Source organism: Ovis aries, chromosome 19, assembly GCF_016772045.2.
Source record: "Ovis aries strain OAR_USU_Benz2616 breed Rambouillet chromosome 19, ARS-UI_Ramb_v3.0, whole genome shotgun sequence".
NCBI lineage: Eukaryota > Metazoa > Chordata > Mammalia > Artiodactyla > Bovidae > Ovis > Ovis aries.
In genome coordinates this window covers 59,849,659-59,919,432 of record NC_056072.1, presented here as the reverse complement: position 1 = coordinate 59,919,432, position 69,774 = coordinate 59,849,659, and the positions used below count along the sequence as shown (strand labels likewise).

At 59.8% G+C, this 69,774-nt stretch overlaps 1 long non-coding RNA gene across 2 annotated transcripts; it reads left to right on the top strand.

Annotated features, from left to right (window-relative positions):
* The first annotated feature begins 27,367 nt into the window (after positions 1-27,367).
* LOC121817308 (uncharacterized) lies at positions 27,368-63,867 on the top strand. 2 transcript variants are annotated; one of them, XR_009597527.1, is made up of 3 exons: positions 27,368-27,597; positions 60,370-60,509; positions 62,911-63,867. It is a non-coding gene; the product is annotated as an uncharacterized LOC121817308 (long non-coding RNA). The 2 variants fall into 2 exon arrangements; XR_006057169.2 differs by lacking the exon at positions 27,368-27,597 and adding an exon at positions 56,918-59,942.
* The last annotated feature ends 5,907 nt before the right edge of the window (positions 63,868-69,774 follow it).

Genomic DNA, 69,774 nt, shown 5'->3' with positions numbered 1-69,774 from the left:
GGGGCAGGGGTGGCTCCCAGCCTGGACACTGGCTGGACCGTGAGCTGCCTCAGCCCCTGCGGCTGTCAGAGCCGGCCCCTTGCCCTGCGCCCTGTAAGTGTCCCAGTGGCGCAAGTGAGTCCTTCTTTATAAAACACTGCATGGCGTAGTATTCAGCCCAGAGAAAGAAGGGAAGCCTGCCGCTTCTGACAACCTGGGTGGACCTTCAGGGCATCGTATGAGCCGAGTGAAACAAGCCAGGGAAAGACAAGCCCCGTGTGCCGTCGCTTCTGTGTGGGGTCTGGCGCAGCCGAGGGCGGGCGACGCGGCCGGGCAGCGGTGTGCACGCAGGGAAAGGAAGGCAGCACAGCGGGGAGCACGGCGGCTCCCCCGGGGCCGGGGTGGGGGCCGGGGTGTTGGTCTAAGGACGTCAGCCTCTGGCGGAAGCCACGCGGTGCCAGGAGCTGCTGTCCAGGTGGCCGGTGCAGCTGACGGCTCCGCAGTGCACCCTCAGGAGGATCAGTGGCTGGGAGGGTGGACCTCGTTCTCACCGCAGGAAGAGAGCGCCGTGGTGCGGCGGGCAGGGGTGTGAGGCCTGCAGGGGTGGCCCCTCCACGACGCGTGAACACCCGAGGTCAGCGCTGCGACCTGAACCTGCGAGGTGTCGCGTGCCAACCGCGTCTCAGTGAAGCTGGAGAAACACGGGATGCCAGGAGAGGTAGAAAGCCAAAGGCGTGTCAGTCAGCTCAGACTGGCCCTACACACACACAGACAGAGGCTGACACAACCGACGTCTACTTCCCTCGGACCGGAGGCTGGATGTTGAGACCCCGGGGTCGGCCAGGCGGTTCCTCCGGAGGCCCCTCCCCTCCGGTGTATTCAGTCTTCTCCCCGTGTGCCCACAAGGCCCACCGCATGTCCTGACCTCCTCTTGGACTGGTCCTGCTGAACCAGGCCCGCCTGCAGACCTTACGTTAACTCGACCACCTCTCCAGAGGCCCCATCTGCAGGCCGTCCCCTCTGAAGCGCTGGGCTTCATCATGAACTTGGTGGGGGGTAGGGGGGAGCACAGTTCAGCCAGTGACACCTACCAAGTAAATAAAAGCTCCTCAGACTCCAGGACGGGAGGCTAAACTAGAACCCAGACCCATAAATTCACCACCGAAGCACCGCTGCTATCCAGGGCGTGGTGCACGCTCAGATCCCCGCCCTGTCCCCCAGAGAGGCTCTCGGGTGCTTGAGCTGAGGCCCTCTGCCCCAGGGCTCATCGGGGGTGCCCGTGACTGCCCCTCAGTCTGCTGTCTGATGCCGTTCCTCCTTACCTCCCTCCCCTCCCTCGTGAACGCTGCGTGTTTCCTCTGGAGTGGGACGGAGACTCTCGGGGGGGGGCTGACTTCCCACCTTGTAGAGACGACCTGTGACTCTTACGTCACGTCTAATGTTTATTTATCTAAACAACTAAAGGTGAATTTGGGGAAATTCCTCAGTGGTCAACCAAACCCTGGCTCTCCGCATGGAAGCAGCAAGATTATCCCAGACAAGCAGTCAGCCTTTCTGAAAACTCGGTGGGAAAAACATCCAACCCAAACCAGAGTCAGGGTGCGACGGTTAAGTTAGGAAGGAGAGAAATTCTAAGGGCGAATCAGTATTCCTGAAATAGAAGCTGCGTCGCGGTAAAATAAATAAACAAAATAAAAATGAAAATTGAGTTCAAAACCCTAGATTATGCCTATAAAACCCACGAGGAGGAAAAAGGTAGAACAGGCTAATTTCTTTCTACACGGAAGGGATCAGTGGTTATACACTTTTTCTTGATGTCCACTTCAGAACACATGTCCATTTTAAAATAAAGGGAAACCAGCAAAATTAAATATAAGGCGTATACTTTCCCAGTCACCAGAGGGCAAGTCAAAGAAAGTAACTTAAAATGTCAAAAAGACAAAGCGGACAAACGCAGTGAGGCCGCGGGAAACGACACCAGAAGTGACATCAGAGGCCACGGCTGTGCGGCGTGGAAAGGGCACAGCTCCCGTGAAAAGGTGGGGTCGAAAATGAGATCCAAGGATAACGCTACTTTTCAGCAAAAGCATCTGAAACAAAGTGACAGAAAGTTGAGAAATAGACGGGTGATCATGCGGTCTCGTTAGACCCAAGGAAGAGGCTGGAATAAAGGCAGATGTCTCCTGCGGCTGATTCAACCCAACACGCTCTTGACAGAAACCAGCACAGTGTTGCAAGGCAATCACCCTCCAGTTAAGCAGCAGGACTCAAAACGCAGAAACAGTGAGTTCCGAGCGGACAGGTTAGAAAGTAAGTAAGAGTCAAGTGGCTGTGGGGAGTGGCGGTGCAGACGCCGGGGTCAGGGGTCAGCGGTCAGCGGCTCGCAGAGCGGACGAGGCTCGTGTTGGAGGGGCGCCCGCGAGCCTCCCCAGTGCTGGGCCTCCTGCCCACCCCCAGGGGCTCACATCTGTCCAGCTGTGCGTGTAGGGCTGCAGCGGCCCCCGATCACCTTGTGTGAGGGGCCCCACGAGGCCAGTGAAGGACCCTTTGCCTGGCGTTCTGCTGTAAAGGAGCTGGCCGTGTGCCCTGCAGCCCGGCCGCCTGGGCTGCTCTGCCAGTGACGGTCCACAGGCGGCATACGTCCAGCCTCTGCAGACGCTCCCCGGGCAGACATGGGCGGCCCTGCAGAGGTGCGGAGCGCAGGCCCACCAGGGAGCCCCGCCCCGCCGGCCCCAACTCTCACAGCCCGCGCCCACCACTGCACGGGCCTCCCCGCCTGCCCCTGCCCGGCTCACGGCCCCTGGCGTCCCTGAAGCCGGCTGTGTGCCCCTCCAGACCCTCCAGGTCCCTGCTTGTCCACAGAGCCCCACGCGGCCCCTCGCCCTCCTGTGGAAGACCACCCGACCCCGATGTTAGGCTGCGGCCCCCACACCATCAGTCCCCCCACACCATCACTCCCCCACACCATCACCTCCCGACACCATCACCCCCCCACACCATCACCTCCCAACACCATCACCCCCCCACACACCATCACTCCCCTCACACCATCACCCCCCCACACCATCACCTCCCAACACCATCACCCCCCGACACCATCACCTCCCAACACCATCACCTCCCCACACCATCACCCCCCCACACCATCACTCCCCCCACACCATCACCCCCCCACACCATCAGTCCCCCACACCATCACCCCCCGACACCATCACTCCCCTCACACCATCACCCCCCGACACCATCACCCCCGACACCATCACCCCCCCACACCATCACCCCCCGACACCATCACCCCCCGACACCATCACCCCCCACACCATCACCCCCCGACACCATCACCCCCCGACACCATCACCCCCCGACACCATCACCCCCCACACCATCACCCCCCACACCATCACCCCCCGACACCATCACCCCCCGACACCATCACCCCCCACACCATCACCCCCCGACACCATCACCCCCCACACCATCACCCCCCGACACCATCACCCCCCGACACCATCACCCCCCGACACCATCACCCCCCCACACCATCACCCCCCGACACCATCACCCCCGACACCATCACCCCCCACACCATCAGTCCCCCACACCATCACCCCCCGACACCATCACCTCCCAACACCATCACTCCCCCTCACACAATTACCCCCGTGTCCGCAGGCCAGGCTGGCTTACTGCCTTGCCTGAGGGTTAAATCCCTGCCCGCGTCACCTGGCCCCAGCCCACCTCTGGAGCCCCCAGCCTGTCCTCAGCATGTGAGGTCAAAGGGCATCTGTCTTTGTGAGGTCACAGGAAGTCTGTGTGAGGTCACACTTCGTCTGTGTGAGGTCATAGCATATCTGTGTGAGGTCACACGGCGTCTGTCTTCTGATATCTTGTGAAGCGTGATGCCCCCCAGCCCCACGCATGTCTCCACAAGTGGTGAGAGCCCCTTCTCTTTCTTACGGCGGAAGAATATCCCATTGTGCCCCTGTGCCGAGTCTTCTTTTTTGCGTTTATCTATTTATTTATTTGGCCGTCCCAAGTCTAGCTGTGGCATGTGAGATACAGTTCCCCGACCAGGGATGGAATCAGCCCCGCGTTGGGAGTGCGGAGTCCTCAGCCCTGGCGCCCGGGGAAGCCCCCCGAGGGTGACTCCTCCTCTCCGCTGGAGTCTTGGGGCGCCACAGTGAACACGAGGTGCGGGGGGCTTTCTCTCCCTCAGAGGAGTGCCGGGCGTGGCAGGGCCGGGTCGCACGGCACTTCCTCTGTGATACTTCGAGGACGCGCCACTCACAGCCCCGCGAGTGGCCTCTCCGGTCGTCTCCCAGACTTCCTGAACCCGCACCCCGGCTGTTTCCTCCTCTGCCTCCACATCAGGGCCCCGCCCGCGGGTGCTGAGCGACAGGACACGGAGCACCGTGTCCAGGGAGCCCGCCACGTCCCCCCAGGACGCCCGCCCAGGGACACGCCGCCAGGACACGCCCCCAGGAGACACCCAGGACACGCCCAGGACACGCCCCCAGGAGACACGCCCAGGACACGCCCCAGGAGACATGCCCCAGGACATGCCCCAGGAGACATGCCCCAGGACACGCCCCAGGAGACATGCCCCAGGACACGCCCCAGGAGACACGCCCAGGACACTCCCAGGAGACATGCCCCAGGACATGCCCCAGGAGACATGCCCCAGGAGACACGCCCAGGACACTCCCAGGAGACATGCCCCAGGACATGCCCCAGGAGACACGCCTAGGACATGCCCCCAGGAGACACCCCAGGACACGCCCAGGACACGCCCCCCCAGGAGACACTCCTGCAGGACACACACCCCCCAGGACACACTCCCCCAGCAGACACTCCCCCCAGGACACACACCCCCAGGACATACCCCCCAGGCCACGTCCCAGCAGGACGCCCACCCCAGGAAACCCCAAGATGCAAGGAGTGATGGCCTCTGGAGGAAGCCGCAGAGCAAGTGTGCCGGCCTCAGCGAAGCTCACAGCCTTGTGGATAAACTGAAGTCTAAGGTGGATTCACTGTCACCCCAAATAGTCCGGCTGAAGCTGAGGGATTTTCTCGTTGAAACCATGAGAAGGATCAAGAAGACCCATGAGTCCTAAGAGCCGAGCGTCAGCAGGATGAAGAGATCGGGGACCGGGCAGACCTGCCTGGGCTCCTGGCCAGCACAGACTGGCAGTCACAGCTGCCACGCGACAGGGGCCCTTCCCGCCGGTGGCTCGGAGCTGCGTGGCTTTCTGTCTCCCTTTCGCAGCCTCGGGCCGTGAAGAGCACCCCTGCGGGTGCGTCAGAGCCCCACGCGGACATGTGGGAGGGAGAGCGCTGCTGGGGCCCCTTCCTCCTGGGGGAGGCGAGCGTGGAGCTGGGGGTCCCGGAGGGCACCAGCAAGCTGCAGCTCACGCGCACGCTCCAGCTCGGTGGCTGAGGGCGAGGGCGGTGCTGGGGTCACGGGGTGCTTCTAGGAGCCCTCCCCGCCCGCGCCCAGATGCAGTGTGGACCTCTAGAGGGAGGGCTGTGTGGCTGGGCTGTACACGAGATTGCAGCTGTGCCCCCGAACTTCCTGCCACGATGGAAGCGCCCCACATCCGCCTGTCCGTCCAGCGCAGGGGCCGCGAGCCACGGGCCCCGGGGCGACCGTGGAGCTGGCTTTCAGCTCTGCTCCACTGCAGTCAGCTGTAACTCACTGAGACTTGGATTTAGACGGTGACCTTGAGTTTCCGTGTCAGACCCAGAGCTGTGATCTCAGGCAGTGAACCTGAACCACGGCTGAAAGGAGAGAGCAAACAAGGGCTGGGATAGCCCCCAGGAAGTCTGTTCCCCCGCTGCACTGAGGAGGCGCCTGGCCGGCCCCCCATCACCCCCACCCCACCGGGGCAGCCACCAGGGTCCTGGAGCAAACAGCCACTTACTCCCTGTTCTGAAGAGTCCCTGCAGGTGAGTGATGGACAAGGTGAGACGGTACAGACTATCGGAAACGGTGGTGTGTCTACCGAAGATGCAGAAACAGGCGGAGGGAGTGAGCTCACCAAGGGGGTCAGTTATAAAATTAACATATCAAAATCAATGCCTTTTTAATGTAAAACGTAAACAGCTAAAACTGTAATAAAGGAAAAGAATGCACCCTCAGTGGCAACTGAAAATGTGGACTGCCTAAAAAAACTGAAGGAAAGCGAAGGGCTTCCATGAAGAGAGTGGTGAAGCTCGACTAACAGACATAAGATAGGATAATTGGAGAGTCCTACCTTTTTATTAACTAGGAAGACAAAGTTGTAAAGATGTCAGTCCTCTCTGCATCAAAATTCTAATTGAATTTTTTGACAAAAAAGCTCAATTGAACTTGACAAAAGTATTCAAAATATGAACAGATACATCAACGGAAGAGAAAAGAGAATCCAGAAATAGAGCCAGGAATGCATGAGGGTTTAGCAGCTAATAAAAATGGCATGAAAAATCGAGGAGATGACGGATTGTTTAATAAATGGTACTGGTATAAATGTGTAACCATTTGGAACAAATAAAGCTGAATCTCTGCTTCATTTCTTATACTAAAAAAAAAAATCCGAAAGCATCAAAATTCAAATGTCAGAAATGAATCTAAAAACGTAATGGAAGAAGGCGTGGGTGATGTTTGCTGGCGAGGAAAGCCTTTCTGAGAGCCAGGGTGGAGGGGCTGAGAGATTCGAAGTACCTTCTGAGGAGATCAGAGGCGACCGGGAACCACTCCTTGCCATCCAGAAGCAGAGGTCACTTGTCTCCAGTATGTGAAACACTCATACAGATCACTGAGGAAAAGTTACAGCACCGTGGGAGAGCAGGCAAAGTGGATGAGCAGGCAGACGACCAGAGAGAAAAATAAGCGTTTCTCCTCCCCCTAAAGAGGAAGACGCAGAGCAGGCCGATTTCCCCGTGGAGGAGCGAGATCAAGGTAAATCAAGGCTGCGACACAACGCTCGCCTCCCCTCGGGAGAGTGGGAAAGGCTGACAGCCCGCCGCGGGTGAGGGGTCAGTGGTGGCGTGCGGCCCGAGACTGTCCGGAAGGATCCTCTGGTCTCCTCCCCCGGGAGGAGATTCCAGGGACGCGTCTACACACACCTTACGCAGAGACGCCTGTGCAGGTGCGTCCACCGCTGCCTTGTCCAGAACAGTGGGCTGTGCACGCACACAACTCCAGCGTCCAGCGTGCGGAGGGGGCGGGATAATCCGCCCCGGTCAGGTGACCAGTCTCTGACATGGGACCGAGGAGATGGGCTGGAGATGAGCCCGCTGCCGGTGGAAATGCAGGCTGACCTCGCTCCTGTGTCTGGGCCTCGGGCACCACTGTGCTCCCCACCCTGTCTGCTCCGCAGGCCCCTGGCCCCCAGATACCCCGTCCCCGTCACCACCCCCCAGAGTCTTACTCCCACGTGCAGCTGTGAGCACCCCGCGCCTGGCCCTGCTCCCCTCTGTGTGGGTTGCCCTCCTCTGGCCCTTCTCAAGTGGACTTTCCTCTGAAGCCTCCCCCTCCAGGAGCCCTTCCCTGACCCCAGCAGGCTTCCTGCCCCTCATCCTCTCCCCGGACGCCTGTCACTCTCTTGACAGCATCGTTGGAACTGGAAGGCTTGTCCAGTTGATGACTGAGGGCCAGGCAGAGCTCAGCCTCTGTGTGGGTCGAGCTCCCTGCCTACCCTTCCCTGCCTCCTTACCCAACGAGGGCATCCCACCCACAGCAGGTGACGGGGCGTGAAGGGCATCTTCAAGAGTCTGGCAAGCTCTTCCCTGGTTTTAGAGATGAGACCAGTGGGCCCTGCGACACGCTGCCCAGACCCCTGGCTGGGAGCGGTGCTGAAACAGAAAGTCCTCACCACTGGCCTTCTCAGGGTAGGCTCCCCCGCCGCAGATGCCGCTGCCCCAGCAGGAGCGCCCACATTGGGGAGTCAAGGCCTGCTCACCTCCCCAGGTCAGGATGCCTCTGGAGGCCCCTCCAGCTTGGGCCTCCTCGCCTCACCAAGGCTGCCAGAGCACCTGTGCTCGCCCTGGCGTCACCACCGGCCTGCCCCCCAGGGCCCTCCTCGGTGCACACCTTGCTCCCTGAGCTCTGACGTTGGTGGACCTGATGTTGGGGCAGGTGGGTCAGTGCCCAGCCCAGGTCGCACGGAGGATGCAGGAATCCAGGTCTCTCAGCTCCAAGCTGGTGGAGGGTGGGCACCGTCCAACCACCAGACGTTCACCCCAGTGCAGATGGGCCAGCTCACCTGATTTGGTGCCAGAAACCCCTGGCCGCGGCAGACAGGGCCCTCGGCGCTGGTAGGCGCGCAGGGCAGCTCCCCGCCAAGCGCCACCCAGAAGGTGTGAGCAGACGTCTCACCGTCTGCCGCTGCTCATTGTCAGAGGAAGCACCACATCCCAGCATTTGTTTGGAGGGAATTAGCTCATCACCTCCCTGCTAATGAAGCCAGGCTGTGCAAACAGAGGGGGAGATGGCAGGTTGTCTGTCTCTCAGGCGCCGCCCAGGAGCCCGCGCCCCAGGTGTCTTGGGTGCATTTTGAGAGCCACCTTCTCCAACCAGGCCGGAAGCCTGTGTGGGGGAGTCCGTCCTGGTGGTCAGGGACCCCGCCCACCCCGACTCTGGAGGTGCTGCCGGTGCAGGCCCCTTACTGTCTCAATGGCAACAGAATCACACAGCTACGGTTCGCCGCTTGGAAACAGACCCTCAGTGGGGCTCAGGGTCACTCCAAGTATTCACATTGGGCAGCCTGTGGGCGCAGTCATGTCAACTCTCTGCGACCCCACAGACTGTAGCCGCCAGGCTCCTCTGTCCCCAGGATTCCCCAGGCAGGGATACTGGAGTGGGGTGCCATTTCCTCCTCCAGGGGGCCTTCCCGACCCAGGGGTCGAACCTCAGCCTCTTGCGTCTCCTGCACTGGCAGGACGGCTCTTTACCACTAGCGCCAGCATCTAACCCCAGAATGTCTCATCACCCCAGAAGACACCCCATGTCTGCGAGCTGTCAGCCCCGACCTCCTATCCCTCCGTCGCCTCATCGCTTCTACCGTCCGTCCATCTCTGTGGCTTTGCCTGCTGCAGGCATCCGTATAAATGGGAGCGCACGGTATGCGGTCCTTGGGCCCAGCTCCTGTCACTCGGCACAGCGTTGTCAGGACTCACCCGTATCCTGCCTGAACCTGTTCTCCACTCCTTCCCGTGGTCAAGTAACGCCCCATATGGGCAGCACACACCTCGCGTATGCATCGCCAGCTGACGGACACCTGTGTTTTTTCCGCTTTGGGTCTCCTGTGGATGATGCTACTATAATCGGGTGTGTGTGAATATGTTTTCCATTTGCTTGGGTTTATACTCAGGAATGGAACTGGTGGGCCACATGCTAATTCTGTGTTTAACTTTTTGAGGGACTACCAAGCTGTTTTCCACAGTGGCTGGAACATCTCACAATCCAGGAGTGGATTGTAACAAACAACATTTGCTATTTCCTTTTTTTTTTTTTTCTTATTATAGTTATCCTGATGGGTGTGAAGTCATGTCTCTTTGTGGTTGGAATTTGCATTTCCTTAATAGCTAAAGATAGTGAGAATCTTTCCAGGTGCCTCTTGCCCAGTTTATATCTTCTTTGGAGAAGTCTGTTCAAATCCTTTGGCCATTTTTAAGTGAGTTATTCATCTGTCTACTGGGGGGCTGAAAGTGTTCTTTATATATCCTGCATCCTACACCCATCTTCAAATACATGATTTGAAAGCATTTTCTCCATTTTGTGGGTTTTTTTTCCCTTTTTTGATAGTGTCCTTTCTTGACAGAAGTCCACTTCATATGAAGTCAAACTTACCTATTTTCCCTTGATTGCCTGTGGTTTTGATGTCATAGCTAAGAAACCATTGCCTAAGCCAAGTTTCTCAGCCCTTCCCCTATGTTTTTTTCTAGGACTTTTCTAGTTTCAGCCCTTAGGTTTGGGTCCGTGGTCCAGTCGGGATTCGGTTTTGTGTTTGGTGTGAGGGAAGGGTCCAAGCCCATCCTTTCGTGCCTGGAGGCTCAGTCGCCCTGGCTGCAGTAGCAGGAGAGACATCTCTTCTGCACTGAGCAGTCTTGGCACCTGTTGCAAACCGCTGGGCCAGAGCCATTCGCGGGCTCTCGGTCTCGTCCTTCGGCCTAGGGACCCGCCCCAGGGCCGCACAGTCCTCACCGCCGCAGCTTTGCGGTGAGCCTTGAAACGGAGATGCGGAGTCCTCCAACTCTGTCTTTTCTCAAGACTGTTCTGGCTCTTCCGTGCTAACTCCAGACACCCTAGACGTTCAGGCAGCTGCACCCGCTCCAATGCCTTTGAAGCACGACAGGACTGGTAGGTTAGCAAAGCCGCCTGGTTTCAAGATGGCATCTCAGCTCAGTCTTTAGATGCTCAGGGCTTGCTTGCGTCCTAAACACAGGATGCTCTTCACGTCCACGTGGAAGAGCCCTTCTTTCCCTCGCAGCTTCCTCCGCCATCAGGAATGGCCGCGAGAGGGGCCTGGCATCCCTCTGTGGGTCGTAAGCCAGCATCCCTGCCAGGGGAGCTTCTGGGACAGAGAACACAGCATCTGAGGGGGCAGCAGAGGTTCCAGCTCAGGTCTTCAGGGGGCACAGCTCTCAGCGCATGCAGAGGCACCTGAGCATCTGAGAGCCAGCGCCTCCTGGCACGTGGGCACGCCCCCTGCTCTGCCTTCTTGCCAGCCCGACTCTGCCTGCCCCTCGATCGTCTCCCTGCTCCGAACTGTGGGCATGATGTCCAGAGCCAGGCAGCTTGCTGGTGATGTGAGACAGGACAACTGGGGACAAAGAGTCACCAGGCTTTAGAAGCAGGAGCGCCTGGGATCTTGGAGGGCTGCTTTCTCAAGGTTTCTGATTCTGTGGGTTAACCACATGTTTATTAGGATAATTCCTGAAGTCCAAGAAAATTAAGGTTGCTGTTACTTTCTGCCAAAAGCGTTTCTAATACATCAAGTGACGGCAAGTAACATGGACGTTCCATTCAAAGCTGTAAAATGACATTTTTAAGTTTTAAAAATGCATTGAGGACTTCATCAAAATTAAATAGTCTTGCTTCTCAAGAGACACTCTTAGGAGAATTAAAAAGCAGCTAAGGACTGGGGGGAAAAGTGTTTACCAAACACAGATCTGATGGAAGACTGATATCCAGAATGTAAAATGGACTCTTCCACTCAATAATAATAAGACAGAAAACCCACCTAACATGGGCAAAAGATGAAAACAGACACTTCATCAAAGAAAGGATACAGATGGCAGACAAGCGTGTGGGGCGGCACTCACTGCCATCAGTCACTGAAAGTGAAAATGCTAGTCGGTCAGTCGTGTCCGGCTGTTTTTCAACTGCAGCCCGCCAGGCTCCTCTGTCCGTGGGATTCTCCAGGCACGAATACCAGACTAAGTTGCCATTTCCTTCTCCAGGGGATCTTCCCAACCCAGGGATCGAACGCAGGTCACCCACGTTGCAGGCAGTTTCTTCACTATCCGAGCCACCAGGGAAGCATTGTCATTAGTCATCAGGGAAATACAGGCTAAAGGCACAAGCACTTCAGATCCTGTGGGCTACAATCCAAAGGCTCACAGTAACGGGTGTGGACGAGGACAGGACAGCGGGGATGCCCACATGTTGCCCGTGGGGACAGAGAACGGCACGTCCTCCCTGGGAAAGAGTCTGGCGGGTTCTGATAAATTTCCTAGTCAACAGCTTCACGCCTGGGTGATAAAAGTGAGCCCGTGTGGCCAAAGGTGTGTGCCCATATTTGCAGCAGGTCACTTATGCCCAGGTCACCCCGGAAGCATGCCAGTGCCCCTCGACAGGGGAGAACCAGAGGAGCTCAGTGCGTGTTAACAGAGTCCACATCGAGGGTGGGCCTGACACCCAGTGAACGACGCCAGACTCAGCTGCCTCGCCCGGGTGCATCTCCATGAGATCCTGGGAAAGGCAGGGGCGTGCTGGGGGAAGCGAGCGGCTAGGCTGGGGCACTGAGGAGTTTGGGGCGACGGCACCATTCCGTGTCTCGTGATTCTGGTTAGGCAAATATCGGCGCTTGTCCAGACTCCTGGGACCACACACTCAAAGGGGCCAATCTGACTGCATGACGACTTCAGTAAACCCGCTTTCCAACAAACACTCTAAAATAGACTGCGGCCGATGATTTTTTGATGATTCGCATTGGAACACAATATGTAAAGCCCAGACAATGGGCAGTGCAGGGAGCACGCTGCAGGTCTGGGTGGAACTTGTTTAGGACGATGGTGGCATCGGGCTGGGAGGAAGGGGCCAGATACAGCGCCCAGTGAGCACAGCCCCGTTCAGGCAAGCTTCTGGGAAAGGAGCGCCATGCAGCAGGCTGGACCTGGAACACCAGGTCAGCAGCCACGGGGCCGGGGGACCCAGATGAGGTGGGAGACGGAGGGGCCTGGGGTGCTCTGGGGTGAGGGCCCCGTCGAGTACCTCAGCCGTGGAGGTTGCCGGAACTCAGAGCACGTGTCACTGTGTGGAAATGACGCCTCAGTTATGTGAAGTGTACACAGCTGACTTTTTCAGTGAGCTGCGTGAAAGAAAATTATTAGATAAACAATTGCGCAGGTGGTTCACCGGCACAGCAAGAGTCACGGAAGTGGGAGTAGAGTGAGGATGTTTGGAGAAACACAGTCCCAATTATACGCGTCTCTAAAGAGGAAATACTGGCTGGGGAAGGTGCGTCGGGGGATGTTTTCTCCCAGCTGATCCAGAGCTGTTAGCCTATCTGTGGTTTGTCCTCCCAGGAGGAGAGAAAGAGGCTGACCGGCCACCCAGCCCTGGGCCTGACTGCAGCACAGAGATGCTCCGAGGGGGGTTCACAGGGACCGCTGACAGGGCGTGGGCAGGTCACCCCGAGGGGCGGTGGGGACGCCCTCAGGCCAGTTCCAGAGGCAGGAGAAAGCTGATTCCAGAATCCAGAGGAAGGGGCGTGTTGGGGGTGCCGGCGGGGCTGGGGCTCCCACAGAGGAAACCTGGGCACCACCCACCTGGGTCCCACCCTGTGTTCTCCCGCTGGTGCCCGGCCTGAAGGCTGAGACAAAGGGCGAGGGGTCCACAGGGCATGTGGGGAGGCCAGGCAGGCCTTCTGGGCTGGGCTCTGAAGGCAGGCTCCAACTTACCCAGGAATGGGGCGGCCAGCAGGTGAGGCGTCAGGATCCTGTTCCTCAGTTCAGCTCAGTTCCGTCGCTCAGTCGTGTCCGACTCTTTGAGACCCATGAATCGCAGCACGCCAGGTCTCCCTGTCCATCATCACTCAGACTCACGTCCATTGAGTCCGTGATGGCATCCAGCCATCTCATCCCCTGTCGTCCCCTTCTCCTCCTGCCCCCAATCCCTCCCAGCATCAGAGTCTTTTCCAATGAGTCAACTCTTCACATGAGGTGGCCAAAGTACTGGAGCTTCAGCTTTAGCATCATTCCTTCCGAAGAAATCCCAGGGCTGATCTCCTTTAGAATGGACTGGTTGGATCTCCTTGCAGTCCAAGGGATTCTCAAGAGTCTTCTCCAACACCACAGTTCAAAAGCATCAATTCTTCGGCACTCAGCCTTCTTCACAGTCCAGCTCTCACATCCATACATGACCACAGGAAAAACCATAGCCTTGACTAGATGGACCTTAGTCGGCAAAGTGATGTCTCTGCTTTTGAATATGCTGTCTAGGTTGGTCATAATTTTTCTTCCAAGGAGTAAGCGTGTTTTAATTTCATGGCTGCAGTCACCATCTGCAGTGATTTTGGAGCCCCAAAAAATAAAGTCTGACACTGTTTCTACTGATTCCCCATCTATTTCCCATGAAGTGATGGGACCGGATGCCATGATCTTCATTTTCTGAATGTTGAGCTTTAAGCCAACTTTTTCACTCTCCTCTTTCACTTTCATCAAGAGGCTTTTTAGTTCCTCTTCCCTTTCTGCCATAAGGGTGGTGTCATCTGCACATCTGAGGTTATTGATATTTCTCCCGGCAGTCTTGATTCCAGCTTGCACTTCTTCCAGCCCAGCGTTTCTCGTGAGGTACTCTGCATATAAGTTAAATAAGCAGGGTGACAATATACAGCCTTGACGTACACCTTTTCCTATTTGGAACCAGTCTGTTGTTCCATGTCCAGTTCTGACTGTTGCTTCCTGACCTGCATATAGGTTTCTCAAGAGGCAGGTCAGTTGGTCTGGTATTCCCATCTCTTTCAGAATTGTCCACAGTTTATTGTGATCCACACAGTCAAAGGCTTTGGCATAGTCAAGAAAGCAGAAATAGATATTCTTCTGGAAGTCTCTTGCTTTTCCCATGATCCAGTGGATGTTGGCAATTTCTCTGGTTCCTCTGCCTTTTCTAAAACCAGCTTGAACATCTGGAAGTTCACGGTTCATGTACTACTGAAGCCTGGCTTGGAGAATTTTGAGCATTACTTTATTAGTGTGTGAGATGAGTGCAGTTGTGAGGTAGTTTGAGCATTCTTTGGCATTGCCTTTCTTTGGGACTGGAATGAAAACTGACTTTTTCCAGTCCTGTGGCCACTGCTGAGTTTTCCAAATTTGCTGGCATATTAAGTGCAGCACTTTCACAGCATCATCTTTCAGGATTTGAAGCAGCTCAACTGGAATTCCATCACCTCCACTAGCTTTGTTCATAGTGATGCTTCCTAAGGCCCACTTGACTTCACATTCCAGATGTCCGGCTCTAGGTGAGTGATCACACCATTGTGATTATCTTGGTCATGAAGATCTTTTTGTACAGTTCTTCTGTGTATTCTTGCCACCTCTTCTTAATATCTTCTGCTTCTGTTACGCCCATACCATTTCTGTCCTTTATTGAGCCCATCTTTGCATGAAATGTTCCCTTGGTATCTTTAATTTTCTTGAAGAGATCTCTAGTCTTTCCCGTTCTGTTGTTTTCCTCTATTTCTTTGCATTGATCACTGAGGAAGGCTTTCTTATCTCTTCTTGCTGTTCTTTGAACTCTGCATTCAGATGCTTGTACCTTTCCTTTTCAGAGACCCCTGGAAATCGCGGGGCAGGGAGCACGGTGCAGGCCCTGGGGAGGCAGCTGGGAGCCCGGGAGGTGTGGAACACAGGCGGGAGCCCGTGCTGCCGTTTCCTCAGAAGGAAGCCGCGTGTCGGGTGAGAGGGTGAGCCGGAGCAGGACTGGCTGCCTGGGGTGTCATCTGGTGCTGGCCCCGGGCGTCAGCGAAGGGGGCGGCATGGGTGAGGAGGGCGAGAGCGGCCCAGCATCTCGGTGTTGCAGAGTTGAGTGCATGGTGGGCAGGGGGGCCCTCTTATGTCTCCAAGATCCGCTCGACCCCCGAGGGCGGTCCCCGTGGGTCAACAAGGCCAGGAGGGCAAACCAGAAGTACAGAAGAAGGGAACCGTGGTTCTGACCCGGGAGTTGGGGGAGACCGGCTCGTGTGGGTGGGGGCGTAGTCATGTGAATGTGGGCGGGGCATGCTCGTGTGGGAGGGGCGTGATCCTATGGACGGGGCCGCGGTTGTGGGGCGTGGTCTGTGAATGGGGGCGTGGCCTGTGGGCGGGGCATGGTCTGTGACTAGGGCGCGACCTGTAGGCTGGATCCTAGTTTTGTGGGTGGGGGCGTGGTCGTGTTGGGGGGCGTGGCCTGTGGGCGGGGCATGGTCTGTGACTAGGGCGTGATCTGTAGGCAGGGTCCTGGTCTTGTGGATGGGGGCGTGGTCTGTGGATGGGGGCGTGGTTTGTGGGTGGGGCGTGGTGGTGTGGGGGCATTGTCCGAATGGGGCGTATCCTGTGGGCAGGGCCGTGGGGCGTGGTCTGTGGATGGGGGCGTGTTCCTGTGGGCGGGACTTAACTGTGGTTGTCACTGGACTCCACGGGCCCCACAGCTCAGGCTCCCACCCAGGACCCCAGGACCCAGGCCCAGGTGCCAGAGGGTATCAGGAAGTGGTCAGCTTCTCCGGTCCCCTTCTAAGGCTCCGCCTCCAGGCCACACTCGGCCCGCACCACCCCCTCCCTGTCCCAGCAGCAGCTCCGCAGAGGGCTGCGGCCCTGGCCCATGTCCCTCTGTTGTTTCCAGGCCTGACTCCCGCCCACCCCACACAGGGGCTCCAGGAGCCCAGGGATGGTGACCCCGCTCCCGCTGGTTCAACCTGTGCCCAGTGGGAACCAGATCTGAGATCCCCGGCTGCAACCTGAGCTGCTTAGGCCAGGGCTTGAAGGTAGGGGAGATGCTCCCCCCTGGGGGAGGAGCGACCACGTGGAGCCAGAGGAAGACACCAGGCCCGCTCCGCACTCCCACTTGCACCCTGGTGGCCACAGGCCCAGCTTGGGCAAGACGACAGGAAAAGACGTATGACAGGAAAAGACGAGAAGACGTGCCAAGGACAGGCCTCGGGTGGCAGAGAGGAGGAGGGAGGCTGGGGCGTTGACAGGAGAAGCCATTCGTAGACACCTACTTGGGCTCCGCGTTGCTGGCCTCCTGCTGCCTTTGTGCAAGCAGATGGCTGGGCCACAGCCAGAAAGCTCCCGGTGGGGAGCCCGCCAACGGTGGGGGTGGCGGTGGGAGGGGTCCACGCTCCAGGGCCGCCTTGCTTGAACCGCTCCCAGCTCCCGGGTCTTGCGGCCTCCATGCCAGACGCCAGCCTGCAGCCTGGCAGCCTCACCTCCCTGCCGCTCACTCACCATCCACCGCGGCTCAGAGGTCAGCCGGGGAGCCTCTGCATCCCTGCCCCAACCTCAGCGCCGTGGAGGGGGCTCAGTCCCTGGGCCGGCTTCCTGAGGTTCCCCCTTCACTGCACTGTCTCTCTGTTGTAGCTGCTGAATTCCTCAGTGTCTCCATCTGTAAAATGGGACTGATAACGGTCCCCTCCCAGAGCCTGGAGAGAGCTGGGATGAGCGCCTGACTAGGGGAGGGGGTTGTGGTGTGGGGGCCCTGCTGGCAGGTGGGTGGCACTGCTCTGGAAGCTGACACGCGGCCTGCTGCTCACCGGTGTCCTCACCAGCCCGAGTCTGGCTTGTGGGCAGAGTGAGTGCCGCACCGTGATCACAGCCCCAGAAGCAGATGGTCCGGCCCAGCCTGGACTCACCGGGCTCTGGGCCTGGCTGCTGGGCGGCAGGGCTGCTGTGCTCTGGGTGCCCTGTGGCTCTGGCTCTGTTAATCCCCATGGCAACCAGGTCTGGGCTGGGCAGGGGATGCGGGGGTGGGGGGCGCTTCTGCGGTGCCTCCTGAGGCTGTCTGTCAGGTCCTGAATGGCCAGAGCCTGGCCCCTTTGTCCACCCCTCACCCCGGCCCCCACATGTGGCTCCCCCTGAGCTGGCTATGATGCTGGAGGCTGAGCTGCCGCGGGCGATGCCAGCCCAGTGCTGGCGGAAGGCTCCAGGCCCTAATCACCCACCCAGCACCTGGCCATCAGCTCCCTCCAGGCACAGGGTGGCTGCACCCCTCCCCCCGCCTGCCTGTTAGCCCAACACAATTAGGACCCATTTTTTCTGTTGTGTGGATTGCTGAAAAATCGTTTTAAACTGTCGCCCTCTTTTTTTCATGCTTTGGAAAGGGAAGGCGCCAGAGAAGATGGAAACAGAGAGGCCTACCAGCACCCCGCCTGGCTCCCTCCCCCATCCCCCCTCTTCTCCTGACCTGTTCCCTTGGCAACCATCAACTCGCTGCTGCAGTATTCAAAGGGAATCTCAGAGCTGCACATCAAGTGGGACACGGGGGTGTTTGCAGTTGCCTGAGACCCATGGAAGGATGGACAGACATACGCACACACGGGGAGATGGAGCTAGACAGACAGAAACAGAGAGACAAAGACACGGGGAGACCTGGGGACCAGAGATGCCAGGGCTTCAGGCGGCACGACGGAGGCAGACGGACACTCAGGGAGAGACAGAGGCAGACAGACACTCGGGGAGATGTCGAGAGAGACGTGTGGGGAGAGAGGGGGAAAGGAGCAGACAGGAGGGATGGAGGCGCGGGGCAGGCAGGGGGTGGGGGGCTGGAAGGAGGATAAAACGGGGCTCAGACTCGGGAGGTGAGGCGACAGGCGGGCGGAGGAGCAGGAGGCGCGGCAGCCTGGGCCTGCATCAGGGGCCCCCCAGGGCCCTGCCAGCTCCAGCCGGGGTGTCTTCTCGCCTCCTTCCCCGCCCCCTCCTCCACCCCCCCTCTTCCCCCGCTCCCTCCCCCTCCTCCCATTCCCCTCCCTCCCCTCCCCCTCCTTCCCCCTTCCTTTCTTTCCCCCTCCTCCCTCCCCCTCTTCCTCCCACCTCCTCCCCCTCTTCCTCCCACCTCCTCCCCTCCCCCTCCTCCCCCTTCCTTTCTTTCCCCCTCCTCCCTTCCCCCCTTCCTTCCCCTCCTCCCCTCCCCCTCCTCCCCCTGTTCCTGCTTCTCCCCACCAGCCCCCTTGCCTCCAGGAGGCAGCTCCCTGCTTCCCTCAACGGCTGCCCCTCTGGCCTTTGTTAGAGCTTCTTTGCAACCTGGCCTGGGGCCTGTCCCTCACCACAGTCACCTGTGCCTCTCTGGCCCTGGTGCCGTCCTAAAACCGCGAGTGGTTTTGCTCAGATGCCGAGGGTGGAGTTCTAGACCCCGTGGCAGACACAGGGAAGGGTCGACCAGGAGCACCCTTGAGGGGCACAGCCGGCCCGTCTCCACAGGGTCTCTGGGGAGGGTCCTGGAACCCTTGGGGCTGGGAAGGGGTCAGATCAGGGCTGAGTCACAGCCACATGGGAGGGGCTGGGGACCTCGGGCAGCTGTCTGCCCATGCCCTTCCATCACGTAAGACCCCTCGCCTCACTCAAGCCTAAGAACTCCAGTCTCTCAATAACTGCATGAGCCCGACCACAGGACACTGTCAGTCGGAAGGGAATAAAGAAGTAAAGATACTGGGGCCAGAGGGCAGAGGACAGAGGGCAAGGGTACCACCAGAGTCACGCTCAAATGGAGCAGGACAGACAACCTCGATCCAAACACCAGCTCTGCCGCCGTGGCTCAGCTGGTGAAGAGTCTGCCTGCAGTGCAGCAGACACAGGAGACCTGGGTTCAGTCCCTGGGTTGGAAGGTCCCCTGGAGAAGGAAATGGCAACCCACTCCCGTATTCTTGCCTGGGCAATCCCATGAGCAGAGGAGCCCACTGGGCTACAGTCCATGGGGTCACAAAGAGCCGGACACAGCTGAAGAGACTAACCACAGCACATACGCTGCTGAGGTCATCAGGCAGCTGGGCCTCAGCTGTAAAATGGGTGAACAGCTGCACGAGAGGCATCCGATTGAAGGCAGTGACATCTGACAAAGTCACGGTCACAGCTTCTCGGCAGAGTCGCAGCTGGACGCCACACAAGCTCAGAGGCCAGCAGGACCAGCAGCAGGGAATGCGAAGGGCAGGAGGGGCTGAGGACCAGCCACCCTGTGGACCCAGCACAGGGGCTCCACAGAGATTCCAGAGCAAGACAGAAATATAGGTGTCTTTATACCAATCTTTGGGTTTGACGTCTTGGGAACCACCTCCATCTGCTACCGGACGAATCCAGCCTGCTGCTCCTGCTGGAATGAGAAATCTGAAAGGTGCGCTTGGGCCAGAGCTTGGGGGCGGGGGCGGGGGGCGGCGGCTCTGGTTTAAAAGTCAGTTACAGTATAGCTTTGCTGAATCGACAGAAAAGGTGGTCCCTGAAGGCGGTTCCTGCCGGGAGCTGCCCACCTGGAGCGGAGCTTGCCTGGCGATCTGCATGCTGGGCCCCAGTGAGCTGCCGTCCACCGTCAGGGGCGCCCGTGGGGGCGGCCGGCAGCCCTGGAGGCCGAGAGGGGCGGCTGATCCTGCAGGTCCTGCCTTAGGAACCCTGCAGCAGCCCCATCCCATTCCCCAGGCCCCCAGCCCAGGTGCAGGGCCTGGACCCAGCCTCCATGACCCCCGTCAGAGCCCTGGGCCCCCCCCACTGCCAGAGGACCCCTCCCCACCCCTGAGCTGCTGGGTGACTGACCCCCACACGTCTCCACACGCCCCTCCCTCTGCACGGCTCGTGCCCATGGCCGGGCCCCCAGAAGCATCGTGTCTCCCCTGAGGGCAGCGGCCCAGGCCTTGAGATCAGGGCAGGTGTGTCCCGGGTGCTTCTGTGTGGAAGGTGCCAGCTACCAGCAGAGCCCATGCCCCCGGCCCCCATTCCACAGGGGCTGGGACACACCCCAGGGACAGCAATTGGGGAGGGGGGAGCCTCAAGGCAGTGCCCCCCCAGCTCAGGGTCCCCCACGTCCACCTTCTCAATGCTGCTGCACAAGGAACCCCGGGACCTCACGATCAGCCCCCCTTCTGCCTGAGCTAGTGGGCTCCCTGTCACTTGCAACCAAATATATCACCCAGAACCTCCTGACTCAGAAGTCCTGTATTTTTAACAAGTTCCCAGGTGACTCACGGGCTGAACTGCACCCGAGAACCACTGACAGGCTTGCTGCCAATTAGGCTGCTGCGTCTGGGGCTCGGGCCTCTGCGCACGAACCTGTCAGCTCCAATCCCAGGGCCTGCCCTTGCCAGCGGCGCACGTCAGGCCCCTCACAGTCCTGCGCGCCGGCGGGGGGTGGGGGGTGGGGTGGCTGGCCTCTGCCTTCACTCCCAGAGCAGCCCAAGCAGGCAGCCCCCAGCCCAGGGAGCCCCCAGAGCCTTCTCTGGTGGTCAGAAGAGATGAGGCACGGGGGGGGGGGGAGCTGGAAGAGCAGAAGCAAGTGGGGCATCCAGGACGAGCGTCCCCCCTCCTCGCTCTCATCATCCTGACCCACCGACTGTCTGCTGACCTCTGCTGGACTTGGGGTCCACGATGCACACAGGGACCCCCACTCTCTGCTTGGGGAGGGCTGCGTCCATCAGGTCGCCACCCAGTGAGCAATGACCACAGGCCTCAGGAGAGGCGCCAGGCCTCGGCACCGCTGTCCTTGACCCCTCCTTCTCAGCGGGGCACACGGCCACGTGGATGCTACAGGGGCTGCATGACGAAGGCCCTTCCAAGCCGGGTGTGGGCAGAAGTCCGAGACTTCCGTAGAAGTGTCTTGTGGTTGGAGAGGTGACATTTCCTTGCCCTTCTTCCCTCCTTCTCAATGAAATGAAGGTGCGATTGCTGGAGGGAGAGCAGCCTCTTTGGTCCATGATGGGCTTGTTGCATGGAGCAGGACAAGAGAAACCTAACATGGTGGCCAACCATTGATCTCTCCCCAGCACTGAACCCAGAGCCTGCACACACGCTGGAGATCCCCCCAGGAAAGCCCCACTGCTCCTCTTCACTGTCATCTGAACGGAGAGAATGTGAGGTTTAAGACGGGTCCTGAGTTCCATGCTGGACTCACTTGTCCCCAAAATGGCTACAAAACCCGTTTTGTTCATCTTCGTACCTCCAGATTCAAGCCAGAGTCTGGCACACACAAAAAAGCAGGTTCCCTGAGACTCAGTGCCCTCGCCTGCAAAAGGTCACCAAGGAAAAGCACATTTAAAGGGGAAATATGTGTGTGTTTATTTGTGCTAAAGTGTAGACGACTGATAGGTTTGCATTTTAAAGAGGGGTATACCTGGACTCAGGGGTGTCCCACGTGGCGCTGCTGGTAAAGAACCCACCCGCCAATGCAGGAGGCTTAAGAGAGGGATTTCACTCCCTGGGTCAGGAAGATCCCCTGGAGGAGGAAATGGCAACCCACTCCAGTATTCTTACCTGGAGAATCCCCTGGACAGAGGAGCCCGGCGGGCCACAGTGCATGGGGTCGCACAGAATCAGATATGACTGAAGTGGCTCAGCACACACGAGCCTGGACTCAAAGGACCCCAGTGATAAGCCTCTGTCCCAGGTCAGCAATGAGAGTGTAGCTCATGTGTGGTGAGCACTCACTGTGTGCCAGACACTGTTCTAGGCCCTGAGAATAAAGCCTGAACATCAGAAGTCCCTGCTGGTGTTACCATTTAGTGTGGAAGACAGAGAACTAGCGTACAAGCCAGTAAATAATAGGTCAATAAATCAACACACACATCGAGTGAAGGACCCACATCCAGGACAGAAGGAGCTGCTTCAAAGCAATAAGGGACACACGACTCAACAGAAAACTGGGCCAGACTGGGGCAGAGCTTCAGGCACAGGACGTGTCGTTGGCCAGTGAACCCCCGAGAAGGTGCTCAGCTCCATTGTCAGAGAAATGCCCATTACAGTCCCAGTGAGCTACCGCTGCCAGCCTTTCAGGACGGTTATGACGGAAGGGACTGCGCAGTGCCAGGCATCTCGAGTCCTGGCACCCACTGTGCTGGGCGTGGGTCGACGGGTGCTGCCACCTTGGAAAATGGATTTGGGGTTCTGTTTAAGCTGAGCCCGCATGCTGCCGCTGACCAAGCAGCTCCATTCCTCGATCTATACCCAGCTGGGGGGCATCCTTATGCCCCCCAGAGCAGTAAACCGTAAGACAGTTCAGGGCCGCGTTGTTTGTGAGGGCCAGTGGGGACCGCCAGTGCTCAGGGGCATTAGGGCACAGCCCCCTGCCGCCTCCCAGCCCCTGCCTTTGCTGTAAAGTGAACAGGTAGGAGTTGGAGAAGCTGACCAACCCACTGTTCAGTCCAAGCCGAGTGACTATGGGCCCTTCTGCTTCCCAGGTTATGAGGCACAACCCAAAAGCAGGGAGCAGATAAATGGTTTTTTTCTTGTGCCCTTTTTTTCATGGAAAAAAGAATGTGTTTAAGAATGAGGATCCAGAGACAGTGGCCCCCATTTAGCAGAGCACATGCTGGATCTCTGAATCTGCAAAGGTGGATCGGGTCTGAAAAGAGGGGAGCTGAGCCTGCCTGTCTGATGAGCTTGGGGGGTGGGGCTGAGGGTCGAGGAGAAGAGGGCTGCAGGCGAGCAGGGTGTGGGCAGAGGGCAGAGGGTCTGCATGGCGGGGATATCTCTTGCTGGGTTATTTACAGGGGATACTGTGACTTCCTCTTCCATCTTTTTAAACCTTCATGCAGTTTTATAACACACCCATCTGCCTGGTGTCGGGAGGAGAAATGTGTCACACATCAGAAGCAGAACAGAGGCAGCCATATGGGGGAGAGAGAGACAGTCCGAAAACAGATCCTCTCAGAACAGAGAGGGAAGCAGCAACATGCGCCAGGACCCCCAGGGAGTCCGGGCAGGAACCATTTCAGAGTACGGAGATCCAGGGGCCAGAGCAACCCCTTTCCATAACACAAGACACGCCCCGCAAACTAATGTTTACTTAGAAAAAGAAGACAACAACCCTGAAGAAAATATTCACAGAACAGATCTGTTAGGCCAGGAAGAGAAGAAAATGCTGACGCTAGATGAGAGCAGAGGAATGCAAGGCTGGTTCAATAGCACGGCCCTTGGAGCTACTCACGACATCGGTGGTCCAACAGAGAGAAGCTTTGCTTATATCCTCAGGACTGAAAAGGAGTTTCATGGTATTCAACATCTGTCCTTGGTTTTTCCAAAATAGCTTTCAGAAAACAACAAATAAAAGGAACTCTCTCTCCTTTGACAGAATGTCTATCAGAAGCCAAAGAGCAAAGATCAGATCTCGTGATGAGAGACGCGGTGTTTCCTCCAGGGAGCACTCTCCCATTCTCTGGGGTAGACCTGTGTCCAGTCTCTCTGATACCTGCTTTCACTTCCTGCTCCTGTCTCCTCACAACTTTCTGATGGACTCTGTGCACTGGTCACATCTGTGGTTCCTGGGCCCAGAAGGATTTCCATCCCAGAGCAAATGTTGAGTAAATACTGAATGAATGGACAGCAGAAACCAATCAAAGATGCCCACTATCAAAATTATTACTCAGCGTTATCCTGGGGACTGTAGACACAGGAACAAGACAGAAAAAAAGACACAACCTATAAATACTGGAGAGGAAAAGCTCGAATACAAATCTTTGTGTCATAGAAACACTGACCTAAACTTTTCAAGAAGAAAATCCAGAAAACCATTCAAGATATGACAGGACGCAAAACTGAAGCACGATTTTCAAAGATCCCACATAAATTAGGGTGGTGCCAGCCACAGGGCCGCCCGATCAGAGTGGTTTTCCTCACACACCAGACCCTTTGCAAAGGTTCCATCTTCAACACAGTGGCTCCAGGGACTCCCCTGAGACCCAGATGTCTTTTCATCTCCCTGCCCGCTCGTGTCTCTGCCTGGCCCTGTGTGGCTGTGTTCTCTGGACAGGAAGTTCATGAGCATCAGGAGAATAGCCACGGGCCACCCCAGATGCCCCAGCTCCCTGTGGGCACATGCTCTCCCCTGAGGGAAGTGCTGGGGCTACTTGGCACCCCAGCGACAGGGTCAGTCATGCACCAAGTCACGATTGTCATTTGTTTTCCAGCCAAGGGCTTGGACTGTCCCATTGACTGTGTGTGTGTTCACACACACGTGAGTGCTGGTGGAGAGGGGTGTTGACGCTGACTGGCAGGCTCACCAGGACCACGTGGAGTGGGCAAGGAAGAGTTCCCATTGCCAGCGGTGCTGTTTCCACTGAGGAAAGGGGTGCAGACACCCAGAGGGGAAGGCACAGCTGTAGCCACTCCGGGCACTTCCCCTGGCTGCTCGGAACGTGTGCTCTTGCTGTGCGTCGTCACAGATAACCTGGTAAATCCAAGTCCACTGCTGTCCCCAGAGAGAGACGTCCATCCAGGTCCTTCCTGCAGCCCCATCTCCCAGCTCCCAGGGTGCCCTCCAGCAGCCCCATCTCCCTGCCCCCAGGCCCCCTCCAACCCCGCCCGCTGGCCACCCTGCCTGTCTACAGAATTCTCCCCCCACAGCTGTGTTCCGGCCTCCAGTCAGGCCCTCTGTGCGCAGGCGTCCCGCCCCCTCCCCTGCTCAGTGCGGTCCTCTAAGCTCCATGGTGTCTGGACTCTGGGGTGATTACCAAGCCCCCGGGCAGGTGAGGCTTCCCTGCCGGCTTCACTGGTCTTACTGGAAGCTCGTATCTGGAGCCGACCTACCGGCTTGTAGATGCGGCTTCTGTCCATCGCGTCTTTCGGGGTCTGCCTTGTGGCCTGCCCTTCGACCACCTGACCAGCTGTCATCTGAGGGCCCTCCCCTGGCCATCGGCCACCTCCCTTCCTGACGTGTGTGTGTATGTGCGTTGCGAGGTGGGGTGGGAACAGGCTCCAGCCAGGCACTCAGACCTGGCTCTGCAGTGGGGCACACCCCTGGTGTCCTCAGACCCCACTCCTGGGTCCACATCTTGAGCTGAGGGGGCCCCGGGACCCCTTCACCGTGGCCAGCACACACTGGGTCCTTCCTCTATCCAGGCCCCCTGCATTCCGACTCTCAGGCACTCCTGAGGTCTCTGCCCAGCTCACGACACTGTCACGGTTTCCTAGAGCTGTTCTAGGTTCAAGAGACAGAGGACTGGGAGCAAGAGGGAGGAGAGACGGAGGGGGCTCCCGCAGTCACTTCCGAGGACGTGGAGCAGGAGGCAGTGGGCGTGTAACTCAATCTGCCATCTGTAGCTTTTTCTTTTTTATCCCTGTATTAATAAAGGGTGTGTGGAAGGAGACTCAAAGGGAAATACAAAATCAGGATTGACAAAAGAAGAAGACGCTTCCCTCCTGCAGGGACCGAGGTGCACTCCCGGCAGCCGGCTTCCCTCCTGAAGGGACCGAGGTGCACTCCAGGGCGGGGGCTGGAACTCCAGGGTCAGAACCCCGCCCCAGCCCATGCGGCTCCCCAGGGAACGTCTGGTGGATGAAACGCTTGTTCCCTGGGTCCTTGTCCAGCAGCACAGCCGGGCTGACGGGAGCAGAGGCGTGGAGTCTCGTTCCTGCCCACATCCCCCTCCTCACACGCCGCCCAGGATGGACAGCGCCTCTGACGCTGTGTCACTGGACACGCAGTGATGTTTGCACCTGACTGCTGATCAGGTGACCTTTGGCGAAGCCCGAGAGTCTCAGGTTCAGACGAACCCTGGGGTGGGCGGTTCTCACCCTGCTGCCCTGGGCCCAGCCTGGCCGGGGAGGCGGGGAGGGGCTGGGGCTGGGGGCAGACTGTGCCCGCCGCGCTCCAGGGAGGAGCGGCTTCTGCTCTGACTTTCCAGGCCCGCCTGCCCGACTCCTCGGAAACAGCCCAGACTTTGGGGCCAAGCCTATGTCCACTGCTCCCTGGGTCCCCTGCTAGACCCTTGGTCTGGGCGAGTCTGAGCTGACCCGGCTGAAGGGAGGCCCTTCTGTCTCCTCTGAGCAGCGGCCTGTGCGTCTGGGGCCTGGGGCCTGGCCCTTACCCTCGATGACCCATCACGACTCACCTTGGTGTTGATGTTACCGGCACGCATCTGCTCCCCCCCAGGGGGCAACTGGCTCCCAGGCCCCTCTGTCCACATGTGGGCAGTGACCAGCCCCTGCTCCCCTCCCCCCACACGCCCCTCGGCCTCCCTGAGCAGCAGGAGGGTGGACGCGGGAAGTGGGTTCCCAGCGAGGGGACCCTGCGAGCTCTGCTTTGTGAGCTGAAGGCTGTTTATCAGCCTGCAGTTAACTTGCCTCTTTGACCGAGAGTTAAGCAGGAGTTCCTCCCCTTGGGGTGAGGGAGAGGCAGGCGTGTTAGTTAGCCATCCTGCTTCAAGGGCAGGGCCCACTGTAGCCTGCGCACTGAGCCCGCCGCGGGCTCTGCGGAGGCTGCCCTGCCTCCTGCCGGCCTGGGCCTGCCTGTCTCCGCGTCCCCATCTGTAAAGTGGCCTCCCTGCACCTGTGTCTCAGGGATGTGGGGGGTGCAAAGAGTGGCCTCCCTGGAAGCCCCAGCCTGAGGGCTGCCGTGGCCCCTCCCGGGGTGCTCCAGGCCTCTCCCTCCTTGCCTGGGGGGGTCCCTGCTGAACTCTCAGGTCGGGAGCTGGAGCAGGTGGAGGAGGCTGGTCGGGGGCTGTCCACCCCCATCCTGTAGTCATAAACCTCACTAAGCTGTGCGTCTACCTGAGGGCCTTGTGGGACAAGGCAAAGAAAAGCCAGACTGTATGGAGAGGTCATAGACAGAGGGTGTCTGAGTCTGTTATATGGAGGGTCATACGTGGGTGTGGCTGTACCTATAGTCAGAGGGTGTGTACACATTGGGGGTGTTTATAGATAGAGGATAAGTACACGTGTGGCTGTATCTGCAGACAGAGGGTATGACACATTGTAGGTGTGGCTGTATCTGTAGACAAAGGGGATGACACATTGTGGGTGTCTCTGCAGACAGAGGGTATGTACACGTTGTGGGTGTGGGTGTATCTGTAGACAGAAGGTATGTACACATTCTGACTTAGGGTGTAACTGTAGACAGAGTAGGTACACGTCATGGGTGTATCTGTAGACAGACAGTATGTACACGTTGTGGCTGTGGGCGTATCTGTAGACAGAGGGTATGAACACCTGTACAGGCATCAGGTGTGAAGCGTTAGGGAGACTTCCCAGGCAGAGGTGCGTTACAGAGCTCCTGAGCGGAACAGTGGAAGTGACCCGGGGGCCCATCTCTGATGAGCAGGTGGCCGCAGCACGGCAGGTCCACACCTTGGACCGTTGTTCAGCCGTGGGAGATGACATCGACAGGCCCCGTGGGGCAGGGACCCTGAGAGCAGCGTGTCGTCGCCCGGTGGGCTCTCCTCTCGCAGGACGCGTCCACAGGAGAACCCCGAGGTGGGGAGCAGGCTGGTGGTTTGGGGCTGGGGGAGGGGACGGGGAGTGATCGCTGACAGCAGGCTTCTCTCCTGCGCGGCAAAATGTTCTGGGATTAGTTACTGGCGATGGTTGCAGAAAGCAGGGAATTGTATGCTTTAAGGGGGGTTTGAGGCCTTCCCTGGTGGCTCAGACAGTAAAGAATCTGCCTTCAGTGCAGGAAACCGGGCTTCGATCCCTGGGTCGGGAAGATCCCCTGGAGGAGGAAAGGGCAACGCACTCCAGTGTTCTGGCCTGGAGAGCTGCATGGACAGAGGAGCCCGGCGGGCCCCAGTCCATAAAGTGGGGTTTGCCATCTGTGACCCGTGCGAGCGTGGAGGCGGGGCGACAGGGCTCCTCAGCCGCCCCCACACCCAGCTATGTGTCTCTAAGCATGTCACTGCATTTCCCAGTGGAAGACAAGACTCCTGGACCAGCCCCCACAGGCCATCCGGAGCCCCCACCCGTGACGCCTATCCATGCAGCCACACAGCCCGCTCCTGCCCTGTCTCTCCATCTGAGACGCCGTTCCGAGGCGCCGGGGCCTGGGAAGTGTCGATGCTGGGGTGCCAGCCACAGGGGCACCGGCCGGGCTGTCTCTGACCTCAGTCCGGGGGGCCCCACATCACCCCACTCTGTCCCCGGACCTTCTTCTGTGCCACCCCGGGATCCCAGCACCTTCCCCGGAGCGCTGTGAGATGGTCACGTCTTCCCCAGCCCAGCTGAGCCCCAGAGATGTGGCCAGCCGAGGGCACCTCTCCCCTGGGGTCACCCTGCAACCTGAGTTCCTAGCCCTCCTCGGCCTGGCCCCTGGACATGGGCAGGCCTGTGACCCGCGTTGGGCCATGGGCCACCAACAGGCACAGCTTCAGAAGAGGCTAGAGAGCACTTGCCCCTCCGGCTGCCCCGGGCCAGCTGTGGAGGGAAGTGGCCGTCTCTTTGAGGGAGGGGGCATGCCCCCCACCCCAGCCTCGCAGCAGATGGCCAGGCGTGGGGTGAGGCTCCTGCGGGCTGTCCGATTCCACCGTCCCGCCAACCCTCAGAACGGCGAGAAAGAGAGCACTGCTGAGTTACCCCACTGTATGTCCCTGGGGGTGAGGCACGCACGTGAGCTCATTCTCAGCTGAGTCTGACTCCCTGGGACCCCCTGGACTGTAGCCCACCAGGCACCTCTGTCCGTGGGATTCTCCAGACAGGAATACTGCAGTGGGCTGCCCTTTCCTCCTCCAGGGGATCCTCCTGACCCTAGGATTGAACCCGTGTCTCTTGCGTTTCCTGCGTTGGCAGGAGGGTTCTTTCCCACTGCCCCGCCCGGGAATCCTGCGCGTTGGGGATGGCTTGTTAAGTGGCAAAAGCTCGCTGATGCGCCTCCGCCCAGGAGGCTGTCCCCTGGAGCAGAGCAGCCGTCAGCGGATCCATCACCAGGCTCCCAGACCCTCGGGGCTTTGAGTAATTGGCGTCGCAGCCAATTAAAGCCTTGGCTCCCAGAGTGAGAAGCCCAGAATCGCGCTCCGTGCACCGCTGTGGCTTCCCTCCACATGGGGGCAGCTGCCTCCGGTCCCATGGCCACAGGGGAAGAGCTCCCAGACAAAGGGGTCAGGATGAACCGGAGCCGGATTTGAGCACATCGGAAAGGCTCCAGGCACGGCAGGGGCTGCCTGGGCTGCATCTGCCTCCAGGGGACACAGGCACTCGAAGGCCGCGGGGGACAGGAGACCTGGTCCGAGGCGGGGCCCGAAAGAGGCCCAGTGGATGGGCAAAGACATGGGGTGCAGGGTGGGCGAGGGGGGTCACAGCCAGCGTGAAGGCCCGGGGGCAGCCAGGAGGACCGGGAGGAGGTCACCGTGGTGGGGAACAGAGGTGGTGGCCCTGGGGGCCCCGAGCTGAGTGACTTCTTCAGGCCCGAGGAGGCTCCGAAGGGCTCAGGACAGGCGTGGTCCGGGGATCAGCGCCCCCCAGCTGGCTCCTCCTGGCCCAGGTATCGAAGGCTCTCTATCAGCAGCCTTCCCTGGCCCTCGGCTCCTGCTCCGCAGTCCCCTCGCCTCTGCACATAGCCCAGAGGGTCATCCTAAGAGGTGTCTCGACTCCACCCTCCACAGCGGCTGTGCCCCCGGGACAGGGTGGCAGGGACCCCCACTCGGCTGGCTGGCTGGCAGCCGGCAGCAGTCACAACACGGCCCACAGCGATTGGTGCTGGCATGCAGCCCCCGTGTGCGTCCGTATCAGGCGTCTCTGCGATGCTCGTCTTCGTGCAGCCGGGGGCCCGCAGGGAGAGACCTGGGGGTCTCTGGGGGTCTAGACACTCTCTGAGAAGGTGGATATGGAAAGCAGGCAGTGGCCCCGCACGGGCCCGGAGAGGCGGTGCCCCGAGGTTCCCCGGGCTGAGTGCTGGCCGGGGCAGAAGAAGGGATCCCAACTCCGCCCGGGTTCATGGGTGCCAAGGGTCCCAGATCCTGCACCAGGATCCCCGCCCAGCACTGCAGTGGGTGGGGGCGAGGCAGGGCGGGGACAGCAGGCCTGGGCCTCCAGGCGGTGAGGACGTGCCCCCAGCGCGGGGTCGGTCATTTCCTGTGGGGGCGGGGGGCTCTTGGGGACCCAGGGCGGCGGAGGGGGATCAGGACACACAGGGCCTGGGTCGTCCCCTCTTTCATCCGCCGGGTGGTCGCTGAGCTCCCTGCGGGCAGCAGCACTGGGTCCCGCTTAGGGGTCAAGGCAGTCGCCTTCCGGGGAGCCCAGCGATGGGACCCCAGACCCCACCCCTGCTGCCCTGGGGCCTCGGTGTCGGCCTGCCTTCCGGCTCAGTTTCCCATCACTGACCACGCAGTTCGTCAAGACCAGGCCACCGCCCTGCTAGGGACAGCGCCAGGCCGCTCCGGCTCCAGGCACCGAGCAGCCCAGCCCCCTCTGCCCGACCCCCAGGCCTGGCCGGGTGTCCGTGGGGCCTGACCAGCCACACCTCCATGACTGATGATTAGCAGGTGGGGCCACTGGGACAGCAAGCGACTGACCGCTCCTGGGGGCTGGGGGCAGGGGCAGGGCAAGATGTGAGGACCCCCAGCCCCCCACGGAGGTGCTCAGGAGGAAACAGTGAGCTCCACACCAAGAGGCTGTGGGGCGGTGCCTGCTGTCGCAGTCAGGAGCAGGCGAGGACCGGGGACGGGGCCGGGGACGGGGCCGGGGACGGGGCCGGGGACGGGGACGGGGACAGGGCCGGAGACGGGGAAGGGGACGGGGACAGGGCCGGGGCCGGGGCCGGGGCCGGGGACAGGCCAGGGAGGGCCAGGCCCCAGGTGGACGAAGCTGACGGGCGGGGGAGGCAGGCCTCTGTCCTCCGGAACAGGCCACCAGGGTGCAGGGGCAGCGCCTGGAGGGTGTCCTGGGGGAGGGGGCACCTGGGGGGGACCTGGGGGGCACCTGGGGGGCACCTGAGGGGGCACCTGGAGGGTGTCCTGGGGGAGGGGGCACCTGGGGGAGCCCTCTGGCTGCCCACCCGCCTTCCTCCCCTCCCCCACGATGGTCTGGGGGAGCACCCCTCCCCCCCCACGGTCTGGGGAGGCACCCCTCCCTCGTGATGATCTGCGGGGGGCACCCCGCCCCCACCGTGATCTGGGGGTCCCCCTCTGGCTGCGCGGATGGCGCTGGGGGCACAGAAGCTGATCCCCAGGGCCGCCGCGGATGCAGCCGCTCCAAAACCACCGGCTCAGCGGTTCCTGCGCAGACACCTCGCCTTGGGGATTTCCGTTTAATCCGCGGGCACGGGGGGCGCCGGGTCCATTCACATTCCCGGTCGGGGGAGCAGCCGGCTCTGGAGATCCCGCGCCGGGCCACGCCCCCAGCCGCACTTTCCTGCAGCCCAGCACTTTCTCTTCCGTTGTGTGCGTCGATCGTGGCCCTTTGCCCAGAGGAGGGGATTATTGCGTCCGTTTCAGGAGGTTAAGTCCCGGGTCAGGGTCTGAGTCCTCTGAGCCCTCACCGCCTCCCCACCAGCGGCTCCAGCCGGAACAGCGGTGCCCGGCCTGCCGGGCGCAACAGGGCTGCAGAGAGCCAGCCCTCAAGGGGGCCCAGAGGTGCTGAGACCTCCCACGGTGGGAATTCCCCCTCCGGCAGGTCGCAGAGATCAGACCCCTGCGCGCCCCTGGGCCTGACTCCTCATGCCGCCTCGCACACCTGCCCCGACGAGGTCTCCTGCCTCCCAGGGGTCATCCTGAGCGGGACACTGGGGCTTTAGCAGCTGGCTTAGCAACAAAGATGCTGTAGCCTCGGCCCAGCCCTGACCCACAGGCGGCTCTCCGTCCCCTAAGGCCTCTGCGGAGAGGACTCCCACCAACCCAGCCTCGAGGCCACACCAGAGAGACACCCCCACCCCGCCCCCGTGCCTGTTTCTGCACCCTGAGAACGCAGCCTCAGCTGCCGGCCAGGCGGGCCCCACGAGGGAGGATAAAACGATGGCTGTTATTCTGGGACACGAGCTGGGGGCGAGGGGCGGCGTGTGGTCACACAGCACACCACGCTGGGCAGACAGGCCTGAGGGTGATGTGGTGCGGAGTCGGCGGGCACTCCCGATGCCGCGGGCGTGGTGTGGGCAGGACCTGGGTCCCCCCAGCCTGACAGTGTCGGGAGGCAGGCTGCTGGCACCATCCATCAGGGGCCAGAGTGTCGCCCTGGCCAGCAGGCAGTGCCCGAAGAGGGGAGACCCTGGCTCATGCCCCCACCCCTGTGAGGACGGGCGCTCCCACCTCCAGGCCCGTCAGAGGCGCACACCTGCCCTGCAAGCCGCCCAGTCTGCGGCATCTCTGTGACATGGGGGGTGGCTCAGGGCTCACGAGCAGAGGAGAGACAGCTGGGGGCGCCTGGATGCAGCCGTGCCTGACGTCTGCTCTGTGCTTCTCAGCTTTATGGACCAGTCAGCTCCTTTTCCTCGCTAAAGCCGGTCTGTGTAAGCTTCTATTAAGTGCAACCGAAGAAAGAGGAAACAGCAATTACACCTGTGATGAGGTGGAAAAGCTTTTCATCCCAGAACTCCTCTTGGGGACAGCGCTGTGTCTGTTTTGAAGAAATACGTTTAACAGCCTTGACGCCTGAAGCGAAGAGTCCAAGGGACCTACCTGAGTGTGGGGAGACGGGGAGAAAACCTGGTGTGGACCCTCTGGGAGGGGGGTCTAACCCCACGTCCCCCACTGGGGCGCGGCCCTGTGCGAGGCTCACCAGAGGTGACGCTTGGTGGGGAGCGCCCTCTGCTAGACGCCCCCAGCCAGGTTCTGGGTGTGACTGGGTGACGGGGCCTCCCCTGGGCCTCTCACATCTGGTTTGGTGCTTGTGGCCCGGCTCAGCAGGTGAGGACAGGCCGGCTGCGGGGGGATGGGGGGGAGGGTGGAGGTCCGGGGAGCCACCCTCCAGCACTGGAGGACCCCTCCATCCCTGTGATGGCGGGAAGCCCAGCCTGTGTGCACAGGTCTGCCCTGAGCACGCGGTCATTCCCAGAGGGCCCTGCACTGCCAGCTCTGCTTTCCCTGTGGGAAATCCCTGCTGCTTAGATGGTGAAAGGTGTCAGAACCCCGACAGGTGAGGGTGTGGGTTAGGGTTAGAGGTTAGGGGCCAGGGTTAGAGGTTAGGGGCCAGGGTTAGGGTTCGAATTAGGATTAGGGGTTAGGGTTCAGGTTAGGGTTGGGGTTAGGATTAGGCTTAGGCCATCTCTAGTGACTTTCCAGGCAGAGCCAGGAGGCATTGGCCTGAGTCTGGAGCCCCTGAAAGGTCTGGGGCTTGCTTCACCATGAACACCTGCCCCCTGGACACACCCACCTGGCCCACCCTTGCTGCCTGGGGGGCGGAAGAGGGCTGGGACGTCCGCTGGGCACCCGTCCCCCGGGGCGCAAGGCTGCAGGAGCTCTGATGGGACCCCTTCCCCTGCCTGGGACCAGTGGGAGCTGACTCTTGGGCCATCCCTCTGCCTGCCAGCCAGGTCTCAGGGCCGTCCGGGGTCAGGAGGAAGAAGGCGGCAGGGCACTGGCCAGCCCCGCATCTGCACATCAGGAGCTGAGTCACCGTGGAAGGGGGGAGCCGTCTCTGGAATGAGGGGCTCAGAGGGTCCAGGGGAGAGGGGTCCCAAGCCCGAGAAAAGCCCCAGAGTGCCCTCGATGTCGGTGGTGGTTTGCCACAAGTGAGGGCCCCTCATGCCAGGCTCGGGCTGGCCTCGTGCGTGCTCGTCATTGATTGAATGCCATCGACGCCCGTGAGGTGAGACATTATCCCCGTTCACAGACGAGGAAACCGAGTCTCGAGGAAGAGAAATCACTTCCCAGGTCACACGGGTCCAGGGTCATGATCCTTTCCCAGTTTCCTGACCTACATCACTGCGTGACAGGCGTACACGCAATGGTCTGATTTAGACGCGGGGATGTGACCCCCAGGCAGATTCAGGCAACATCCACCGCCTCACGTACAATAAACAGAAGGCAGGCAGGCCTCTCCGCGCGGTGAGAGCTCAGCGTCGGCTCTCAACACCCTTCCTGGAGGTCCCAGCGAGGGCCCTGTCTGCGGCCAGCACGCGGCCCACCACATCCCAGGGCTCCTGTATCCTGTAACTGGGAGTCTGCCCTCTGACCACCTCCCTCCAGTGCCCCCGCCCAGTGCTGTCCATGGTGGTCTCCCCTCTCGTCCATGGCTGACAGATGTCCCTGTGTGTGTGTGCGTGTGTGTGACCCTCAGTGGACACTCAGGCTGTTTCCACGTCTGGGGGCCGGGACTGCCGCCCGTGTGGGAGGGATCGTGGAGCAAGAGGCCCAGCCCTGGAGGAGGGGTGCAGGCAGGTGCAGACAGACGCAGAGGGATCCGGGCTGGGCTGTGAGGGGAGCGGGGACTGAGGTGTGAGCCAAGTTTATGGCCAGATGGCTGGGGGTGGGGGTCCAGAGGAGTGGGGGTTAGGGAGCAGGCCGCTGACCTCTGATCACGGCTCCCCCATGGGGCGAGGCCAACAGCCTGGGACCAACAGGATGAGTGAAAACTGCTGACTTGGACCCCAAAATTCAATGGGGGTCAAAGGATGGGGAAGACCCAGCCTGAAAAAAGTTCTGTGAGAAAGCTCAGGGGTTTTAACCAGCCACAAGCAGAAACCAGCCTTGAGGCAGAGGTGCCTCGTGTCTTAAACCGCACCACGGGAATCAGGGTGAACAGAAAGGGAGCGGTAGGCACGGGCCTTGGGTCGCATCGTAAGGAGCACAGGACCAGAGAGGCAGGCGACTGATGGGCAGGCCGCATCCCAAATTCAGGAGACAACTTTCGGCCCCAGGACCTTGGGTCAGCGCCCCCCCTCCCCTGCTCTGGCTGTGTGTCCACGGGGTCTGGCAGGGCCTTGCCCCTCCCCCTTGGGTGCAGGGACGCCAGAGGGGCAGGAAGGGGCTGAGAGGAGAGCTGGCCCACAGCCAGGACACTGGTTCCCGCAGCATCAGCCGTGTAATTGGGCTAATTCTGCCGTGTTTGCGTTCTGGGCCTCTGTTTCCCTTTGTCTGTATAACTCCTGATTGGAACGCTTGCTGTTGCCTTTGTGTGGTCCTAAACCAATCCTCCGTGATGACGAACATGAATGTGTTTCTGATGGATGTTTTCCAGGGCCCTTTGTTGCCTCAATTAAGGGATAATGAACAAGAATTGTTTCTATTTGTAAAACAGCCCAGCCATTTCCCGCTCCCCAATTGGTGGGACAATGTGTCTTAATTAAGCTCAAAGACTTGGCACTTCATCTACCGTCAAGATCCCCAGGGAAGCACGGAGGAGGCTGAGGGCAGGGAAGCCCAGTGAACAGCTCGCGAGAGGCCGGGGCCGCGGGACCAGAGGTGGCGTCAGCAGGGCGGGCGGCTGCCTGGGGGCCGGAAGCCGGCCTTGCGCGGCTGAGCAGGACACTCCCCCTCGCTGTCCCTGTGGACGGCTGTCTGGGTCCCGGCCCCATGCTTGCTTGCCCTGCTGGGTCTCCGAGCGGAGGAGGAGCAGGGCTCCCCAGACCCGCAGGTCCCCAAGCCGCCAGGCTCCAGGAAGACAGTCACGTGCGTCCGTCCAGGGCTCCCAGCTCCTCAGAGACCCTGATGTCGGTGGCGCGGGAGGCCATAGGCAGTCTTTTGGCTTTTGGTGGGTCCCCTCCACCGAGGGCTTGGCCAGGCTGCAGGTGGGGGGCTGGCACCACTCAGGTGTGTGTAGTGATGGCTGGCCATGTGTCTGTATGGCTAACACAAATCCCAAGAGGCTCCTTTCCGAGACAGTTCACACTTTGCTCCCAAGGTTGAGCCGGCCTTTGGTGGGGGGTGCTTCCCTGGTGGCTCAGCTGGTAAGGAATCTGCCTGCAATGCGGGAGACCTGGGTTCGAGCCCTGGGTTGGGAAGATCCCCTGGAGAAGGCGAAGGCTACCCACTCCAGTGTTCTGGCCTGGAGAATTCTATAGACTATACAGTCCATGGGGTCGCAAAGAGTCAGACACGACTGAGTGACTTTCACTTTTTCCCTTTCTCCTCAAATCCTCCCAGAGCCCTGGGAGGTGGTCGTTATGATAACACTCTCATTCCCACTTTTAAAAATATTTCCTTTCGTTTATCATGTGGCTGCGCCGGGTCTCTGTCACGGAGGGCGGCGTCCTTAGCTGCTCCATGAAAACGCTTGGTTGTGGCCTGTGGGCTCTAGTTCCCTGACCAGGGATGGAACTCAGGCCCCTGGTTGGGAGCATGGCGTCCTACCCATTGGACCTCAGGGAAGCCCCTTGTTCCCACTCTAAAGATGGATCACTACAGCTCAGAGGAGCCTGCCAGGGCCATCCGGAGGTGGTGAAGGCGGGGTCCTAAGCCGGGGGTCTCCAACGCCACCCCAGCGGGTGTCCAATATGAGGGTCCCGAGTTCAGTGTTACTGGGGGCAAAATGAGGACCGCAGCTTGGGGGACGGCGCCACAGAGGCTCTGAGAAGCCGCTCCGGAGAGGCAGAGGGGCAGGGCCAGCGTGTAAGGCTTCTGCGGAGGGGGCAGTCGTGCAGTGAAGCGGGCACTCTACAGGAGGCTCTCTGCAGGCCACAAGGAGCTGATGTCGGCATGAAGGGGCTCAGTGCTGTTCGAGATATTTTGTTGTTCAATTGCTCAGCCGTGTCTGACTCCGTGGCCCCGTGGACTGCAGCACGCCAGGCTCCCCTGTCCTTCCCTATCTCCCAGAGCTTGCTCAAACTCATGTCCATCAAGTCGGTGATGCCATCCAACCATCTCATCCTCTGTCGTCCCCTTCTCCTCCCGCCTTCAATCTTTCCCATCATCAGGGTCTTTTCAAATGAGTCAGCTCTTCACATCAGGTGGCCAAAGGATTGGAGCTTCAGCTTCAGCATCAGTCCTTCCAATGATACTCAGGACTGATTTTCTTTAGGATGGACTGGGTGGATCTTGCAGTCCAAGGGACTCTCCAAAGCGTTCTCCGGCACCGCAGTTCAGAAGCATCAGTTCCACGGCGCTCAGCTTTTTACGGTCCGGCTCTCACGTCCGTACCTGACGCTCTTCGTGTTTATTCTGACTGGGTAGTGTTACGCTGTGCGTGCGTCTGCTTTACCCGTTCACCTGGACACTCGGCTGCTGCCGTGTCTCGGCTGCTGTGGCCCCCGCTGCGGTGAGCAGCGGTACGCGTGTCTTTTTGAGTTAGAGTTCTCCAGCTGCATGCCCAGGAGTGGAATTGCTGGGTCACATGGTAGCTCTGGTTTTTGTTTTTTTGAGGGACCTCCACGTTCTTCTCCATGCGGCTGCCCCAGTTCACGTTCCTACCTGCAGGGTAGCAGGGTTCCCCGTCTCCACACCCTCTCCAGCACTTGTTTCTTGTGGACCTTTTGAGGATGACCGTTCTGACCAGCGCGAGGCGGCTCCTCCTGCAGTTTTGATTCCCGTTTCTCTACTTGTTTACTTGGCTGCGCTGCGTCTTTGTTGTGGCACACAGATTCTTTAGTTGCCGCATGCGGGCTCTCGTTCCCTGACCAGGGATCGAACCCCGCCCCGCCCCGTGCTGAGAGCGTGACGCCTTAGCCACTGGACCACCAGTGCCTGTCTGCAGCAGCTAACATGTGCCGTGCCTCCTCACACGCCTGCAGCAGCTAACATGTGCCGTGCCTCCTCACACGCCTGCAGCAGTTAACATGTGCCGCGATTCCTCACATCCCTGCTGATGGATGGCAGTCCCCGGCTCGTCTCCCAGCGTCCTCTGTCTGAGCCCCGCTGCCCCTGGAGGTGAGGGATCCTTGCCTTGGTCTCCCATGTCCGTCTTCCCAAAGATGCAGGTGGTTCACAGGGCCCCTACCCCAGCCCCACACGCACGACATCTGGCACCAAACCCGTGTCACCCACGGCCCTTGCAGAGCAAAGCCCGGCCAGTGAGGGCCCAGCAGGTGGCAGGCTCCACTCAGCACCCTGGAGAGGGCAGGGCCTGCCTGCCTGCCGCGGACAGAGGCACACCCTCCCGCTCCTCCCCCCGCCCCCAACAAAGGGAAACCAGAAACTGTTACAGAAAGGAAAAAAGCACAAGCACTGCCTGAAGCCAAGAGGAGGTCATCGGGGAAGCCTCTGGTCCCCTGTGAGCACAGCTTCTCAGGGGAGCAGGGCTACCTGGGCCCCTCACTCGGGGCCCCCCCCACGCCTGCCTGCCCGCCCGCCAGAACCGCTCTGGTGCCTTCACACGGCCGCACCGTGTGCGCTCCTTCAGAAAGACCCCAGCAACCTGTCTGGTTTGAAGGCAGCTCTATGACAGGTGGGGGTGTTCTGACCCCGCAGCCACCTCCCAGGCCCAGACGTGTTGGGAAGACGGGCAGGGAGGGTGACCGAGGCGTCAGGCCACCACCTCAGCCACGACTGTCTGCAGTGGGGACGGCAGCCTCCCCCGGGAGCTCTGCAGGCCTCTGTCTGCTTGCAGTCTATACGGCTTATCTTCGGGAAGAGAGCTCACAACTAAAGAACCCACCTCCCAGGTGCTGCTCAAGAACGGGAAAACGTCACTTCTACAGCAGAGGCTGGCTTCGGACCTGGGAAGGGGTGTGAGCGGGCTCCCCTCTCCCGGGATGTCACCTTCCCCCACTTTTCCACGTCCGCCCACAGAGACTGGGGCCTGTCCTTCCTGAGTCCTGAGGTCTCTCCTCCAAGCTCAGAGCTGCCATCCTCGGGGCACCTGTCTGCAGTGTTCTCTGCACTCTCCCTGGGACTTTCCCTCCACACTGAAGCAACGCAGCTCTCACATCAAGAAAGCCCAGGCCCAGACTGACGTGTGCAGCAAAGGTTTAACCAGCATCTGCTGTATTCCAGACACCGTTCCAGGCACGGGCCTGTAGCACTGAAAAGAAAAACTGCCTGCAAGTGGTGGCTCTTGGCTGCAAGGAACAGAACCCCAGCTCACGAAGGCTTCAACAGTAAGGCTATTTCCTTTCCTAGCTTCCTCCATAACAGGAGTTCTGGCGGTAGGGGAGGGCCCAGGGCTTGTGGAGTCAGTGAACCAATGACAGAAGGGACCCTGGCTCTTTCCATCTCTGCACTCTTCCATCATCAGTAGGGTAGGTGCCTCTGCTCCTCAGACAAGCTCTCCTCGTGGTCACAAAACGCCAGAGTTCCGGACATCACAGCCAGTTACTGAGACGTTCAGAAGAAAGCAGGAGTGTCCTCCGGCTGAGTCCTTTTAAGAACTGTAACACACCCCTGCATGACTAAACTCTTCCTCAACCTGAAAAGGGAGTCTGCGAAAAACCTCCAGCCAACATCACAGAGGACAGTAGAAGACTGGATGCTCTCACCCTGGGTCAACGGCGAGGCGAGGACGCCCACTTTCCCTGCTTTTATTCGACGTTTGCTTGGAGCTCCCAGCCAGTGCAGTGACGCAAGAGACACAAGCAAACGGCATCCAGACTGAAAACAACGCGGCTGATAGAAGTGTCCCCGGAGGAAACCTAAAGCATCATCTAACAGGTGCTCTGCAACTGATGACAGAGCTTCACAACTTTCAGACACGAGACCAGTGTGCACACATCGCGCTTTAAATGCCAGAAACGAACGGTTCAGAGTTGACAGCAGGAGGACGTTTACAGTAGCTTCAGAAGTTATAAAACGCGTAATTACGCACCAATCTTACCATCCGATGCGAAGAGCTGCCTCACTGGAAGAGACCCTGACGCTGGGGAAGATTGAGGGCCAAAGGAGAAGGGGGCGCCAGAGGGCAAGACGGTTGGACGGCATCACCGACCCGATGGACGCGAGTGTGAACAGGCTCCAGGAGGTGGGGAAGGCCCGATGGACGCAAGTGTGAACAGGCTCCAGGAGGTGGGGAAGGACAGGGAGGCCTGGCGTGCCGCAGTCCGTGGGGTCGCAAAGAGTCGGACGCGACTGAGCGACTGAACAACGGCAACAATAAATCTTACAAAATATGTTCAACATCCGCAGAAAGCTGACACTGATGGAGGGAGCGAAGCCTGACGCAGTGGAAAGACCCTCGCTCCTGGGTGGAGAGACTCAGGGCTGTTAGAGTGCCAGGCCTCCCTTAACTGAGCTGTACACAAAAGGGAGCTCCAGCCTCAGCCCCAGTGGGGTTTCCGCACAGCCCCTCACCTGGCTCTGGAATTGACACGGCAAGGCAAAGAAACTAGAATAGTTGAACCAAGTTTCAACAAGAACAGAGTTGGAAGACTCATACTACTTGACTTTAAGACTTGTTATTAAAAAAAAGGGGGGGTGGTTGCTTTAGGGGAAAAAAAGACTTATTATCAGGTTACCATCATCATGAAGTGCGGTGCTGGAGAAAGGACAGACACACAGATCAATGGATGAGAAGAGAGAGTCTGGAAATAGGCCCACACGTTTATAGTCAATTGATCTTTAACAAAGGCGCGAAGGCAATTCTACGGAGAAAGGACAGTGCTTTCTGCCAATGGGGCTGGCACAGTCACACATCACACGCAGAAACAAAGGGAGCAAGCGCTCACCACAGCTTCAATCCACGCCTTGAGCCACATGAGAAAACGCACTCGGCACGGAATGCAGGGCTGAACGTAACCTAAACAACGAAACTTCTGAAAGAAAGCATCGGCGCCTCCACGACCTGCGGTGAGGCAGAGCCTCTAGGCTCAAGGCCCAGAACCAGTTTGCGTCATTAAAGAATGGATGCGGTCGGCATTAAGAACGTCCACTCTTCACACCCACAGACTTAGAAACGAACTTCTGGTTGTGGGGGAAGGGACGGTCAGGGAGGTGGGGATGGGCGTGTGCACTCTGCCAGATTTCCAATGGATCGGCGACAAGGACCTTCCGTCCAGCACAGGGAACTCTGCTCAGCGTCAAGCAGCAGCCTGGGTGGGAGGGGAGCTTGGGGGAGATGGGTGCATGTGTCCGTGCGGCTGAGGCCCTTCACTGTTCAAACTATCACAACGTTCTTGATCGGCGAGACCCTGACACAAAATCAAAGCTTAAAATCTGAGAGGGTGCAAACACGGACGTAAATCCTGTCTCTGATAAGAGCTTGTGTCCAGAATATGTGAAGAACTCTTGAAACTCAGTAACAAGGAAAACAACAATCCACTTTTTAAAATGGCCACAAGACTCAAACAGACCCTCTGTCGAGAAAGATGGCAAGCAACGCCTGAAGACAGGCTCAGGATCCTTTGTCTTTAAGGAGACGCAAGTTAAAGCCTCGGTGAGACAACGGTCTGGCCTGAGAGAGGCGGGAGTTTAGCGGACGGCACAGCACCCAGGATCGTGAGGGCTGGGGCCCTCAGGAAAGGAGCTGCCAGCTTCTCGGGAGGTAGATGGACGTCTGCGTAGGTGACCCCATTCCCCCCTGCTAGGTGGCGCACGGAGACCCACAGGGATGTCACGGGAGTTTCATTCCTGTCCACCGACCCCCGAGGCAGCCCAGATGCTCCGCAACTGCAAAGTGATGGGCAGCGTCCAGGCCACTGCCCAGCAGCGCCCTGCCCGGCGGCCCAAGGAAGATGCTGCTGGCGCCAGGGCCAGGCTGGATCTCAGGCTCCAGGGTGCGGGCTGCACAGCGCGGCCAGGAGGAGTGGCGGGGGGCAGTGGGGGGCGGCGGGCCCCTGGCGAGGGCACAGGAGGCCACCGTTGTGCAGGCTGATGGTAGTGCTGGATCCGCGGCTGACACCCTCATCAAAACTCCCCAGCTGTCCCCCGGAAAGGGAGAGTTTTCCCTGTGGAAGTTACACGTCAATAAAGACAGGGAGGAGCCACGAGAAGCGGCCAGAAGGAGCCGCGCGTCTCTCTGACGGGGCTCGTCTCCTGCAGCTTCTGGAGCCATCCACAGCGAGAGCAGTCAGGCCGCGGGGACTGGTTTAGACCCCTCGGCGGCCCCAGGACTGAGTGAGATGGAGGGCGGACGCTCAGCTGAGCCAGCCTTGCTTGGAGAGAAGGAGGGAAGAGAGGGTTGGTCAGGCTTGCTGCCTGCGGGCGGGAGAGAAGCCTTCAGGAAGACGACGGAAGGGCCCAGCCAGGAGGGCAGAGCCCGGCTCTGAGCGCTGGAGGGCCGCGGGGGCACAACGCTCGCAGAGCTGGGGGCGAGGGCTGCAGCACGGGGGGCGCAGGGCCAAGGGCGGCTCCCCAGACGCAGCCAGAGGGGCAGGCCAGCCGAGGGGCTTCACACCCAGGGCCTGTGCGTGCGCAGATGACATGACTCTGGTCATATTTTCAGAGGATGACAGCTATGTGCAAAATGGGCTGGAGGGGCGGGCGAAAATGAAACTCGGGGTGACCTGAGTCTCCTGGGTGGAAGACGACATGGAAAGAAAGATTCTGGGGACCGCAGGCTGGTCACGGCCGGGGGAGCTGACAGGACGTGGGTGACCGGAGGAAAGGAGGCGTCCAGACCGCGATCCTGGGGTGGAGGGCTGTCAACATCTCTGATGGGCGGGACCAGGGCTGCACTCCAGGAGCTCTGCTGAGGGGGCGGGGGTGGTGGGGACGCTGAGATGCCACGGCCGTGTCCGTCTATAAGACGGGAAGCCACATTAGCTGCAGCAGACGGCGAAAGTCCTCTCTCAACAGCGCGTCCGTGTGAACCAGCAAGCTCAGTCATTGGTTCGGACTCCGATGCGCCTGCCTCGGGCCTGCGGCCTTCGGAGCCTCACGTGAGGGACTGTGGCAGCCTCCTGTAAGGCCTTCAGCTTCCTGCCATGGAGGCAGAAACAGGTTCAGAGCGGTTCCTCGTCAGCCCAAAGCCCACCCAGCAGGGAGCAGTGACACCGGCGTCAGAAAGAAGCCCGGGGCTCTGAACCTGAAGTCTTGGCCCTTCCTTCCACCTCGTTTCCCAGGTGAAAGGGCACGTGGGAGACACAGCCCCCAGCCCCTCTCCAGATATCCAGAGGAGTGGGGGCGGGGTGCTCCATCCTGCTAGGACGGAGGCAGCTGCCGGCCTCACCTCTGTGGCCAGCCCAGGGTCTGCAGGCAGCAGCATTAGCCAGGTGGTTCCCCAGAACTTAGCCATCCCCTCTGCTGCATTAAGCATAGATGAATATTTTTGAGAGAGGAGGGAAGAGAAAGCATTTTGCAACAAAGCCGGAGCGCAACCCTGAGCCCCCGCCCTGCAGATCTGGATGGAACGAGTCTGCACCTGGAGTAATTGGAGGGCCACGGTCCTCCAGGGCTGGGAGCAGGCCCAGCCATGCGGATAAATGCCCTGCGCTCCGGAGGAGCTGATGGCTGTCAAGAGGCTGGTCCCTGCCAGGGTGGGGGTGGGGAGCGCCCGGGCTTGGGTTTGGAGGCTGGATAGAGAATAAAGACACCCTGGGTCCAAGGGGGCCGCCTGCCCAGGCCGCCCCTCAGTTGAGACAGAGGGGAAGCACCCCATGCAAATGGGCCACAGGCCAGCTAGCCGCCAGGGCGGTCTGACACCCACCCCCTCCCAGCTCCATGGAAACCGTGACACTCTGGGACTTCTCAGTGAACGGCCCAGGAGCCCAGGCTGGCGATCGGGCCACCCTGCAAACCTATGCCCACCCCCTTGACCCATGGGGAGCCACCCTCCACCGAACTGCCCACCCCACGCCCCCCGACACTTTCCGGCCACGCCGCCTCTCACACGGGAGACCTCTCACTGCCTGCAGCGTCGCCCCAGTGTGGCCCACAGCGGGGCGTTGCGGACAGAGCTGGCCTCCAGCAGTGTGGTTGTCGACGAGGCTGAGACACTTCGTGGCCGGCAGACAGACGGGCGCTGCCCTAAGCCCTGAAGCCGGGACCCTGGCTGCTCCTGGAGGCCTGGGGCCCAGAGGCCCTTCCTATCAGCCGGTCCTGCTTCAGGGGTCAGACAAAGCTTCAGATTTCTCCCTGGAACGGGGGTCAGACCCCTGCACGATCTCCACGCCCTCAGCCCCCCACGGTGGACCGGCCAGCCAGGGTGGGACCGACTGTGGACCCTGTGCCCAAGGCCCCGTCTTTCTCCCACCGCCCAGCCAGGCTGCCTCCCAGGTCCCACCTCCGCTGGTCTCCCACCCCAACTCAGATGGGACAGGAACTGCCCCAGACCCGGCCACCCACGGCCCTCCTCACTCTCAGTTCAGTTCAGTCCAGTCCAGTCGCTCAGCCATGTCCGACTCTTTGCGACCCCATGGACTGCAGCACGCCAGGCCTCCCTGTCCATCACCAACTCCGGGAGCTTACTCAAACTCATGTCCATCGAGTGGTGATGCCTTCCAGCTGTCTCATCCTCTGTCATCCCCTTCTCCTCCCGCCTTCAGTCTTTCCCAGCATCAGGGAGGCCCCTCCTCGTCTGGGCCCCCGGGACTAGCTGGGGGGGCGCAGAGCAGCCTGGGCCCCGGGTCCTGCCCAGGCCGGGGGATCTGGGGTTCGAGAAGGGGAAGGGGAACGGCAGACCGAGAGCCTGAAGACAGGGGGGCAAGGCCAGAGCAGACAGGAGTGCTGGGCCGGAAAGGTCGCTGAGGGCACTTCCCAGTCCGCGGCCAAGGCCTGCGGCCCCGCCCCCGAGGCCGGACCCGGACTCGAAGCCCCGCCCCGGACTCGAAGCCTAGCCTGCAAACGGCTGTGCACCAGCGGCCTCGGCACCCCCGCCCCTCCCTCCGGTCTCCGGAGCCTGAGGCTCCCGCAGGGCTGAGCGTTCAGTCCACGTTTGCATCACAAGTCGTGGCCACCGACGCTGCTTCTCTAAGGCCCGCGGCTCTCAGCAGTGGGGGAAGAGCGTCAGAAATCCCCGAGGTGCTTTTCCCAAGTGCGCCCTCCAGGCCGCGTCCTTGGGGTCCCAGGAAGTACTGCGATGGGGGGCGTGGGGGGAGAGTGTCAAGTCCCGGCGAGGTGAGCGGGAAGGGGCGGCCGGCGGAAGAGCTGTGAAATCTCGAGCACCCTGAGCAGGGGCCGCCCGCGGAGGGAGTGAGTCCCACCATCCACGGGGTCTGGGCCTCGAAGGGCCGACTCTGGGCTCCCCCTGCAGCTCCGCATGCCGGGACAGAGGGCTGACCCAGAAGGCCCAGGAAGGGAGAGGGGAGCCGCAGGGAGAGCCCCGCCCTGGGCGTCCGGCCCGCCCCGGGCACTGTTACCTACGCCTCGGTTTGGTTTTAGAGACACGTCTGCAGGCCAGGCCCCGTCCTGAGGCTTCACACGCTTTGCTCAGTCTTCCAAGCACAGAGCTGTGTGGCCGCGCACAAGCTGCGTGCGTCTCTGTGCCTGTTTCCCCGGCTGTTCAATGTGAAAACAACTTCCGGCTTCGGAAGACTGAGCATCGCGGATGAAGCGTCAGGACCGGGCCTGGCCTGCGGCCGTGTCTCTAAAACCAAACCGACGTGTAGGTAACTGTGCCCGGGCCGGGCTTTCCCTCTGCCCCTCCTGTGCTTTCTGGGCCAGCCCCGCATCAGGGCGCAGCTGTCCAGGACCGAGCCGGAACCACACCCAGGTGTCTGGACCCCCGTGGCCCTGGCTCTCCCAGCCCTGCTCGGGGTGCGGGGGTGGGCAGCGGGTCGGGGGAATGCGGTGTGGGACTGCAGGGCACTTGGCCCTCTGTCCACCGGAGCAGGGCAGCTGAGCGTGATCCCAGCCCCGCGCCCCGCAGGTCCCCTGTGCTGCTTGCGCTTCTGCTGACGTGGAGGAAACCTCCGTGTCTTGGCCAAGACGTAGCTCGTTAATGCACGTTTACACCGGTCTTGACGGCTTCTTTGCACAGCGACGGCACTCTGCAAAGTGCCTTCTCGCAGAGCCGGTCTCCAGAGATAGCACGCCGTTCGAGGCGGTCCCTTCGGTGACTCAGCCGACCCCCCAGTTTCATTTTTCTCCCAGAGCTGCCTCGGGGCGGTCTCTCCAGGACCGGCCCCCGAGATGCAGGTCAGGAGGACCCCTTGTGGGCCGACCCTGAGACTGTGGGGCCTCGTCCTGGAACAAGCACCTCGATGGCAGCTGTCAGCTCCTGGGCTCCCTGAGCCTCGGTTTCCCCATCTGCACAATGGGCTTCCTTGGGCACAGTTTCCCACAATCCCTGGTTGTGGGAGCGTCAGACGTGTGGCCAGCGTGCTGGGAGCAGTGCCCGGTTAGTGTTCCCTGAGTGGACAGAGGACAGAGAGGGAGGCCCCACCTCTGACCCCCCCGGGGTGTCCAGATCGGGGCGGGGGAAGGTACCCTGAGCGGAGAGAGGCCTCGAGCCCTCACCGGGGCCCGTGAGGGCTGCACGGGGCCCATCTGGAGCAAAGGTTGATGGTGGTCTGAAGGGCTTGGGGGACAGGGTCCAGCCAGGCAGGGCCCGCTGGAGCCGGAGGGTGGAGGGGCGGGGCTGGCCTGGCCGTGCCCACGTGGACTCAGGACTGAGGACCCTGCGGAGCCCATGCACGTTCAGGAGGCACTGTGCCCCAGGGGGCCAACTGCAGCCAGAGGGAGGCCTGGGGCTGCAACCTCAGCGACAGGGCTCCTGCAGGGGGTAGGGGCCCCCTGTACCCCAAGAGAGACCCCGAGGGGCCCCGTGCAGCCAACAGCCCCTCCTCCCTCAGCTGGGTTTCCTATGAAACGGGCCAAGTGCCTCCTGCTGCGACTGTCCCCTCCCCCACCCCCATCTGCAGTGAGCCCTGCCTTCTCGGGGATGGGCCACAGCTCAGCCCAGACCCCCCTGCCCCACTGCTGGCTAGCGCTCCAGGGCATGGGATTCGGGGGGCCAAGGACACGAGGAATGTGGCTCCTGGGGTCTCAGAATGTCCACAGCGGAGCTGTTTCAATGTGGTCACGGAGGGTTCCAGCATCGTGGGGATTGTTGAGGCTCCCTCAGCCCCTCTGAGTCAGGCCCCGTGCCCTTGGCCCAGCCCGCCCTGCACCCATTTCACAGACAGGATGGGCTCCAGGGGCCGCCCCAGGGTTGGCAGGGGGCCTGGGGCGGACGAGGGCACCCGGGGCCCAGCGCGGTTTTCCATCTCCCCTACCTCCATCGGCCCTCCCCCTGCCTCTGCTTCGGAGGAGCTCCCGGGCTTCCCTGATGAGGAGGCCGTGTTTCTCACAATTGTACGCATCATCTGACTGCGCGGGGCCCTCGTGGCTGCCCGGGCCTCCCTCCGCTGCGGACGCAGGGCTTCTCCTTGTGGACCATGGGCGTCCCGCCACGTGGAGGACCTTCCCAACCAGGATCACAGCCGTGTCTCCTGCGCCGGCGGGCAGGTTCTTTCCCAGCGAGCCGCCGGGGAAGCGTGAGGTCAGTCGGTGAAGGAGCCGGAGGTGGGAAGCCAGCTTTCTCCCCGGAGGAGCCCGGTCAGCGCCCGGCCCTCGCCCCCAGTCCACACCACGAGTCCAGTTTGGAAACGACACTTTCAGACTATTTCAGCGAAACTGTGACTCTGAGTTCTCCCTCCGAACGTAGATTCCGGGCCCAGCGACCTGACCCTCGAGAGGCAATGGGCACCATGAGAACCAGAGCTGGCTTCCCATCTTCTGGCTGAGCCCTGGGACTCCGCTGCCCTTGGAACAAAACCCTTCCAGATACCACTGCACACACACCCGCACGGCAGTCCTGTGGAGACAGGCCTCCCGGGAGTGATGCTGGGGGTTATGGGGGGTGGTCAGGGGCAGACAGGACCCCTGGCCAATGATGCTGGGGGAGGGGGAGACAGGACTCCGGGGACAGTGATGATGGGGAGGGGGAGACAGGACCCTTAGGACAGTGATGATGGGGAGGGGGAGACAGGACCCTTAGGACAGTGATGATGGGGAGGGGGAGACAGGACCCCCGGGACAGTGATGATGGGGACGGGGAGACAGGACCCCCGGGACACTGCTGCTGGGGGAGGGGGAGTCAGGACCCCCGGGACAGTGATGATGGGGAGGGGGAGACAGGACCCCCGGGACAGTGATGCTGGGGGAGGGGGAGACAGGACCCCCGGGACAGTGATGCTGGGGGAGGGGGAATCAACCCCTGGGCAGTGATGCTGGGGGAGGGGGAGACAGGACCCCCGGGACAGTGATGATGGGGAGGGGGAGACAGGACCCTTAGGACAGTGATGATGGGGACGGGGAGACAGGACCCCCGGGACACTGCTGCTGGGGGAGGGGGAGTCAGGACCCCCGGGACAGTGATGCTGGGGGAGGGGGAGACAGGACCCCCGGGACAGTGATGCTGGGGGAGGGGGAGACAACCCCTGGGCAGTGATGCTGGGGCCCCCACATTGCACTGTCAACCCTGACCACCTGTTTCCTTGGCCAGGCTGCAGGGTATGAAGCCCTGTCGGCCCGGCTGCACGCCCTTTGGGCCCCAGGAACTGGGCCCCCAGCACCCCCACCAGGAGGGGCGGCCAGTGTCCCCACTCACCGATGAGCAGTGAAGGACTCAGCGCCCTGGGAGTGCAGGGTCTGTCCAGGGCTGCCCACTGGGCAAGCCTGGCAGGAAGGGCGGGGGCAGAACCCACAGGAGGCCCGGAGGAGAGGGGAGAGGTGCTCACTGGGCCCACGCCTTAGGGCAGGGGCTTTGGCATCTCACCTGCAGAGGCCTCGCCAGCTCTGAGGCAGGGGCTGGAAGGTGGGGCGTGGGGCAGGCAGGCCAGCCGCGGCCACTCCTGAGTGCCGGTGGCCTGCTTGGTCCCGCAGGCCCAGGCCTGGGGTGTGACGCCAGGCTGGCCGCTCTGCTGGGAGCCTGGCCCCCAAGGCCAAGCGGTGCCCTAGGCCGCCTGTCATCACAGGTATAATGACACAGCTGTCACCAGCCGGGGAGGGGGAGACGGGGAGAAATAACCAACCGACCCAAGTTCCCCAAATCAACCTGTTGCCACAAAGGGAGTAAAATTCAGAGGCCGGAGCTGACCTCCTGTTCGCATTTTCCTGGGATCTGGGAAGAGTGGCAGCTGCCCCGCCCCCACGCCAGGCGCATCCGCGACTGACCTTGGAACCTGGAGGTGAGCTAAGGGGTTACTATGGTGTCGGCCTGAGACCACGAATCTGCAGCTGGCAGGCACGGGGGCACAGAGCCGGGGCGTCCCCTTAAAGCAGGGGGACCGAGCTGGAAGACGCGTTGTGTTTCAAGAGCGGCAGCTTGCACTTCCGAGCACGGGAACTGAAATACAACAAAAGATCCGAAGGCAAAGAAGGAAGAGAGAAACGCGGGTGGAAGGTGATGAGCGCCAGGAGCCCAGCCCCCCGGCCACCCCTTCCGCACACGCTGTCCCCTCCTGGCCGGGCTCCGTGCCAGGGCACCCCCACCCCAAACACACAGGCGCCTTCATGGCCTGGGAAGCCTGGCCCCCCAGGACTCCGGCAAGAGAGCCTCTCCAGAGTCGCCCTGGACTCTACTGGCCCTCCACGCCCGCGGGGAGCCCATCCTCAAGGGCCGCCAGCCCTCCCTTTAGATGTCCCGGAGCCCCCCACCACCACAGCAAGCCCCCGCCTCGGGGCCTTGCGCTGCCTCTCCCTGTCAGTAGCACGCCCCCAGCCCAGGCTGGGGAGCTTGTGTTGCTCAGGCCTAGACAGTGTTGGCACGGGGGCTGGGGGTCTCTGGGGGTGGACGAGGGGCACCCTCCTCTCGTCTTTACTGTCAGGGTCTGAACCACACCAGACGCGCTGCCTGGAGACTCCTGAGCGAGCTGCAGCCCAGACGCCTGTTTGTTGGGTGTATACGCTCGCTGACCTGCAGCCTGACTTCACTAACATGGTAGGAGGCTGTTTTGGGGGGCAAGATGAACCCGCAGGTGAGGACCCCCAGCAGAGGTCTTCCCTGCACTTTACTGGTGTCAGAGGACTTCCCGTAAAACCGCCTGGACCCAGGGTCTCCTGGTTCTCTTTCCTTCCTCCTTCCCTCTTCTTTGGCCCAGCCTTCCTTAGCTCGAGTTCCTGGTCACAGATTAAGGCGGAAAGCTGCATTTCACAGGGTTCTGAGGGCTTCTGGAGCCCCTGGGAGGCTGAGGGGCGCACGCAAGAATGAGGAGCAGCGTCTGAGCAGAAAGCCCCTGGCCTGCTCGCCCCCGCCCCAGGGCAGCTCGGGCGCTTGTCACAGGAGCTGGTCTCCAGCAGGAACCGTGCCCGCGCCCCTGGCTTCCAGCCCCAGAGTCCCGCCTGGGTCCAGGCACGCCCCCTCCCTGGGCTCCAGGACTTGCGGAAACGCAGGGTCCAGCTTCGCCTGCGGAGTCCAGACACAGGCTGGCCGAGGGGACAGGGCGGCAGCGTGCAGGGCTGAACCAGCTGGCAGCGTCTGCTTCTTGGTGTGTGCGTGGCTGTTCCTAAAAATTGCTCACTTTACATGAGATTGTCAGATGTATCGGCCAACGGCTTGCGTCTTCCTGTGATTTAACGCTGTGTCTGTAACACCTTTTTGGGGTTTGTTTGTTTGTTTTCTTATGGTTACTGGTGCGCTCTTCTCATCAGTCTTGCTGGGTTTGTCTAGTTTATCAATTTTTTCCCAAGAACCGCTTTTCATCTTCACAGCCCAGATCTGCTGGCGTTTTCCTCTGTTTCACTGATTTCTGCTCCTTCACTTCATCGGTTTCTTCTGCCTGCATTCTGTAAATTTGTTCTGATGTTCGTTTCCAGCTTGTTGCCGTGCACGCTCACTTTCCTTACCTTTACAATATTCCTCTTTTCCACACTGAACACCGTTCATTTTCCTCTAAGTACACAGCCTTGGGTGGCATCCTGTGGGGTTTCACATGCAGTGTCTTTATTGCTGTTTTGTTCTGAATAGTTGGTTCTTGTTTTGACTTATTGTTTAATTCGCATTATTTAGGTTTGTTTGTGAATTTCCAAGCAGATGGATTTGAGGAGGTTATCCTCTTGTTAATTTCCAGCTTTATTTTCCTCGTGTTTGGAAAATGTGTTTGGCGTGATCTTTTTAACTTTTAAAAAACTGGTTTTAAACAGCAAAGTTGATAGGGATTTATATTCTTCCTATAAGAGAGTCAATCCATACAGAAGGTTCTGAATCAAACACCAAGGAAAGGGTCCCTTTGTAATTACCGTCTTTCTCCCCAGTTTCATTTTCCTACTGAGGACTAATCTCTGTTAGTAGTCTGGGGCCTATTTTTCAGGCTTGTTTTTAAATTTTACATATATATGTATATATTCATCCCTAGAGTTAAAAAAAAAATTACTTCTAATTTAAAGCAGTCTTGGAAAACTCTCAGCTAACTTTTAGTAACTTTAAGTCACTTTGGCTTCCAAGTAAATGCTATTTTGGTTTCAAATAAATAGGTGCTTTTATCCCCAACAGGATATAAACTCTGGTATATTATACTCCCATTGTTCAGTTTGTATTGCTTTTCACTCATTCATATGGCCGCGCTGCGTCTCATTTGTGGCCCTTGGGATTGTCACTCTGCTGAGGCATGCGGACTCTTCACGTGGGCCCTGTGGGATCTTAGGGCCTCCCAGGTGGAGCTAGTGGTAAAGAGCCCACCTGCCGATGCAGGAAGCATCAGAGATGTGGGCTCAGTCCCTGTGTCGGGAGGGTCCCCTGGAGGAGGGCATGGCAGCCCAGTCCAGGATTCTTGCCTGGGGCGTCCCACGGACAGAGGGGCCTGGCGGGCCACAGTCCACGGGGTTGCACAGAGTCAGACATGACTGAGGGGCTTTGCACACACAGTATCTTTACTTGTGACAGGTGGGATCTTTAATTTGCTACTTGTGGGACCTGGCCCCCTGACCAGGGGTGGAACCTGGGCCCCCTGCTTTGAGAGCTCGGGGTCTTAGCCACTGTACCAGCAGGGAAGTCCTTCCTCGTCCATGTTCAGGAAAGATTTCATCTTTGTTTTGGTTTACATTGTAACTGAAAAGTTGTTTATAAAAGAAAGTCTTAAAATTTTTCCAGCTTTTAGGCTTCAGAGCCTGGAGGTGGGTGGAAACTTTGTGCTGCTTTCTGAGAGAACTGGGCAAGAGTGTAAAGAGAATGGGAATTTGTAAACCTGTAACACACGTTTCTAAAAAATCTCCAAAAACCGAAGTAAACTATGACTAGATTGTATCCCAGATATCCAGAGGGAGGGAAGTGACCCCGGCCTGGCGCTCCCAGGAGCTGCGGTCAGGTTCCCAGGTTCGATGGAGGAGCTGCTGGTGGCCGCCTCTCTGCCTGTGCTGGTCCGTGGGCTCCCTCGGGGGGGGGCTTGTCCACCCACCCCCACACCAAGCTCGTTTCCTCCGTTTCCTCCTGCTCTGACCCACTGGTGCACCGGGTAGAAACACTCCCAAGTTGAAGTCTGTGTCTTGGGGGAGCTGTGAAACAGTAAAACAGAACCCCCAGCCTGCAAAGCAACAGCGCACCCCACGGGCTACCTATTAAGATACAACCGGAAAAATTAACTACAGGAGCTATGGTAAACAGGAAACAAAAAATAACGAGAGCAGTGGACCCTAATATAACCGGGATTACGTGTAGTATAAATAGGGTAGTGGCTCCAAACAGAAGACAGATTCTTAGAGGAATTAAAAAAAAAAATCGAGTGAGGTGGATTCTAGCAGCATGGACACGTGTGTGCTGAGTCGTGTCTGACTCTTTGTGACCCCGTGGGCGGGAGCCCGCCAGGCTCCTCTGTCCATGGGCTTCTCCAGGCAAGAACACGGGAGCGGCTGCCATTTGATCGAAACGGCATCTCCTCTGCAGGCAGATTCTCCACACGCTGAGCCATCAGGGAAGCCTGGATTCTACCAGAACCACACTTAAAGAGATGGAAATAAAGGGATGAAAAAAGAAACAGGCAAATAAGGAAAGTGAGAAAGTCAGCCTGGATTTTCAACATCAGAAGAGAGAAACAGAGGACCCAAGGCAAGCGCTTTCTAAGGCATAAAAGAGGACATTTTATTTTGTTAAGAAACAATGCAGGGACTTCCCTGGCAGTCCAGTGGCTGAGACTCCACCGTCTAATGCAGGAGGCACAGGTTCGATCCCTTGTCAGGGACCGAAGATCCCGCACGCTGCACGCAGTGCTGCCAACAACTTAAAAATACAGCGCAGTGAACTGAGGACACACAATCCTAGCAACAGGCACTTGTTCACCTTCAGGAGGCCAGCCCTGGGCGTTCACTGGGAGGACCAATGCTGAGGCCGGAGCTCCAGCACTGCGGCCCCCTGATGCGAAGAGCCGACTCACCGGAAAAGACCCTGATGCTGGGAAAGACTGAAGGCAAGCAGAGAAGAGGGCGGCAGAGGATGAGAGGGTTGACTGGCATCACTGACTCCATGGGCATGAATTTGAGCGAACTCCAGGAGACAGTGAAGGACAAGGAAGCCTGGTGTGCTGCAATCCGTGGGGTCACAAAGAATTGGACATGATTATTGACTGAACAACCAAAATACATAACAGCTGAAAGAGCCATGGAGAAATATGGATAACGCCAAGGCTGTGCTTGAAGATTTAACACATCTCTCCCAAGTATGAACGGGTCAGTCAGGCAAGCAGCACGAGCTGATACATGTAAGGAACGTTCCACCCAACGAAGGGAGAAGGTGTGACTCTTGAGCTCATATGGAACATTCACAAAGTCAGCCATGTATTCAACACCAACGAAGCCCCTAAATTAAGAAAAAATCAGTGTCATATGAGCCAGCCTCCAACCAAAATGTAATAAATCGGGAACAAAAGACCAGCTTCTAAAAATCCCCATATCTCTGAAAAGCAGAGAAAAATTGCAAATAAATAAAATATAGACCAAGAAAGAGACAATAAGTACAGACACGAGAAACATTTCCAAGTAAATGGATATTGTGAACAGCTATATGTCTAACACATTCAAAAAGTTGGACAAAACAGATAAATTCCTGGCAAAGCATAAAACGTCAGCATCAGAGCCAGAAGAAATAGAAGATGTAAATAGATTAATAACCATTAAAGAAGCTAAAGTAACACCAGACTCACACTTTCCCAAAACATCAGGCCAAACGCATTTTACAAGTGAGCTCCACCAGACTTTTCCAGCATCGGAAAAGACTCTGATGCTGGGAAAGGTTGAGGGCAGGAGAAGAAAGGGGCAATACAGGATGAGATGGCTGTTTGGCATTACTCACTGAATGGACATGAGTTTGAGCAAACGCTGGGCGACAGTGGAAGACAGGGAACTCTGACGTGCTGCAGTCCATGGGGCCGCAGAGCCGGACAGGCTGAAGGGACTCAGCACGCACGGACGCAATGACAGGCAAAATCCCAGCAGAGCTGTTCTGGAGAAACATCCTCATCCTCACGTAGAAGGTACAAGAACTGCCCCCCGATTAATAATAATGGTGCTGGCAAGAACAGCAGGAATGAGACAGCACAGACATCTCTGAGACAGTTTGGGGAAGAAACGGGCATCTTGAACACAGTAAAATTGGCAGTCCACTTGCCAGCATGCGCCGTGACAAATTTCAGGGAGACCAGGATTCTGAACATAAAGACTCTATGAAAGCACAAGGAAAAATACGGCACAAACTTTTGAACTTGGAGACTGGGGAGTGTCTTTCTAAGTAAAACCAAAGACCAGGGCGGCATAAAGGAACCCTTCTGAGTATAGCAGAAAGGTCTATACGGAAAATGACAGGATCAACAGATTTCAAGCACGACTGTCAGCCCAGGAGACGATATTCAGAGGGTTTATCGCAGGAAAAGCACTTCTGTCCACAAAGATAAAGAGCCCCTAACACAATAAGCAAAACACAAACAGCCCAGTGGAGACAGTGGTGAAGGACGTGAGCCAGAGATTCACACAGAGAGACAAACACCCTAAACCAGTGAGAGGAGCTCAGTCTCACTAGTCAGGAGACACAGATTAAACAAAAATATGACCCAGATTTTAGCCATCAGATTCGTAAATATTTTAAGAGTTGATGGTCTCTGGGATTGGAAAGGCTCCTGTTCACCTGGGGAGTGTTGATCGCATTTTGTTTGAAATTGATGATTATTTTTGCTATTGTTACATGCAAATTTCTGATGTGGACCGTGTTTTACAAGCTTTACTGATTATGTTGCGATGCGGCTTCTGTTTTATGCTTTGGCTTGCTGACAGCGACGCGCGGGGCATCCTTCCTCCCTGACCAGGGGCTGAACCCACACCTTCTGCATTGGAAGGTGAAGTCTGAAGCCCAGGACCGTCAGGGGAGTCCGTATAATTCATTATTTTTTGGCCGTGCTGTGTCTTTGTTGCTGCGTGCAGGCTTCTTCTGGTTGTGGTGAGCAGGGGAGTCTCTCTCTCGGGGTGCGGGCCCTGGGGCTCACACACTCCAGCAGTTCTGACACGAGGCTGGCTTGCTCCATGCCACATGGTCTTCCTGGACGAGGGGTAGCACCCCCATCCCCTGCGTTTCCAGGTGGGCTCTTAGCCCCTACAATTAACTGCTAAACAATAACACGACGACTACTTATTTTTGCAATTTGCTCATTTTATATAGAAAACTCAGGTCATTCAGGAGGATATCCTGCCAGCAAGGGACACGCCCACAGCAGTCTGTCACTGCGTTTTTGGAGCTTGACGCCCTGGGCCCGTTCCTACAGCTCTGCACAGACGCGGCTGCACAGGGCTCTGTGTGTGAGTGTGTCTGTGTGTGTGTGTCTGTGTGTGTGAGTGTGTGAGTGTGTGTGTGTGAGTGTGTATGTGTATGTGAGTGTGTGAGAGAGTGTGTGTGTGCGTGTGTGTGTGAGTGTGTGAGTGTGTGTGAGTGTGTATGTGTATGTGAGTGTGTGAGAGTGTGTGAGTGTATGTGTGTGAGAGTGTGTGTGTGAGTGTGTGAGTGTGTGTGTGTGTGTGTGAGTGTGTGAGAGGAGTGTGAGTGTGTGTGTGAGTGTGTGTGAGAGGAGTGTGAGTGTGTGTATGTGTGAGTGTGTGAGTGTGTGTGTGAGTGTGTGAGTGTGTGTGTGTGAGTGTGTGTGTGAGTGTGTGAGAGGAGTGTGAGTGTGTGTGTGTGTGTGTGTGTTCACTCACCCGCCATGGGGCTGAACATGACCTCGGTGGCCTTGACCCGCCGCGGCTTGAAGCAGAGCCCTGGTTCCCAGCCAGAGCCTGAGGCCCACAGCAGCAGGGGTGCTGAATCGCAGCCACCAGACCGCCCGGCCAGCGACCAGGACAGGCCCTGACCCATCAGCTGAGAAGAAGTGAATTTCCACATAAAGACAGCACGCAGTAAAGCAAGCAAAGCGTTTATTAGGAGGAGAAAGGGTCCGTGTGGACAGACTGACGGGGCACTCAGAGAGTCGGGCCCTCGTGATGGCCTGAGTCGCGGGTATGGGGCTTGTCTTCCAGGCCTTCTCAGCCTGGCATCTGCTCTGCCTGGCTCTGAGTGTGTGTTTGGTTCATCTCAGGGTCCTCCCACGCATGTGGGCATCTCTCCATCAGATGGATCCCGGCAGAGAGGCTGTGGGTGGTGGACATCAGATCTTGTGTCACTGGTGAGGTCTCTGGACGGCTGGAGCCTCCCCCGGCTGTGGGTCTGGGTTCAGTGCCAAAGCGCACCCCCGCCCCCCGCCCCCTGGTGTGGGGCCAGGGCCCAGGGCGCCAAGGGCCAGGACACAGGTGAAGGGCCTGTGTCCCCTCGTCACAGCCGGCCCATCTCCCCAGTGTCAGAGCAGGAGGCAGAGGAGAAAGGGAGGGCTGCTCTTCCCATCGGTCTCATCTTGGGAACAGGAACTCCGTGATCAAGGGACATACTCGGAAAATGGAAATATTTGGCCAAGCTTTCAGAGATTTAATTAAAATTAATATTATGCCTTATGGAAGCAGAAAACTCAGCACTGTACATGTGGAAGAATCCATTTAACCAATTAGCTGAGTCAAACAGGACGGTCCAGCCTCCAGCAAGGCCCCCACACTTCCCTCTTGGGCGGAGCTGAGGCTGACACCACGGGCGTCAGACACGTGGCCCAGCCGGATGGGTGATGGGCGATGCGGTGAGCTGGAGTTTCAGAGAGACTCGGGAGCGGAGGATGGGCTTGCCACGCCTGCCCGGGTCCACCTCAGCAAGACTGCCCGGGAGTGTGGTCGCAAGATCATAGACAAAATTGCCGGCTGGCATTTTGAGGGGCTCCAGAGAGGTCCACCCCCTATGTCTCACTGCAGAAAGAACTCATTGAGAGGCAAAGTCATAGACAAGAAGTGACGCATTAGAACAGGAAGCGTGTGAGCTTCACAAGCGGGCAGACAAGAGGGTGCCGCACCCCAAGAACTCAGTGGGCTGCCGTTGTGTAATCAAAGGAGAGTGGGGCGGGGGAAGAGCACCTTCTTCCTCATTCTTGAGTAGAAGTCATGCTCCTGTCCCCAGCCCCTCCTCCAGGTCGGGTGGGCAGTTTTGTCCTGACGTGGTCAAGCCAGGACGGTAGCAAATCGTTCCAAGCCTCTGTTCGGTGAGCGCCTTCCTGTCCCGGGGTCACCGACTTACTGAGCTCGCTGGACCGGGTGTGGGCCTCCTGCCGCCAGCGTCTCGTCGTTTGGGGCACGTCTCCTGCTTCTGCTGCCTGGTTTTGCTTCCAGGCAGGCCTGCTGGGCTTTGCAGTCAAACCTGCTTTCTTGAGTCATCGGTAACTTACAAGGACCTCTCACGCTTTTCCTACTTGCAGTCTCCTTGTGGGATTAATTATTTCATCGCCTGCTTTGTCCCTTCGCTCTAACAGACTTCCTTCCACGTTCAACAGCTGTGTGACTTCGGGCAGGTTACTTAACCTCTCTGGGCTGAAAGTCTCACTTCACACTGTAGGGAATGCTGGCGCTAACAGGCACGGAATGGCCACAGCAAACTGCTTTTCCAGAAGCTGAATCCGGCAGTTTCCGCAGTTGCATTTTCCAGCTGAATTTGTTCACAGCGTTTTGAAAGTTTTCTGTTCCCATTTCCCACAAGACAGAATGGCAAGGACCCCACAGTTTGGTGCCTCTCTCTGTGGGCGAAGCTGTAGGGGAACAAGCATGCTGACAGGTCGCTGGTGGAGTGCAGACTCACGGCACCCTCACGAAAGGAAGCTGGCAGAATCCAGCAAAATTACAAGTTCCAGGAATCCACTTTGAGGAGCTCGCCCTGTGGGCATACGAACAAAATGAGACGCGGGACGACTTTCACTGTTAGTAACAGGAAGGACGGGAAAACCCACCTCCCCACCAATGGAGGGGAGTCAGGGCTGCCTGACAGATACAAGAGTCCCACTTAAATCGGAATTTCAGATAAGGACCGCGCACTTTTCAGTGTAAGTACACATCCAGGCGATGTGTGCTGCAGCCCTACTCGCCGCCTGTGATGCCTCTCGGCAGGTAAATCAGCACTTCTCAACCAGGGCACTCGGGGCACTGGACGGGATAGCGCCTCAAAGGGCCTTTCAGGAGCCCAGACTGGTCCTAGCGGTTCTCTGCCTGTGACCGTCTGAGTTCCCCAGAAGGGCACTTAAGATCCTGTGATCTGATGGCTGGCATCCGCTCAGCCCAATGCCATCACTCCTTTGGAGGCTCTTGTGATTCAGAAGGCATGATCCTAGCTCGCACAGGCCTAAATAAAGGGGAAGAGAGCTATTGGCTCCTGTACCAAAGAGCCTTGGGGCTTCAGGCACAGCTGGATCCAAGAACACTGCCAGGAATCCATCTCTTGCTACTTCGGAGCTACGCCTGGCTCTCTGCTGGCCTCATTCCCCAGCAGGCAGCTTCAGGCTCGACTTCCAGCAGCCTCAGCACCGCCAGCCCAGCGGGACCCTTGACTGGCATGCCTTGACCCTGAGTGGCTCTGCCGCAGCCACTCCCAACCGATCAGTTCAGCTGGGAGACGCTGGCCTCTCACTGGGCTTCCCTGGTGGCTCAGACGGTAAAGAATCTGCCCGCAGTGCAGGAGACATGGGTTCAATCCCTGGATCGGGAAGATCCCCTGGAGAAGGGAAAGGCAACCCCCTCCCGTATTCTTGCCTGGCAGGCTACAGTCCGTGGGGTGGCGAAGAGTCGGACACGACCAAGCGGCTAAGCACACTGGCTAGGAGTGAATCTTGTGCCCGCACCTCGGCTCGGCGTGGGCAGAGTCAGCCCTGGGCAACCGCGCAGACTGGGGAGCGAGGAGAGGGCTCCTGAGAGGGCAGCTGGCGGGGGAACAGGTGCTGAGGGAATGCCCTCCCGCCTCCCGGCCAGGCTCTGCCTCAGCGTCTGCCTCCTCCAGGAAGCCCCGCTGATCCCCTCCCTGCCTCCCACCCCAGCGGCAGCTGTGAGAGTTGTGACACTGAGGACACCCCCGGCCGGGCTGCACCCCGAGTGCTTTCAGGGTTTCATCCCGTTTAATCAATCAACTCCCCGGGAAGTAGACACCGTGTAATCCCTCATTTGGTGCTGAGAGCCAGGCCTTGACTAGACGTGCGAGGACACCCAGGCTGCAGGCCAGTGCTCCGGGCCTGGCTGCTCCAGTCCTCTCTCTAGATCGTGGGTGGGGGCGGAGGGGGGCAGGAAAGTGGTGCAGAAGGGGAGCTGGCTTCCGTGCTTCCTGGGGTGAGTTCCAAATGCCTCCTCCTGTTGTGGAAAGCCTAAGACCACAGTCCCAGGGTCAGGCAGACACGGGCCCTATTTCAGGGCTGTTGCCCTCTGGGCCACTGAGCCAGGCTTCTAAGACTCCCTTGTCTCTGAAGTGGGATGACCTCAGCACCTACCTTGTAGGGCTGAAGCAGAGATAACAGGACGCAGCGCTCGGCCCTGAGCCAAAGCCTGGCACGGAGCAGAGCTTCATATGCGAGCTGTGGTGATGCCGGGGACGGGGTGCAAGCAATCTGCTCCCCTGCTACCTCGGAATAAAAGCGGGGTCCTCCCACCCCACAGAACTCACAGCCAGAGGAAGGGCTGGTTGGGGGACCCGTGCCCCTTCCATTCCAGTTAACCCCCTGCCACCTTCTCGGCAGTCGAGGCTTCCATGTACCTGTCTCAGAACACGGTGCCCCAAGAGCGAGAGAAGCTGGTCCAGCTCTGCGGTTGCCATGGAAACCATTGAATGTAAATTTCCTTTTCTGCCTTGCCCAGCTAAGCTATCGATTCAGCAAGAGGGAAAGAAATTGGGAGCAGTTTCCTTTCCCAAGTGAACCAGAAGGAAGTGTGGTCAGGTGTAGCAAAACCTCTCAGAGGAGAGGGTGGAGTGGGGTCAGCTGTGCTTGCCTCCCAAGGGGCAAAGCGGGAGAGGCTCCGTGGAGGGTGTCCGCTCCCGTGAACCCACTGGCACAGGTAAGCCACACTCTGGTGGTCCGATCCCAGCTCTAGACCACCAGCTGTGTGAGCTGGAGCAACGGCTGAGCCTCTCTGATTCTTCATGTGTTAAAAAAAAGAAAAAAAAGTTGAGAAAAGCTGCAAGCTGGTAAGGCTGCTCCTGGGAACATGCTCACCCCTTCCTCTACAGCCTCCCCCAGCGCGCTCTTCTCCTTTCCAGCTGAAGTCCCCTCCGTTGTTGTCATCCGTGACATTCAGCACCCACAAGAAGAACGCTGTCCCCAGAGGCTGCCGTGAGAAGCCTGAGGTCCCATGAAAGGAACTAAGGGGGAGACTTTGAGGAGAAGGGACCGGGGACAGGTAAGCTTTCACGGGGCAACCCGGAGTGGAAACCTGGTCCATGATCGCAGGCAAATGGACCATGGAGTGTCCAGCACGGACACAGACAAACAGCATCCTCGCCCACTATGCGGCTCTAGCCTGGCTATGCCCTGTGCCCCCATCCCCTCCCCCAGCACTGGCACCTGCACCCCCGTAGGTCTCTCAGAGGCCGACCCCTCCCCTGCTGGCTGCAGGGCGGGCAGGGGGCACAGCTCCCTCAAGTCCTGGGGCTGCGGGCTCTGCCCCTGGTGAAGGGGCTGCCTTGGCTGCGCAACTCGCCAAGGAGGCCCTGCCACGCACGGCGCAGGCATCATGAACACACTAATTGGGAAGGGGGTTGAGCAGAGAGCTTTAACGAGCTGCCTTGTCGTAGCTCTAGCAGGCTGATGTTATTTACAGAGATTCTGCTAATGAGGTGCCTGTCAGAGGGGGAGCCCATGAGGGGGAGGGGGACGCCGGCCAGCCGATGGCAGAGGGATGAGGAAAAGCCTGTTCGTGCCCAGCTCTCTGGGCCATGGGATCCAGCTCCTCATCCAGGAATTGCGGGGTGCCAGTGAGGCTCATGCCAGGAGCCCAGGCCAGGCCAGGCGCTTACCTGGCCAGCCCCTCAGGGACGGCAGGTGCACCCAGCCCCACCCGATGTGGCCGGAGGCGCCTGTGTCCATGAGGAGAAGTGTCAGAGAGGAGGCCACTCCCTGCCCACCGCGCTGTGAGCCCCTGGACACGCAGGAGCCCTTAGGAGGGGCGTCCCCGAGCCCAGTTAACACACCCATTCTCTAGGTTGGGCCTGGATGGGCCAGGGTCCCCCAGCCACCCCTCAAGGCCTCCTCCCCGAGGTCCACGCCAGTGGCTGGGAGGTCTCAGCTCTGCCCCTGGCAGAGGGGGGCTTGGTTACTCTGGGTCACCTGCACCCCCCCCAGTCTACCCACCGCTGGCCGGGGACTGCACTGCCAGCTGTTTCACTGGGCTCAGCCTGTCAGAGGGATGGTCAGTCTGCAGCAGAGGGTCAGTTTGTAGCCAACATAAGGGCCCTGACCCTCTGTCTCGGTTTTCCCACCTGCAAAATGGGATTAGTAAAGCAGGCCTTTCTGGAAGACGGCGGGGTCCTGAGAGAGGCCGTGACAGTGCCTTGTCGTCCACAGTAGCCCTCTGGGTGCAAGGCTGACACCAAGCTCCCGGTGCCGGGGGCAGAATGGGGGCACCTCGCTGGCTGTGCTCCCATCCCTCTGGGCCTGGGTCTCCTCCTCTCCACTCTCACCGCCAAGACTGGCATCTTTAATTATAACGTCTGTGAGTCTCTTTAGGAGCGGCGTGGCTCCTCCTGACAGCCACCTATTCAAAATGAAAGGCACTCAGAACTTTGCGAAGACTCAAGTCTCGGGTGGGGGAGAATGCATTAATTGCTGAGTATTGCTATTCGCTCTGATGTGGTCACAAAGAAAATCTTGATGTGTATATTTAAGAGACCAGCGTGAGGCTGGCGTCAGAGCCAGGAGCTCGTCTGGGAGCAGCCGGGCCCCTCCTCTCTCCACACAGGCAGCCCAGGGAGGGGGGCATCCCAGGGAGGTCAAGGGACTTGCTGCAGGGCGCCGCACCCGGGCGTAGATCGAGGCGGCTGCCCGCGGGCTCTCGCAGCCTCCGCACAGCAGCTGGTTGATCCAGGGAGCACAGCCCTGCGTTCCCTCCACGCATCAGTGCCCGGGCCTTCTGCGGCGCTGTCTGCCCTGCAGGGCCACTGTGCTGGCAAGTGCCGCCTGCCAGGGGGCCTTGTCCTGGACAAGGAGCCTGCAGAGGCCCTCCTCTGAGGCTGGAGATCCACCCCTCTGTTACCAGGACGTGGGCACAGCCCCACTGAGCCGCCATCTGTGGCAGCCGGCTGAGACGCAGGTGCCAAGTGCCGACCACAAAGACTGCGTCCAGCGCCAGAGCCCAGCGGGCAGACGGGGGGGCCCTCGGGGGCACAGCCCTGGGCAGCCGGGCGCACCTCCAGCCTCTTGGGAGGAAAGCCACTGCGAGTGGACGGAGCGCCGTTTCTGAGCTCAGCTGTCAGCTCGAAGCCCGGCGAGACCCTGCCCTTGCCGGACACCCCAGTGACCTACTGACCCTCTTCATTTCCAACTCTGTGTCTGCCAATGTGAGCACCAGGCTGGACCGTGCTGGCTGGGTTGGGGCCTAGCGAGTGGGCGTGTGATGAGTGCAGCCTAGGGCTGCCCGCTGTGCAGAAAGGCAGCCGGGTCTTGACCGGCAAGCACACACAGCTCCAGGCCGGCGCCTCCACAGACGGCCCATGGGAAGAGCCCCTGGGCCAGGAAGACCCTCTGGGAGCCGGGCTCCAGGCCAGGGCGCTTCTGATGGCCTGTCTCCTCCCCTCTCTTTGCAGAAGGCTGAGACCTGCGCCCTCCCCTCTTCTCTCTCGTGGCGGTCCTGGTAATAAGCCCCTTGCATTTCCAGCTCCATCATCTTGGCATCAGGTCCCCCGGGGCCCCAGCAGAAAGAGTGTCAACCTTTCTCCAGCTGCAGGCAAGCCTTTGGGGTGTGCCACACTGCAGGGCCCATGGGGAGCGGCTCCCAGTGTGGCTCAGGCCCCTCCTGCCTCCCCACGTCTTGCAGAGCACCCAGGCTGGGTCCCACTGGCGTGCCCGCCCCCCCAGCTCCTTTGGGTCCCACTGCCCGTGGCTGCCCCAGGCTGGGTCCCACTGGCGTGCCCGCCCCAGCTCCTTTGGGTCCTGGGCCTCCATCTTGCTCACGGGTGGAGCAGGCAAGCTGACACCCACCAAGCACCGGAGGAGGCACCCACTTTCAAAGGACAGGACCCAGGAGTGTGGGGTTTAAGGTCCATTTCATTAGACTGTAGGTGATCATGGGTGGAAAGCCTCACACTGGGATGGTTCAGGTGGAGGGCTGGGGTTGAAAGGCCCTTAGGCAGGGGTGTGGAGGCCACAGCCATCTTACAGGCAGGCAGAGGGTGCCCGGCGTGCCCCCCCCCCCAGCCCCTCACCCTGTCCCCGGCGATTCCAGGACCGATGCCAGGACCCGATGTGAGGAGAGGGACACCCAGGAAGGCCCAAAGACCACCCAGGCAGCCAGAGGGCGACAGGGGGGCTATGATGCCTATGATGGGGGTGGTGGTGGGTGCTGACGCCCTCCTGTCCAGCCCCACCCCTACCCCCACCACTGCTAAAGAGCCCTCAGGGACCCCCCTCTGGGGAGAGGGCAAGCGGAGACACACAGGGGGTACCCCCAGAGACCCCTGGTGCCAGCCCTGCTTGAGTCAGAGACCGGACAGGACGAGAGACAGGAGGCCAGCAGAACAGGACCGAGGGGGGAGGGGAGGAGAGCAGCCGAGCGGGGGAGGCAGGGGTGCGGAGAGCCGAGGACGGCGGAGAGGCGCGGGGAGCCCAGGGGGGGCAGTGGGCAGCCGGGCTGGCGGGCTGGGCGGGCGTGCGCCCCCTGGGCCCCGCTCACCTGGCCGCGCTCCCCTGGGCCGGCTCACGGGGCCGCGGTCCCCGCGCCCGGCCGCCCGCACCCTCTTTGTCCCGCGGCTGAGCGCGTTCCGGCGGGCCGGGGGCGCCCCCTGCCGCCCCCGGAGGGTCGTGCTGCAGAGCGCGCTCAGCCCCGCGCGAGGGCGGCCCGCCGCCGCCTGGACCGTCCGCTGCCGGGGGGTCAGTGGGGACCAGAGACAGGGCAGCGCGGCAGCCGCCGCGCCAGGACCCGGGCCAAGCCCCCGGCTCGCGGTGCGGACGCCGGGGCCGCCCGGGGCCGCGGCCGTGGGGCCGAGCGCAGCTGCGCGGACGGCGACCAGCACCTGGAGGAGCCAGCCGGACAGCTGAAGGACCGGAGGCACCCAGCTCCCGGCCCGCAGCCCCTCCCGGAGGAGCCCATGACCAGCTTTGCCAAGTGTCCATATTTTTCTAAAGAAGCCAGAAAATTAGATTTCTATGGGAACGCGCCACAGTTCTGTAGCGTTTCTGAAGAGCGTGGGGGAGAGGGTTTGGCCCAGCTTGGAGTGAACTAAAGTGCCCTCCTCCTATTTCAGCCAGCGCCCTCTGGCCCCTCCATGGGTATTGCCCTTAAGATTTTTCATGGCTTAAAACATTTATTGAGAAAGGACCTCTGTGTCCCTGTTAGCATCAGAAAGCTTGTGCCCTGCACGGTGAGAGCCAGGTCATGGCAGAGATAAAACGGGGCCAGACACGGAAAGCCTGTCCTTGCTCCACATCACAGCCACTCCCCAGAACTGCTGACCCTGGGGAGTGACCTCCGGGGGTCTGGGGGGCCCACCCCGCCCATGCTGCCCACTCTCAGCTCCGCCAGGGTGGGGGACCAGTGGGCGGGGCCTCCCTGAGATGCAGATACAGAGGCTTCAGGGCCTGGCAGACAGGAAGCAGGAGACAGCGGCGACAGTGCCTGGACGAGGCCTCTGGCAGGGCCTCCATCCTCTTACGGCTTCCTTAGGGGTCCGCTGTGCAGCGCGGGGGCAGGGCTCCTCCTGACAGCCGTGGAGGAGAAGCAGGGGAGTCCGCGGGGGACACAGAGGCAGGGGATGGAAGAGGGAGCCGGGAGGGAGGAGGGTCTGGGGTTCTGTGCCCCGCAGACCCTGCCGACTTGGATCAAGATGGATCTCCGCCTGCCTGGTGGCCCCACGTCCAGCCTGCTGACCATCTCCCCTGCGGATCAGCCTGGGAGGAGGGAACAGGTGGCTAGGGTGCCAGTGTGAAATGGGGCATCCTGCTGGGGAGCCCAGGCAGAAACGGGGAGGTAACCCGACTGGGTGAGGGGAGGCAGGCCATGGAGCAGCCACCCCAAGGAATATTAGGCCACCTATAAAAAAATTTAATTAACTCTCCACCAATAAGCTTAGAGAGATTGCTATACAGTATTGTCGAGTGAGAAAAGCAATTTGAAGATGAGTAGGTATAATACGGTCCATTTTCATAAAACAATGACCGAACCACACTGAGTACATACGTACAGCTGCGTCTGTCTGTGCAGGACTTTGCTGAGACAAAGAGAAGCACAGAAGGCTGTGTGCTGGGCAGGTAACCCGGGTTTTCTTCCCAGAAGTCTACTGTCGGGGGAGAGGGGCTAGAGCAAAAAGGACGTGGACAATAAAGGCCGTCTTTTGAAAGAGGTATGACCGCAGCCATGCGCGTCCCGGCATCACCCATCACCGTGGCTGGACTTGGGGGGAGTGGGTCTCGGCGGTTCCTGCCTCTCGTCCCCCGTGGCTGCTCCTGTCTGGGTGACCCTCTCTCACTGCCGACCACACATACACACACAGCCCACTCTCCACAGCCCCCATCTGGATCACCCTCTCTCACTGCCGACCACACACACACATACACACAGCCCACTCTCCACAGCCCCCATCCGGCAGCCCTGAGTGTCCTGGGAGAGAAGGACGCCCTCAGCATGCCCCTCTGCCACCCCCGAAGCCTCGGCCCTGCCCACAGCACATGGCCTGTGTCTCCGGCCTCTGAGTCCGCTCAACCCTGAGCCTTGCACCAGTCAGACGTTTGCTGTGTTCCAGTCATAGGTCTAAGCACTTGGCATTTATTAAAAGCATGTAATCCTCACAACAACCCTATAAAAGTGGATAATGTGAATAAATTCAGTTATATTTTGCAGGTAGGAAAACAGAAGCACAGGGAGGGGCGTGCTTTGCCTTTTAAAGTTGCGCCACAAGCTGGAGGCCTGAATGGCCCCCGAGCCAGCACTCTCGAGCCTCCGCACTGACTGCCGCTCTGCGTAGCCTCAGTCCTCCCTTGGCTGAGTCCTGAAGGCTGCTAGATCTCAAGTGAGATCTCACCTCCTCCAGGAAGACTTCTCTGGCCCCCGAGTCTGGGTGGACCAGTCATTCCTCCATTGTAGCAGGCCTCGTCCTGCTCTGGGGCCGCAGAGTGTCCACTGCGGCCCGTGACTCACAACAGGCAGGGGCCTTCGTTGACTCTTCTGAAGACGGGTGCTGAGTGCTTGGCACAGGGAAGGCCTGCTTGAGCGGCTGAGTCAGTATGTACTGGCGGAAGGAGTGAGTGTCAGCACCTGAGCCGGGCCGCGTGGCCCACGTGTGGGGTGCGGAGGGGAGGCCTGGGGAGGCTGTTCAGCACCGTGGACAGCTCCTCAGTGCCGGGTGCTGGGCCGGGGTCTCTGCCTCTGGGTCTCTGATCTCAGGGAGGCCCTGAGACCCAGCTTGGGCAGGACTGTCCAGGCACAGAGGGTCAGCTGGTTTGCCTGAGCACACAGATCGAGGCCAGGGTTCGGGGGAGTCTGAGGGCTGGAATAAGCACCTCCCCAGGTAGAGGAGCGCCCCCACCCCAGGGTCCCAGCCTTAGTCACACCCCATCTCATACTTACTTCCCAACCAATGCAAAGTTTTCAGAAAGTAGTTGGAGAGCCTGTTGGAACCAGCACCAGATCTGTGTGTTTTCTCAAATTATTGAACTAGAAAGAAATGAAAGCATCAAAATACTCTTTGTATCAGGCTTGAATGGAGCGGCTGCCTCCCTCAGCCCAGGCCTCTCCTGACGGGAATGATGAAGCGGCGGGGAGACAGCGGATTGAAAGGGAAGGCGGCTCAGCAGGGAGGCTCAGATTGCCTTCCCAGACCACAGGCGAGCTGGGAACCAGGAGAGCAGACAGCGAGATTGACAGGGGAGGGGAGGGGAGGGGGGAGGGAAGGGGCCCTTGGTGGGGGGCTGGGGCACAGAGCAGCGCTGTCCTCTGCCCGCAGTGGGGGATCCCACGCCCACACCGGCAGGGGCGGGCAGGCCAGAGCCCGCAGCCCGCGGTGGGGTAAGGATGCCAGGAGCCACGGCCCCAGGACAGGGCGGGGGCGCGGGGTGTGAGGGAGGAGGTGGCCAGCTCAGAGGACAGAAGCAGAGGAAACCCTCAGCCCTCAAGGGTCCCTGACAGCAGGGCTGGCCGGGGTCCCAGCCTTGGGACAGACCCGGCCTCAGATGGACCGACAAGCTCGGTCACCCCGGGTCAGGAGCGTCCCTCGGGGCGGAACCCTGTGGCTGGAGCGCCCCGCTCCTCAGCAGGTGCCACGGGCTGAGCACCCACCCCAGCTTATTCATCCCACACCCTCCTCCCGCCTCACCGGTCGCCTCTCCAGATGCACCCCCCTGAACCCGCGCCCCGTCGCCAGCCCTGGCCTGAACATGCCTCCAGCTGAGCCCTAGAGGGACCCGGGGTCTGACCCCCGCACCCTGGGACTGGCTGTCTGCCTGGGGTTGTAGACGCTCCTCTGGGTACTAGTGCGTTTCGTCCTGAGAACCACCCCGTGCCACAGGTGGGGAACTGAGGGAGGGGGCGGGCACAGAGCTTGCAAGAGGCCAGATCCCCCCACTCCGCTCTCAGCACCCTCCTGCCCCTGGTGATGTGTGAGCGTGTGACCGTGAGTGTCCAGGGGGCCCATCCCCCTGGAGGGAGGGATGGGGAACGGTGTCCCCTCTCCTGCAGGGAGCCCTCTCGGCCCTGGGAAGGAAGGCACTGGGGGTCCCCAAAGTCTGACAGCACCACCAGAGCGCACGGCAGCCTCGCGCAAGAGCTGATTCCCTCGGTTGTAATGACTGGAGGAGCTGCTGGCTTCTGACTGAAGCATAATTATCGGGAGACCTCCGTGAAGTAATCCACCAGATAATTACATGGTGGCAGTGGGGGTGCGTCCTGCTCTGGAGGTAGAAAGGCAGCGTTTAATTTCGAGGGGCACACCTAATCCTGTAATTACTCAGTATAGTCCCAGGCTCGCGCCCACCTGCCTCCCCGGGTCGGCTGGACCTGCAGAACCACAGCCGGTAAGACCTCTTCCCAACGTGGAATCAATCAGGGGTGCGGGGCGGGGCGCTGGGGGTGACACTGGGGCCTCCCCGAGCGTCTGCAGGGGAACTACCCTGGGAGCCACGGGTACAGAAATAGGCAGGATGGGAAGGAGAGCCTTCCTCCGCGTGCGAGAGGGAAGCCTCCAGGGCCCTGGGAGTCCGGAGTTCTGACAGCGCTTATACGGCCGGCGTTTCGCCCTAAGACCCGCTTTCTTTGTTCCAGGCAGGGTGGGGTGGGTTGCTGAGCCACATGTACACACATCTTATCACAAGTAGAGCTCCTAACAGACAACCCCAAGCAAAGGCTTTGAGAGCAAACCCCACAGCTCATCTCCTGCGGTCAGGCGGCTGCTCTGCTTGAGCTGGGACTCACCCACAGGACAGGTGACGCTGCCGGGGTCCCGGCCATGCGTGTCTGGTCCACCGCGGGCCAGCCCGGCCTGTCCCCGGGGCAGCTGGGCCGGGCAGGAGCCACGGTGGATGGTACAGGCCTCCTGAGACCTGGATGGGGAGCCAGAGCCCGGTCACCTGCGTCATGTCCACCGACCAGCGCGGGTCCCGCGGCCCCGGGGTGCCCCACGTGCCAGGAGCAGGGTGCGGAGGGGCGAGCCGCGGGTCCTTGTCTGTGACCTCTCCAGCGCGGCCTGCCTCCCGGGGTTACTGCAGGATTCACGGACCAGGCTCACAGGGTTCTCTGCACGTGCACGTGTTCAGGAAAGCGGAGGCGCCTTCCTGCTGCCTGACCCCCAGGCCGCAGCCTTCTCTCTGCAGAGGCAGATGTGGAGGAGGCCAGGCAGCCTGGATCTGGGGCGGAGTCAGGGGCAGGGCTAGCGTCTGCGCCCCTACCCAGCCTGCCTCTAGCGCCGCCGCCGTGTGACCAGCTGGTCACCCGCCTGAAGGCCCAGGTGTCTGCGCTGAAAAGTAGGGGTGACGGCCTCCACCGGGCAGCACGGGGACGCCCGGAGAGACTGGCCCCGGCCCTGGCCACTGGCTGCTCCTCTTCCCGAGTTTTTAGTTTATTTTTGGCGGCACCGGTCCTCTCTGGTCGGGGAGCGGGGGCTGCTCCCTGTCTGCCGAGCCTGGGTTTCTCACAGCACTGGCCCCGCTTCTTGCAGAGCTCGGGCTCTGGACGAGAACACAGGCTCTGCAGCTGCGCTGAGGCAGGTGGGATCTTCCCAGACCGGGGATCAAACCCGTGTCCCCTGCACTGGCAGGCAGAGCCTCGACCCCTGGGCCACCGGGGAGTCCTGCTGCGGCCTCTTCAGTCCTGGAGAATTTCTTTAGTGCCGCTTTCTGCAGGTTCCACAGGATACAGGAAAAATACTTCCCTTTCATTTCCCAAAGATGACATCATTCTACAATATGGAAATGCTTTCCTAAACCAGGTAGTTCCTCATGGAGATTCTGGTACATTCTATGCTCCA